General features: G+C 43.7%; 2 long non-coding RNA genes across 2 annotated transcripts; both read left to right on the plus strand.

Moving 5' to 3' along the window:
- Positions 1-20,291: 20,291 nt before the first annotated feature.
- Positions 20,292-23,265, plus strand: LOC123489781. Its single transcript, XR_006660653.1, has 3 exons — positions 20,292-20,324; positions 22,821-22,871; positions 23,220-23,265. It is a non-coding gene; the product is annotated as an uncharacterized LOC123489781 (long non-coding RNA).
- Positions 23,266-25,113: 1,848 nt separating this feature from the next.
- Positions 25,114-25,778, plus strand: LOC123489780. The gene is made up of 3 exons (XR_006660652.1): positions 25,114-25,220; positions 25,330-25,395; positions 25,695-25,778. It is a non-coding gene; the product is annotated as an uncharacterized LOC123489780 (long non-coding RNA).
- Positions 25,779-50,510: the final 24,732 nt, after the last annotated feature.

Consider the following 50,510-nt stretch of genomic DNA (forward strand, 5'->3'; position numbering starts at 1 on the left):
TTAGCACTATCATGTTTTTCCATTTAAAACCATAGTGATGATATTGGTTGTTCAGTTCAATAGTGTTATTTGTAGAGTTTGCAGCTACTATACTTTTATAACAGTATGTATCTTCTGAAGGTGTTAAGATTGCTTGCTGTGCTTACTGTGAAAAAGATTGCTATTGTGATTGCAGTTGCATAAGGTTTGCACTGATCGGTATAGCCTAATAAGCTAACCGGATACCACATTAGTAAAAACTTTATAGTACGATATGACTAAAGACAGACTAATACCATTTGATATATCATTATTCAATTCAAATCAAGTATTAGTCTTTTCTGTATTGTGTACGCTGACTTTTTGTCATCCCAATGTAGATGTTTTCTAGTTGAGAGCACATGGGCCAATTGAAGAGCATGTCCAAAACGGGAAAGGCAGACTTAGTCCTGAGGCTGGGGCTATTCATTATTATTATTTCTGGAAGTGACAAGCCTTTTATAATCAAACGGATCAAGATATAGTATGTCATACACACACTACATATTGATTCCTGCATACCATATTTGGGATGTCATTTTGAAACACATTCAGTTCTTAGCAAGTGAAAAAATCACTCGTACCGCTCGCATTAGACACATCTGGCTTTAACATCCAATTTCAGAAGTTATGTTGGGATTCTCTTTTGCAAGCAGTTGGGGGATGGGGAAAATATTCAAGATTTATGAACTACACCTCCCAACTTCTGTTAGAGTGTGTGATATTGGTGGTAATTTCCTTGGTCCAGTGGGCAGACACGTTGGTACTATGTGTGAAAGCCGGTCAATGCTTGATTTAAATTCAATTTTTTTTAAACATTTGATCATGCTGCTTCCCATCAATAAACGGAATGTAGAAAGCATTTAAATGATAAAAATGCTACAATACATGTGAATGATGCGTATCAGCGCGTTGAACCATACGGCACCATTCAAGTTACGGCGAAAATGCACCACTTGAGTGAACCTACAGACAGAGAATCAGTTCACAACACGTGGGTGTCGTAATCCCTGCCTGTGTGATTTGGGACTTTTTGTGTGCGCTAATGTCCTTAAATACAAAGTCTGCAATAAGCCGCGGTCACTCGCCGGGAGTCAAAGGCAGACTCAGCGGTGCAAGTCGGTGCATCGCAGTGCTAACTGTGCCACTAGATCCTGGTTCGTATCCAGGCTCTGTCCAACCGACAGCGACCCGGGAGACTCATGGGCGGCTGGCGGTAGCCGTCGTCCAGGGTAGGGGGGATATGGCCGGTGGGGATGTGAAGCTCAGTTGATAGAGCATGCGTTTGCAGCGCCGAGGTTGTGGGTTCGATTCCCACGGGGCCAGTATAAAAAATATACATGTATTCACTAACTAGTGCGCTCTGGATAAGGAGCGTCTGCTAAATGACTAAAATGTAAATGTAAATGTAAGTCACTGCAGGTCTAGCGGTGATAACTGCTAGAACCTTACCTGGGATCACATCTCTTCTTGCTTTAGCGCCATTGTTTCGGCTTTTTCCGTTTTTAGCTGTAGATCTGTCATTAAATCCAACTTTAAATAATCGTCTCCTCGTAGATTTCCATAGTTTTCCAGACAAAATGTATTTTTGAATGTTGACATCCTCCTTTGGGTCCTTACCAGTTTGCACCCCTACAATGGATATTTCCCTAAATATTAAATCATACACACATTGATAAGCAGGCTAAATGGGTCTGATAAACTGCAATTCATTAACCTAATTTGAACTGTATTACTTGATACTAAAGTTCTTAACACATTACATCGGCCGTGGTGTATTTGCCTCAGCACCAATTGAAAAGAGATCATTTGTCGCTCCGAGTACCGTGGGAGTTTATATCGCATACAAGGCAGGACAGAAGGCAGGAAGTATACGGAAAAAGCTAAAATGCTTTTTCTTGTTTGATTTTGGATGGAACAATGGCTCATGGTGGTAAGTAAAACCCTATAAGACATCAGTTTAATCTCTATATGTTTATATGTTTTTTGTGGAAAACGTAAATCTGTTTCCTTCTTCCAATTTTAGCATAGATGCATCCTGCGAAGATGGTTCACTGGAGAGGCTGGTAAAACCAGTGCCTCAGGTCCCCAAATTGCTAAATGAAAAGATGATAGTCCAATGTAAACCTCATCTTTGTTGTTTGCTATTGAAAACATCCAAGCGAAGTGAAATAACCTCTGATTGGTAATCTCAGATGGCTGGCGTGCTCTGGTAAGTAAATCTGCTTTGATATAGTATAATGTATAGGATCTGTCAAAAGAATTATAAAATATATAAATACATGTCCCTTCTTGCATGTATGTTGTCACAGCTTTATATATATATACAGTTGAAGTCGGAGGTTTACCTACACCTTAGCCAAATACATTTAAACTCAGTTTTCACAATTCCTGACATTTAATCCAAGTAAAAATTCCCTATTTTAGGTCAGTTAGGATCACCACTTTATTTTAAGAATGTGAAATGTCAGAATAATAATAGAGAGAATTATTTATTTAAGCTTTTATTTATTTCATCACATTCCCAGTGGGTAGAAGTTTATTACACTCAATTAGTATTTGGTAGCATTGCCTTTAAATTGTTGTAACTTGGGTCAAAGCGTTTGGGTAGCCTTCCGAAGCTTCCCACAATAAGTTAGGTGAATTTTGGCGATTCCTCTGACAGAGCTGGTGTAACTGAGTCAGGTTTGTAGGCCTCCTTGCTCTCTGCGCTTTTCAGTTCTGCCCACACATTTCTCTGAGGATTGAGGTCAGGGCTTTTGATGGCCACTCCAAAAACCTTGACTTTGTTGTCCTTAAGCCATTTTGCCACAACTTTGGAAGTATGCTTGGGGTCATTGTCCATTTGGAAGACCCATTTTCAACCGAAGCTTTAACTTCCTGACTGATGTCTTGAGATGTTGCTTCAATATATCCACATAATTTTTCCTTCCTCATGATGCCATCTATTTTGTTCAGCGCACCAGTCCCTCCTGCAGCAAAACAACCCCACAGCATGATGCTGCCACCCCCGTGCTTCACGGTTGGGATGGTGTTCTTCGCATAAGCCTACCCCCTTTTTCCTCCAAACATATTGATGGTCATTAAGGCCAAACAGTTCTATTTTGTTTCATCAGACCAGAGGACATTTCTCCAAAAATACGATCCTTGTCCCCAGTGCAGTTGCAAACCACAGTCTGGCTTTTATGGCGGTTTTGAAGCAGTGGCTTCTTCCTTGCTGAGCGGCCTTTCAGGTTATGTCGATATAGGACTTGTTTTACTGTGGATATAGATACTTTTGTACCTGTTTCCTCCAGCATCATCACAAGGTCCTTTGCTGTTGTTCTGGGATTGATTTGCACCTTTCGCACTCAAAAGTACATTCATCTCTAGGAGACAGAACGCGTTCTCCTTCCTGAGAGCAAGGGCCGTGGTCCTGAGTGTTTATACTTGCGTACTATTGTTTGTAGAGATGAGCGTGGTACCTTCAGGCGATTGGAAATTGCTCCCAAGGATGAACCAGACCATAACAATGGTCATTAAGGCCAAACAGTTCTATTTTTGTTTCATCAGACCAGAGGACATTTCTCCAAAAGTACGATCTTTGTCCCCATGTGCAGTTGCAAACCACAGTCTGGCTTTTTTTGGCGGTTTGAAGCAGTGGCTTCTTCCTTGCTGAGCGGCCTTTCAGGTTATGTCGATATGGGACTTGATTCTATGGATATAGATACTTTTGTACCTGTGTTCCTCCAGCATCATCACAAGGTCCTTTGCTGTTGTTCTGGGATTGATTTGCACCTTTAGCACCAAAGTACATTCATCTCTGGAGACAGAACGTCTCCTTCCTGGGAGCGTATGACGGCTTCGTGGTCCCATGGTGTTTATACTTGCGTACTATTGTTTGTAGAGATGAACGTGGTACCTTCAGGCGTTTGGAAAATTGCTCCCAAGGATGAACCAGACTTGTGGAGGTCTACATTTTTTTCTGAGGTCTTGGCTGATTTCTTTTGATTTTTCCCATGATGTCAAGCAAAGAGGCACTGAGTTTGAAGGTAGGCCTTGAAATAGATCCACAGGTACACCTCTCAATTGACTCAAATGATGTCAATTAACCTATCAAGCTTCTAAAGCCATGACATCATTTTCTGGAATTTTCCAAGCTGTTTAAAGGCACAGTCAACTTAGTGTATGTAAACTTCTGACCCACTGGAATTGTGATACAGTGAATTATAAGTGAAAAAATCTGTCTGTAAACAATTGTTGAAAAAATTACTTGTATCATGCACAAAGTAGATGTCCCAAATCAACTTGCAAACTATAGTTTGTTAACAAGAAATTTGTGGAGTGGTTGAAAACGAGTTAGAATGACTCAACCTAAGTGTGTAAACTACCAACTTCAACTGTATACACTGATTAAATAGAGTATAATACATAATATTTCTTGTTGTGTTTCGTTGCAGACACCAAGTGACAAGATCCCAGCTCAACCTTCCAGCAGACCCAGAAGTGGGACAGAGATCCACTTCATCCTTCCAACAGGTTATTACACATTTCTTGTACATCTTTTCTATTTAAATTAAATTGATGTCTCAGTTCATTCCTATATATGAGATTAAATGGCTTTTTTACTGTATTACAACCAACCTTTTTGTATAGATGATTCACAAAATCAACATTCCCATAACTTGTTTTTCGATATCATAGTGTAAACAAAATTAGCCCGACCATTTGACAGAACTAACCGTCCCTCAAAACATAAAATGAATCTTTATTCTCTAATGCCTATGTTTTTGTGTTTTTGAGGCAATGTTTTTGCCCATTTAACATATTTCTTATCAATTTGCGTGATTTAATTTATATGGCAGTTGATCCATTTACATTACCCATGGGGACCCTTGGGGACCCATGGGGCGCGCGTGGTGGCTTGGCGTCGTCAGGGTAGGGGAGGGAATGGCCGGCAGGGATGTAGCTCAGTTGGTGGAGCATGGCGTTTTGCAACGCCATGGGTTTGATTGCCACAGGGGGCCAGTATGAATGAAAAAATTATGTATGTACTCACTGACTGTAAAGTCGCTCTGGATAAGAGCGTCTGCTAAATGACTAAATGTTAAATGTAAATGTAATTACTTTTAAGCTTGTGAGCGTTCTTTGACAACAAAAGGATAACTCAAAGTCAGGAACCTTGACTCTAGATGTGTTCAGTCGTCAAGTCCTCATTTGGTACTAAGGCTGTTCAAGACGTAAATGTGTTTCAGATGACGTCCCGATATGGTATGACTCCAACCAGAGTAGAGTGTGTGTGTTACACGGTCCTCATATTGTTGGTTAGCAGATATTGTACAGTTTTAACCATTTTTATAGAGTCTTGCATAAAAGCCCAGATCTATATATTAATTATCTTTCCTAGCATATGTGGTCAATGCAGCCCTTGAACTCAGCGAGTCTCACCCAAAGGCGATTATGATTGACAGGTGGTTGGAATATATTGTGACTGAACTGAATATGATCATTAGTTTACTAAATAGGTACGATCTATATTATAAAACACAATATCTGACATGTTATTGTTGTATTTCGTTGCAGACACCAAGTGACAAGATCCCAGCTCAACCTTCAGCAGACCCAGAAGTGAGACAGAGATCCACTTCATCCTTCCAACAGGTTATTACACATTTATTGTGATCTTTTCTTTTAAATTAAATTGTTGTCTCAGTTCATTCCAATATATTAATTATATTCTACTGTATTACAACCAACCTTTTTGTGTAAAATGTTCACAATATCAAAATTCCCATACTTGTTTGATATCATAGCGTAAACAAAATTAGCCCGACCATTTGACAGAACTAACCGCCTCAAAACATAAAATTAATCTTTATTCTCTCTAATGCCTATGTTTTTGTATTTTTGGGGCAATGCTTTTGTCCATTTAACATATTTCTTATCAATTTGCGTGATTTAATTGATATGGCAGTTGATCCATTTCCACGTTGCTTTTAAGGTGGTGAGCTTTCTTTGACAACAAAAGGATAACTCAAAGTCAGGAACCTTGATTCCAGATGTGTTCTGTCGTCAAGTCCTCGTTTGGTAATTAGGCTGTTCAAGGCGTAAATGTGTTTCAGATGAGCGTCCCGATATGGTATGACCCAACCAGAGTAGAGTGTGTGTGTTACGGTCCTCATATTGTTGGTTGGCAGATATTGTACAGTTTTAACAATTTTTATAGAGTTTTACATAAAAGCCCAGATCCATATATGAATTATCTTTCCTAACATCTGTGGTCCAATGCAGCCCTTGACCTCACCAATGAGTCTCACCCCAAAGGCGATTATGAATAGGTGGTAGGAATATATTGTGACCGAACTGAGTATGATCATTAGTTTACGAAATAGATATAATCTATATTATAAAACACAATATTTCTGACATGTTATTGTTGTATTTCATTCAGACACCAAGTGACAAGATCCCAGCTCAACCTTCAGCAGACCCAGAAGTGGAGACAGAGATCCACTTCTGCTTCCAACAGGTTATTACATATTTATTGTAGATCTTTTCTATTTAAATTAAATTGTTGTCTCAGTTCATTCCAAAATATGAATTAAATGGCTTTTTTACTGTATTATAACCAACCTTTTGTGTAAAATGTTCACAAAATCAACATTCCCATAACTTGTTTCGATATCATAGTGTAAAAAAATTAGCCCGACCATTTGACAGAACTAACCGCCCCTCAAAATATAAAAATAATCTTTATTCTCTCTAATGCCTATGTTTTTGTATTTTTGGGGCAATGTTTTGCCCATTTAACATATTTCTTATCAATTTGCGTGATTTAATTTATATGGCAGTTGATCCATTTACATTACTTTTAAGGTTGTGAGCTTTCTTTGACAACAAAAGGATAACTCAAAGTCAGGAACCTTGACTCTAGATGTGTTCGGTCGTCTATGTCTCATTTGGTACTAAGGCTGTTCAAGACGTAAATGTGTTTCAGATGGCGTCCCGATGGTATGACCCAGCAGAGTAAAGTGTGTGTGTACACGGTCCTCATATTGTTGGTTGGCAGATATTTTACAGTTTTAACAATTTTTTATAGAGTTTTACATAAAAAGCCCAGATCCATATGAATTATCTTTCCTAACATCTGTGGTCAATGCAGCCCTTGACCTCAGCAATGAGTCTCACCCCAAAGGCGATTATGATAGACAGGTGGTGGAATATATTGTGACTGGAACTGAGTATGATCATTAGTTTACTAAATAGATATGATCTATATTATAAAACACAATATTTCTGACATGTTATTGTTGTATTTCGTTGCAGACACCAAGTGAAAAGATCCCAGCTCAACCTTCAGCAGACCCAGAAGTGAGACAGAGATCCACTTCATCCTTCCAACAGGTTATTACACATTTATTGTAGATATTTTCTATTTAAATTAAATTGTTGTCTCAGTTCATTCCAATATATAAATGACATGGCTTTTTACTGTATCACAACCAACCTTTTTGTGTAAAATGTTCACAATATCAAAATTCCCATAACTTGTTTCGATATCATAGCATAAACAAAATTAGCCCCACCATTTGACAGAACTAACCGCCCTCAAAATATAAAATTAATCTTTATTCTCTCTAATGCCTATGTTTTTGTATTTTTGTGGCAATGGTTTTGCCTATTTAACATATTTCTTATCAATTTGCGTGATTTAATTTATATGTCAGTTGATCCATTTACATTACTTTTAAGGTTGTGAGCTTTCTTTGACAACAAAATGATAACTCAAAGTCAGTAACCTTGAATCTAGATGTGTTCAGTCGTCAAGTCCTCATTTGGTAATTAGGCTGTTCAAGACATAATTGTCTTTCAGATGACGTCCCGATATGGTATGACCCAACCAGAGTAGAGTGTGTGTGTTACACGGTCCTCATATTGTTGGTTGGTAGATATTGTACAGTTTTAACAATTTTTATAGAGTTTTACATAAAAAGCCCAGATCCATATATGAATTATCTTTCCTAACATCTGTGGTCAATGCAGCCCTTGACCTCAGCAATGAGTCTCACCCCAAAGGCGATTATGATAGACAGGTGGTAGGAATATATTGTGACCGAACTGAGTATGATCATTAGTTTACGAAATAGATATAATCTATATTATAAAACACAATATTTCTGACATGTTATTGTTGTATTTCGTTGCAGACACCAAGTGACAAGATCCCAGCTCAACCTTCAGCAGACCCAGAAGTGAGACAGAGATCCACTTCATCCTTCCAACAGGTTATTACATATTTATTGTAGATCTTTTCTATTTAAATTAAATTGTTGTCTCAGTTCATTCCAAAATATGAATTAAATGGCTTTTTTACTGTATTATAACCAACCTTTTGTGTAAAATGTTCACAAAATCAACATTCCCATAACTTGTTTCGATATCATAGTGTAAACAAAATTAGCCCGAACCATTTGACAGAACTAACCGCCCCTCAAAATATAAAAAATAATCTTTATTCTCTCTAATGCCTATGTTTTTGTATTTTTGGGGCAATGTTTTTGCCCATTTAACATATTTCTTATCAATTTGCGTGATTTAATTTATATGGCAGTTGATCCATTTACATTACTTTTAAGGTTGTGAGCTTTCTTTGACAACAAAAGGATAACTCAAAGTCAGGAACCTTGACTCTAGATGTGTTCAGTCGTCATGTCCTCATTTGGTACTAAGGCTGTTCAAGGCGTAAATGTGTTTCAGATGGCGTCCCGATATGGTATGACCCAACCAGAGTAGAGTGTGTGTTTGCACGGTCCTCATATTGTTGGTTGGCAGATATTGTACAGTTTTAACAATTTTTATAGAGTTTTTTACATAAAAAGCCCAGATCCACATATGAATTATCTTTCCTAACATCTGTGGTCAATGCAGCCCTTGACCTCAGCAATGAGTCTCACCCCAAAGGCGATTATGATAGACAGGTGGTAGGAATATATTGTGACTGAACTGAGTATGATCATTAGTTTACTAAATAGATATGATCTATATTATAAAACACAATATTTCTGACATGTTATTGTTGTATTTCGTTGCAGACACCAAGTGAAAAGATCCCAGCTCAACCTTCAGCAGACCCAGAAGTGAGACAGAGATCCACTTCATCCTTCCAACAGGTTATTACACATTTATTGTAGATATTTTCTATTTAAATTAAATTGTTGTCTCAGTTCATTCCAATATATAAATGACATGGCTTTTTACTGTATTACAACCAACCTTTTGTGTAAAATGTTCACAATATCAAAATTCCCATAACTTGTTTCGATATCATAGCATAAACAAAATTAGCCCCACCATTTGACAGAACTAACCGCCCTCAAAATATAAAATTAATCTTTATTCTCTCTAATGCCTATGTTTTTGTATTTTTGTGGCAATGGTTTTGCCTATTTAACATATTTCTTATCAATTTGCGTGATTTAATTTATATGTCAGTTGATCCATTTACATTACTTTTAAGGTTGTGAGCTTTCTTTGACAACAAAATGATAACTCAAAGTCAGTAACCTTGAATCTAGATGTGTTCAGTCGTCAAGTCCTCATTTTGGTAATTAGGCTGTTCAAGACATAATTGTCTTTCAGATGACGTCCCGACATGGTATGACCCAACCAGAGTAGAGTGTGTGTGTTACACGGTCCTCATATTGTTGGTTGGTAGATATTGTACAGTTTTAACAATTTTTATAGAGTTTACATAAAAGCCCAGATCCATATATGAATTATCTTTCCTAACATCTGTGGTCAATGCAGCCCTTGACCTCAGCAATGAGTCTCACCCCAAAGGCGATTATGATAGACAGTGGTAGGAATATATTGTGACCGAACTGAGTATGATCATTAGTTTCGAAATAGATATGATCTATATTATAAAACACAATATTTCTGACATGTTATTGTTGTATTTCGTTGCAGACACCAAGTGACAAGATCCCAGCTCAACCTTCAGCTGACCCAGAAGTGAGACAGAGATCCACTTCATCCTTCCAACAGGTTATTACATATTTATTGTAGATCTTTTCTATTTAAATTAAAATGTTGTCTCAGTTCATTCCAAAATATGAATTAAATGGCTTTTTACTGTATTATAACCAACCTTTTGTGTAAAATGTTCACAAAATCAACATTCCCATAACTTGTTTCGATATCATAGTGTAAACAAAATTAGCCCGACCATTTGACAGAACTAACCGCCCCCTCAAAATATAAAAATAATCTTTATTCTCTCTAATGCCTATGTTTTGTATTTTTGGGGCAATGTTTGCTCCATTTAACATATTTCTTATCAATTTGCGTGATTTAATTTATATGGCAGTTGATCCATTTACATTACTTTTAAGGTTGTGAGCTTTCTTTGACAACAAAAGGATAACTCAAAGTCAGGAACCTTGACTCTAGATGTGTTCAGTCGTCATGTCCTCATTTGGTACTAAGGCTGTTCAAGACGTAAATGTGTTTCAGATGACGTCCCGATATGGTATGACCCAACCAGAGTAGAGTGTGTGTTTACACGGTCCTCATATTGTTGGTTGGTAGATATTGTACAGTTTTAACAATTTTTATATAGTTTTACATAAAAAGCCCAGATCCACATATGAATTATCTTTCTAACATCTGTGGTCAATGCAGCCCTTGACCTCAGCAATGAGTCTCACCCCAAAGGCGATTATGATAGACAGGTGGTAGGAATATATTGTGACTGAACTGAGTATGATCATTAGTTTACTAAATAGATATGATCTATATTGTAAAACACAATATTTCTGACATGTTATTGTTGTATTTCGTTGCAGACACCAAGTGAAAAGATCCCAGCTCAACCTTCAGCAGACCCAGAAGTGAGACAGAGATCCACTTCATCCTTCCAACAGGTTATTACACATTTATTGTAGATCTTTTCTATTTAAATTAAATTGTTGTGTCAGTTCATTCCAATATATAAATGACATGACTTTTTACTGTATTACAACCAACCTTTTGTGTAAAATGTTCACAAAATCAACATTCCCATAACTTGTTTCGATATCATAGTGTAAACAAAATTAGCCCGACCATTTGACAAAACTAACCGCCCTCAAAATATACAATTAATCTTTCTTCTCTCTAATGCCTATGTTTTTGTATTTTTGGGGCAAAGTTTTTGCCCATTTAACATATTTCTTATCAATTTGCGTGATTTAATTTATATGGCAGTCGATCCATTTACATTACTTTTAAGGTTGTGAGCTTTCTTTGACAACAAAATGATAACTCAAAGTCAGGAACCTTGACTCTAGATGTGTTCAGTCGTCAAGTCCTCATTTGGTAATTAGCCTGTTCAAGACGTAATTGCCTTTCAGATTACGTCCCGATATGGTATGACCCAACCAGAGTAGAGTGTGTGTGTTACACGGTCCTCATATTGTTGGTTGGCAGATATTGTACAGTTTTAACAATTTTTATAGAGTTTTACATAAAAAGCCCAGATCCATATGAATTATCTTTCCTAACATCTGTGGTCAATGCAGCCCTTGACCTCAGCAATGAGTCTCACCCCAAAGGCAATTATGATAGACAGGTGGTAGGAATATATTGTGACCGAACTGAGTATGATCATTAGTTTACGAAATAGATATGATCTATATTATAAAACACAATATTTCTGACATGTTATTGTTGTATTTCGTTGCAGACACCAAGTGACAAGATCCCAGCTCAACCTTCAGCAAACCCAGAAGTGAGACAGAGATCCACTTCATCCTTCCAACAGGTTATTACATATTTATTGTAGATCTTTTCTATTTAAATTAAATTGTTGTCTCAGTTCATTCCAAAATATGAATTAAATGGCTTTTTACTGTATTATAACCAACCTTTTGTGTAAAATGTTCACAAAATCAACATTCCCATAACTTGTTTCGATATCTTAGTGTAAACAAAATTAGCCCGACCATTTGACAGAACTAACCGCCCCTCAAAATATAAAAATAATCTTTATTCTTTCTAATGCCTATGTTTTTGTATTTTTGGGGCAATGTTTTTGCCCATTTAACATATTTCTTATCAATTTGCATGATTTAATTTATATTGCAGTTGATCCATTTACATTACTTTTAAGGTTGTGAGCTTTCTTTGACAACAAAAGGATAACTCAAAGTCAGGAACCTTGACTCTAGATGTGTTCAGTCGTCATGTCCTCATTTGGTACTAAGGCTGTTCAAGACGTAAATGTGTTTCAGATGACGTCCCCGATATGGTATGACCCAACCAGAGTAGAGTGTGTGTGTTACACGGTCCTCATATTGTTGGTTGGCAGATATTGTACAGTTTTAACAATTTTTATAGAGTTTTACATAAAAAGCCCAGATCCACATATGAATTATCTTTCATTTACATTACATTTACATTTTAGTCATTTAGCAGACGCTCTTATCCAGAGCGACTTACAGTTAGTGAGTACATACATAATTTTTTTTTATACTGGCCCCCCATGGGAATCGATCCCACAATCCTGGCATTGCAAACGCCATGCTCTACCAATTGAGCTACATCCCTGCCGGTCATTCCCTCCCCTACCCTGGACGACGCTGAACCAATTGTGCGCCGCCCCATGGGTCTCTTCCTAACATCTTTGGTCAATGCAGCCCTTGACCTCAGCAATGAGTCTCACCCCAAAGGCGATTATGATAGACAGGTGGTAGGAATATATTGTGACTGAACTGAGTATGATCATTAGTTTACTAAATAGATATGATCTATATTATAAAACACAATATTTCTGACATGTTATTGTTGTATTTCGTTGCAGACACCAAGTGACAAGATCCCAGCTCAACCTTCAGCAGACCCAGAAGTGAGACAGAGATCCACTTCATCCTTCCAACAGGTTATTACACATTTATTGTAGATCTTTTCTATTTAAATTAAATTGTTGTCTCAGTTCATTCCAATATATAAATGACATGGCTTTTTACTGTATTACAACCAACCTTTTGTGTAAAATGTTCACAATATCAAAATTCCCATAACTTGTTTCGATATCTTAGCATAAACAAAATTAGCCCGACCATTTGACAGAACTAACCGCCCTCAAAATATAAAATTAATCTTTATTCTCTCTAATGCCTATGTTTTTGTATTTTTGGGGCAATGTTTTGCCCATTTAACATATTTCTTATCAATTTGCGTGATTTAATTGATATGGCAGTCGATCCATTTACATTACTTTTAAGGTTGTGAGCTTTCTTTGACAACAAAATGATAACTCAAAGTCAGGAACCTTGACTCTAGATGTGTTCAGTCGTCAAGTCCTCATTTGGTAATTAGCCTGTTCAAGACGTAATTGCCTTTTCAGATTACGTCCCGATATGGTATGACCCAACCAGAGTAGAGTGTGTGTGTTACCACGGTCCTCATATTGTTGGTTGGCAGATATTGTACAGTTTTAACAATTTTTATAGAGTTTTACATAAAAAGCCCAGATCCATATATGAATTATCTTTCCTAACATCTGTGGTCAATGCAGCCCTTGACCTCAGCAATGAGTCTCACCCCAAAGGCAATTATGATAGACAGGTGGTAGGAATATATTGTGACCGAACTGAGTATGATCATTAGTTTACGAAATAGATATGATCTATATTATAAAACACAATATTTCTGACATGTTATTGTTGTATTTCGTTGCAGACACCAAGTGACAAGATCCCAGCTCAACCTTCAGCAAACCCAGAAGTGAGACAGAGATCCACTTCATCCTTCCAACTGTTATGATTTACCAGTATTAGAACCCAAATGCAGACAAGTACACCAAGCCAGAGAAGGTTTAACAGGTTTATTTAAAATGTTCAATAGTCCAGGTTTCCAATAATAGGGGAAGAGCAAGTCCAGGTTACAGGGAGGGTAACAGATCCAGGTCAGGGCAGGTGTGGTACCGTAATGTCCTAGTGTCCGTGGTGAGTCCAAAAGAGAGGTCCGGTAGTGGAGAGCAGGATGGTGGTGGCAGGAGTGAAGCGGAGGCAGGAGTCAGGTTCAAAATATCTGTGGCACAGGAGAAAAAGTAAATAGAACAGGCCAAAACACAAAGAGCAAAAATAAACAGGTTGAGTCGGCAGCGAGACTAACATGGTCGTCTTGACTATGATCTGACGATGAGTGGTAAGTTTGACCGGGTCTTAAAGGCTGAGGTGATTATGGTGAAAGAGCTGCAGCTGGAACCCTGACTCCCGCACACCAGACTTCACTCCTGCAATCAAGGACAGACAGAGGGGAGGGAGAGAGCAGAGAGAGGCTACCTAGCAGCAGTAGGCCTAACAGTACCCCCCCTCTACGGACGCCACCTGGCGGCGCGAGGTTCTCGGGATGTAACCTATGAAACTCTCGGACCAGAGCAGGATCCACAATGAAGCTCCTGGGCACCCAGGAACGTTCCTCAGGACCATAACCCTCCCAATCCACCAGGTACTGGAAACCACGACCCGGCGGCGAACATCCAGAAGTCGCCGGACAGTGTAGACGGACCCCCACCCATGATCCTGGGCGGAGGAGGGGGGACGAGAGGGCGGGCACAGAGGGCTAACCGACACAGGCTTAATCTGGGAAACATGAAAGGTGGAATGAACCCGTGAGAGGCAGGAAGAAGTAGCTTAACCGCGCAGGGGGTTAACAATAGACAGTATCTTGAACGGTCCTATAAAACGAGGCGCCATCTTCTTAGACTCCACCTTCAATGGAAGGTCCCGTGACTTCAGCCATACCTCTTGACCAGGAGAGTAACCGGGAGCCTGGGACCGGTGACGGTTGGCTTGCCTCTGCATGTACGCCGAAGCTTCGGGACAGAGCTACCCTGGCCTTCCTCCAGACCTTGAAGCAGCGGGCGCATGTGGGACTGCACCAAGGGTACCGCCAGTTCCCTCTCTTGAGAAGGGAACAGGGGAGGTTGATAACCCAGAGCACACAGAAAAGGAGACAAACCAGAGGAAGCGTTAGTCAAGGTGTTATGAGCATATTCCACCCAGGGGAGCATGGAGCTCCATGACCCAGGGTTAGACCCTGTGACACAGCGAAGGCGGTCTCCATCTCCTGGTTCGCTCTCTCGGCTTGCCCGTTGGTCTGGGGGGTGATATCCAGAGGACAGGCTGGATGTAATGCCCAAAGCTTTACAGAAAGCTTTCCACACCTGGGAGACAAACTGGGGACCCCTGTCAGAGACAATATCCGTGGGTAGACCATGAGAGCGGAACACATGTTCAACCAAAATATCAGCCGTCTCTCTGGCAGTGAGCAGTTTAGGTAGGGCCAAAAAATGAGCGAACTTAGAAAAACGATCAATCACCGTAAGAATTACAGTCTTTCCAGACGAGGGGGAAGTCCAGTGACAAAATCCATAGCGATATGCGACCAGGGCCGGCTGGGTATAGGTGGAGGTCGTGAGATGACCAGCGCTGGCCTGGGTGGAGTTCTTACTTGTGCACATACCGTACAAGCAGCAATGAAGGCTCGAGTGTCCGCCTCCATCGTGGCCCACCAGAACTTCCCGTCGCACAAAGTCAAGGGTCCGCGAAACTCCAGGGTGACAGGTAAGGGGAGACGAGTGAGCCCACTGAAGTACCTGGGAGCGAGCAGACTCAGGGACAAACATCCGGTTAGGGAGGACCCCTCCCAGGGTCAGCTTGATGATGTTGAGCCTGTCTAACAATCCCCCTCGATGTCACATGTGATGACCGCAATACTGCAGGTAGGAGGCAAAATGGGTTCAGGGTTACTACCAGTATCAACAGCCGAATGAACACGAGACAGGGCGTCAGGCTTGACGTTGCGTGACCCAGGACGGTAAGACAGAGAAAAAATTGAATCTCCCAAAAAATAGTGCCCACCTGGCTTGACGGGGGTTGAGCTGCTTCGCTGACTGGAGGTAAGCCAGATTCTTATGATCCGTCCAAACGATGAAGGGTTGTTCCGCCCCTCCAACCAATGTCGCCACTCCTCGAGAGCCAGCTTAACGGCGAGCAGTTCACGATTGCCAACATCATAATTCCTCTCTGCCTGAGAAAGTTTCCTTGAGAGAAAAGCACAGGGATGCAGTTTGTTATCTTCAGGAGAACGCTGTGACAACACCGCACCTACCCCAGTGTCGGATGCATCCACCTCCACGACAAACTGGCGGTCGGGGTCCGGCTGCATCAGAATGGGAGCCGAGGCGAAGCGATGTTTCCAGTTCTTCGACGCTGATTCGGCCCCTTCATTCCAAGCGAACGGTCGTGAGATGGAGGTGAGAGCGGTGAGTGGCGCCGCAATGCGGCTGTAGTCCTTGATGAACCTCCTATAGAAGTTCGCAAACCCCAGAAATCGTTGAAGTTGTTTGCGGGTAGAGGGGGCTGGCCAGTCCGTGACAGCAGAGATCTTAGCTGGGTCCATCCGCAACTCCCCCTGAGCGATGATGTAACCCAAAAAAGAGGTCTCAGACACATGAAATTCACATTTCTCCATCTTCACAAACAGTTTGTTCTCCAACAACCTTTGCAACACCTGGCGCACATGCAGTTCATGTTCCTGGGAGGACTCTGAGAAAATCAAGATATCATCCAGATAGACAAAAACAAACCGATTCAACATGTCCCGAAGGACATCATTGACTAGTGCCTGAAAAACAGCAGGGGCATTAGACAACCCAAAAGGCATAACCAGATACTCAAAATGTCCCAAGGGTGTGTTGAAGGCAGTCTTCCATTCATCACCTTTACGAATGCGCACCAGGTGATACGCATTTCGTAGATCCAGTTTCGTAAAGATGGTAGCACCATGAAGGAGGGGAAAAGGCAGAGAATACTTGTTCTTAATGGTGATGTTGTTAAGTCCACGGTAATCAATACAGGGTCTGAGGGTCTTATCCTTCTTAGCAACAAAAAAGAATCCCGCTCCTACAGGTGACGAGGAAGGACGCATAATACCTGCCGCCAAGGAGTCCCGAATGTAGTTCTCCATAGCCTCCGTCTCCGGCCGGGAGAGATTGTACAGGCGACTGCTGGGGAGCGGGATCCTGGCTGGAGGTCAATGGCACAGTCGTAAGGGGCCGGTGAGGAGGAAGAGAAGTAGCTCTGTGTTTGCAGAAAACGGATGCCAGGTCGTGATACACGTCAGAACATTAGAAAGATCCATGGACTCCAGTGGAGGTCGAGGCACAGTACTGGCAGGAGTCAGAGCAGAACACAAACAATTCACATGACAAAATGTGCTCCATGAAACAATTCTACCTGTCACCCAATCAATGTGTGGATTGTGTCTTATGAGCCAGGGGATACCAAGGACCAGAGGGGTCTGTGGGCAGTCGATAATATGGAATTGAATGTTCTCCTGATGATTTCCCGACACTCTAAGACAAACAGGAACAGTCTGATGGGTAATATGGGTCAACAATTGTCCATTCAGACCCTTAGCCTGCAGCGGACAGTCCATAGGAACAGTCTCCAAATCCATTTGTTGAGCCCACTCTCTCTATCCAAAAGCTTTCGTCTGCACCAGAGTCAATCAGTGCACTAACAGAGAGATTCTGGAACTGCCACTGGGAGGGATGCCTGGAGCAGAATGCGGGGAGAAGAGGAAGAATCAGCTGCTCGGCTCACCAAAACTTCTCCCATTAATGATGAGCCGCCCTTTTCCCCGGGACGAACTGGGCAGGAAGGAACGAAATGACCAGCTTCTCCACAATACAGGCAGACCCGAGCCTGAATGCGACGTGCACGCTCCTCTGAGGACAACCGTGCACGACCCACCTCCATGGCTTCGGTTCAGTGCTCCTCGTTACGACTCGGGAAGACACGGCTTTCTCCGTAGGGAAGATGCGGGGAGGAGTTTGTTGATGACAGACAGGTTGCTTGGAACTAACACTCCTCTCCCGGCGGCGCTCCCAAATCCGATTATCCAACCTGATGGTGAGTGAAATAAGATTATCCAGCGTAGGCGATTCATCATATGACACCAATTCATCTTTCAAAGTCTCAGACAAAGCATTGATGAACACTCCTTGTAATGCCTCGTCATTCCAACCACTCACTGCTGCTAAAGTCCGAAACTCCACTGCCATCTCCGCCACACTGCGAGCCCCCTGCCGAAGAGAAAACAACCGTTTCGCAGCCTCCTTGCCTCGTACGGGGTAGTCAAAAACCTTCCTCATCTCAGTGGTGAAGGCAACGTAGCGTTGCAAATGTCCGACTGACTCTCCCAGACCGCGGATCCCCAGGCACGAGCGGAACCGCTAGTAGAGTTGATAAGGTAGGCAATACGGGCTCTTTCTGAGGCGTAGGTGAGGGGCTGTTGTTCAAACACTAACGAGCATTGAGTCAAAAAATCGCCACAGGTTCCCATGTTCCCGTCATAGCGCTCTGGAGCAGGAACAAAAGGCTCTCTGATCTGGGCTGAAGGGGTAGTAAGGGCAGACACTTGGATTGGTGAGTAATTGAACCTGATTAAGCAGCACCTGACTGTCCTCAGCAATCGTCTTAAACAGGGTATCATGTTGGCCAAGTAAAATGCCCTGATTGGCTATGGCAGTCCAAATTTGAGTGCACTCTGGGGTGGTATCCAAGCTACTGTCTGCTGGGTTCATGATGGTCAGATCATACTGTTATGATTTACCAGTATTAGAACCCAAATGCAGACAAGTACACCAAGCCAGAGAAGGTTTAACAGGGTTTATTTAAAATGTTCAATAGTCCAGGTTTCCAATAATAGGGGAAGAGCAAGTCCAGGTTACAGGGAGGGTAACAGATCCAGGTCAGGGCAGGTGTGGTACCGTAATGTCCTAGTGTCCGTGGTGAGTCCAAAAGAGAGGTCCGGTAGTGGAGAGCAGGACGGTGGTGGCAGGAGTGAAGCGGAGGCAGGAGTCAGGTTCAAAATATCTGTGGCACAGGAGAAAAAGTAAATAGAACAGGCCAAAACACAAAGAGCAAAAATAAACAGGTTGAGTCGGCAGCGAGACTAACATGGTCGTCTTGACTATGATCTGACGATGAGTGGTAAGTTTGACCGGGTCTTAAAGGCTGAGGTGATTATGGTGAATGAGCTGCAGCTGGAACCCTGACTCCCGCACACCAGACTTCACTCCTGCAATCAAGGACAGACAGAGGGGAGGGAGAGAGCAGAGAGAGAGCTACCTAGCAGCAGTAGGCCTAACACCAACAGGTTATTACATATTTATTGTAGATCTTTTCTATTTAAATTAAATTGTTGTCTCAGTTCATTCCAAAATATGAATTAAATGGCTTTTTACTGTATTATAACCAACCTTTTGTGTAAAATGTTCACAAAATCAACATTCCCATAACTTGTTTTCGATATCTTAGTGTAAACAAAATTAGCCCGACCATTTGACAGAACTAACCGCCCCTCAAATATAAAAATAATCTTTATTCTTTCTAATGCCTATGTTTTTGTATTTTTGGGGCAATGTTTTGCCCATTTAACATATTTCTTATCAATTTGCGTGATTTAATTTATATTGCAGTTGATCCATTTACATTACTTTTAAGGTTGTGAGCTTTCTTTGACAACAAAAGGATAACTCAAAGTCAGGAACCTTGACTCTAGATGTGTTCAGTCGTCATGTCTCATTTGGTACTAAGGCTGTTCAAGACGTAAATGTGTTTCAGATGACGTCCCGATATGGGTATGACCTAACCAGAGTGAGTGTGTGTTACACGGTCCTCATATTGTTGGTTGTGCAGATATTGTACAGTTTTAACAATTTTTTATAGAGTTTTACATAAAAGCCCAGATCCACATATGAATTATCTTTCATTTACATTACATTTACATTTTAGTCGTTTAGTAGACGCTCTTATCCAGAGCGACTTACAGTTAGTGAGTACATACATAATTTTTTTTTTTATACTGGCCCCCATGGGAATCGAACCCACAATCCTGGCATTGCAAACGCCATGCTCTACCAATTGAGCTACATCCCTGCCGGTCATTCCCTCCCTACCCTGGACGACGCTGAACCAATTGTGTCGCCGCCCCATGGGTCTCTTTCCTAACATCTGTGGTCAATGCAGCGCCTTGACCTCAGCAATGAGTCTCACCCCAAAGGCGATTATGATAGACAGGTGGTAGGAATATATTGTGACTGAACTGAGTATGATCATTGGTTTACTAAATAGATATGATCTATATTATAAAACACAATATTTCTGACATGTTATTGTTGTATTTCGTTGCAGACACCAAGTGACAAGATCCCAGCTCAACCTTCAGCAGACCCAGAAGTGAGACAGAGATCCACTTCATCCTTCCAACAGGTTATTGCACATTTATTGTAGATCTTTTCTATTTAAATTAAATTGTTGTCTCAGTTCATTCCAATATATAAATGACATGGCTTTTTACATGTATTACAACCAACCTTTTGTGTAAAATGTTCACAATATCAAAAATTCCCATAACTTGTTTTCGATATCTTAGCATAAACAAAATTAGCCCGACCATTTGACAGAACTAACCGCCCTCAAAATATAAAATTAATCTTTATTCTCTCTAATGCCTATGTTTTTGTATTTTTGGGGCAATGTTTTTGCCCATTTAACATATTTCTTATCAATTTGGGATTTAATTGATATGGCAGTTGATCCATTTACATTACTTTTAAGGTTGTGAGCTTTCTTTGACAACAAAAGGATAACTCAAAGTCAGGAACCTTGACTCTAGAGTGTTCAGTCGTCAAGTCCTCATTTGGTACTAAGGCTGTTCAAGACGTAAATGTGTTTCAGATGACGTCCCGATATGGTATGACCCAACCAGAGTAGAGTGTGTGTTACACGGTCCTCATATTGTTGGTTGGCAGATATTGTACAGTTTTAACAATTTTTATAGAGTTTTACATAAAAAGCCCAGATCCATTTATGAATTATCTTCCTAACATCTGTGGTCAATGCAGCCCTTGACCTCAACAATGAGTCTCACCCCAAAGGCGATTATGATTGACAGGTGGTAGGAATATATTGTGACTGAACTGAGTATGATCATTAGTTTACGAAATAGATATGATCTATATTATAAAACACAATATTTCTGACATGTTATTGTTGTATTTTGTTGCAGACACCAAGTGACAAGATCCCAGCTCAACCTTCAGCAGACCCAGAAATGAGACAGAGATCCACTTCATCCTTCCAACAGGTTATTACATATTTATTGTAGATCTTTTCTATTTAAATTAAATTGTTGTCTCAGTTCATTCCAAAATATGAATTACATGGCTTTTCACTGTATTACAACCAACCTTTTGTGTAAAATGTTCACAAAATCAACATTCCCATAACTTGTTTCGATATCATAGTGTAAACAAAATTAGCCCGACCATTTGACAGAACTACTCGCCCCTCAAAACATAAAATTAATCTTTATTCTCTCTAATGCCTATGTTTTTGTATTTTTGGGGCAATGTTTTTGCCCATTTAACATATTTCTTATCAATTTGCGTGATTTAATTGATATGGCAGTTGATCCATTTACATTACATTTAAGGTGGTGAGCTTTCTTTGACAACAAAAGGATAACTCAAAGTCAGGAACCTTGATTCCAGATGTGTTCAGTCGTCAAGTCCTCATTTGGTAATTAGGCTGTTCAAGACGTAAATGTGTTTCAGATTACGTCCCGATATGGTATGACCCAACCAGAGTAGAGTGTGTGTGTTACACGGTCCTCATATTGTTGGTTAGCAGATATTGTACAGTTTTAACCATTTTTGCAGTATTGCATAAAAGCCCAGATCCATATATTAATTATCTTTCCTAACATCTGTGGTCAATGCAGCCCTTGACCTCAGCAATGAGTCTCAAACCCAAAGGCGATTATGATAGACAGGTGGTAGGAATATATTGTGACTGAACTTTAATATGATCATTAGTTTACTAAATAGATATGATCTATATTATAAAACACAATATTTCTGACATGTTATTGTTGTATTTCGTTGCAGACACCAAGTGACAAGATCCCAGCTCAACCTTCAGCAGACCCAGAAGTGAGACAGAGATCCACTTCATCCTTCCAACAGGTTATTACACATTTATTGTAGATCTTTTCTATTTAAATTAAATTGTTGTCTCAGTTCATTCCAAAATATGAATTAAATGGCTTTTTTACTGTATTACAACCAACCTTTTGTGTAAAATGTTCACAAAATCAACATTCCCATAACTTGTTTCGATATCATAACGTAAACAAAATTAGCCCGACCATTTGACAGAACTAACCGCCCCTCAAAACATAAAAATTAATCTTTATTCTCTCTAATGCCTATGTTTTTGTATTTTTGGGGCAATGTTTTGCCCATTTAACATATTTCTTATCAATTTGCGTGATTTAATTTATATGGCAGTTGATCCATTTACATTACTTTTAAGGTTGTGAGCTTTCTTTGACAACAAAAAGGATAACTCAAAGTCAGGAACCTTGACTCTAGATGTGTTCAGTCGTCAAGTCCTCATTTGGTACTAAGGCTGTTCAAGACGTAAATGTGTTTCAGATGACGTCCCGATATGGTATGACCCAACCAGAGTAGAGGTGTGTGTTACACGGTCCTCATATTGTTGGTTAGCAGATATTGTACAGTTTTAACCATTTCTATAGAGTCTTGCTTAAAAACCCCAGATCCACATATTCATTTTTTCATTTATATGTCATCTATAAAACAGTATTGTCAATTTCTTAACCCAAATTATTTTCACATACAGTATAATGTATAATATCCTAATTTACTGTTACGGTACTGTGTCTTCATAATTTCATTCAAGGCAAGCAAGTCCAGTGGAATTGTACCCTTCCAGTGTCCTATTGCAAAGCAGGTAAGAAAGCTGCATTCTTGTCATTAGATAAAATAGTTCATATTCTTTGTTAACACATTGTGGTATTTTTGATGTGAGGAAACATTGTAGAAATTTGTACAGCTTAGGAAAAAACGCCATCTGCAAAAATCTGAGGCGCCGTCATGATCGTTGTGAGGATCGTTATGAGAAGAGATAGCTGAGAGACAGAGGTCTTTCAATCAGTTTACTAGAATACATTTTTCTGTGAGTATGTAGGTGTTATGCACAATGTGATGGTACTGTAGGGGAGTATGATACCCTAGGTATTAATACATGTATAAAGTTATTGACAGAATTAGATGCTTTTTTTTCTCCATTTTCCTTCAGACCTTGATGAATCTTCGGATGCTGCAGACTATCTTCCAGTCTCATGTGGGAACAATTCCTCGGATGCTTCTATTATAAGTACTACAAGTTCTTGTAGTAAGGAATATAAAACCACAGAAAAGAATCTCCACCACAAATTGTCAGAGAACACACCATTAGGGAATGTTACAGCACACAGTGGGGATAGTACCACCAGTTCAGAGAAGCCAAGAACATTAAGTTATTCCAAAGATGCGCAGCAATCCTTGTACTTCAGTAATAAGCTGCAGTGCCAATTCATCAGAGAACACATCACACCAGAAAAGCTCCATAAATGTCACACCTTTGTCAATAACAGCAAAAGGAAGCAAGTACAACAAGAAGCAATTTTGTCTTTATTGTAAAAAGGCCAATTATAAATTGGCAAGACACCTCGAATCCATCCACAGTGAAAAGCCTGATGTTGCAATGGCTTTCAGTTTTAATAAAGGATCCCGCAAAAGAAGAGAGTTGTTACGCTCTCTTAAGAAGAGATGAAACTTTTGACCATAATACTGAAGTGGCAAGCTGTGGCACTGGAGAGATGGTTGCCTGTAAAATACCTAGTAATGCAAAACCATCTGATGACTACCGTCACTGCAAATTTTGCGAAGGACTGTATGCAAGAAATTCCCCTATGGAGACATGTGAGAAACTGCCCGAAAAAGTCTGTTGAGGAGAGAGCCTCAAGTTGGGCGGTAAAACGGATTCAACTGCACTTACCAAGACCTGACTCAGTTAAGGAAACTGTTTGGAAGATTGCTTGTGAAATGAACCAGGATAGCGTTTCCTCGGTTGTAAGGAGGGAAACTGAATTCCTTTGTATCGTGAGTCACTGTTGAATTCCAGGAAACCATATGAGAGAAGGAATGACTACATACGGCAAAAAATTAGAGAGATGGCAAGACTATTGATAACGGCAAGGGCTATAACACCTTTGAAGAGCACCGAAGTCCTTGTTATGCCCTGTAACTTTCCCCATGTGATACAGGCAGTAAGATATGTTGCTGGTTATGATGTCGAAAGCAACTCGTATAAAATCCCATCATTGGCTTTGAAATTGGGCACAGTTTAGCCAAAGTTGCAGGCATTATTCAATGCAATGCCATCATTGCAAATCGCCCTGCTGTTGCAGAGTCTGCAAAGCAATTTGCCACTTTACATCAGAAAAAAGTGGACAGAGTCCATTTCAGCTGCCGCATTGGGTACACTTCAACAAGCCAAATGGAATAAACCACAGGTTTTACCCTTTACAGAGGATGTGTCGGTGCTGCACACGTTTCTTGCTACTGAGCGTGCTAAGTGTATGAAGGACCTTGAGGAAGAACCCAACAGCAAAAGCTTTGGAAATCTTGCTAAAGTGACTTTGACGCAGGTAGTACTATTTAACAGAAGGAGGGAAGGGAAGTTTCAAAATGGAGCTTCAGTCTTTCACATCCAGGGATCTTACGGAGCTGAATCCAGACATTGTGAGGGGCCTTACTGACTTCGAGAGGAAGCTTGCAGAGCACTTTGAGAGAGTTGAGATTCAGGGTAAAAAGGTCAAGAAAGGTTCCAGTGCTTCTAACCCCTGACATGATCACTGCTATGGACCTCCTCTTGATAAGCAGAAAAGAGTGTCAAGTCCACAAAGAAAATGTGTACATGTTTGCACGGCCATGTGTCCTTTCCCATTACAGAGGCTCCGACTGCTTTCGCAAGTATGCAAACAATGTGGTGCAAAGAACCCAGAGGCACTACCTCAACAAGATTGCGGAAACAAGTCGCCACTTTGTCCACACTACTAAACCTCAAAGAAAATGAAATGGATCAACTTGCCACCTTTCTAGGACATGACATCCGTTTCCATAGAGAATTCTATCGGCTTCCAAGAGAGTACCCTGCAGCTCGCAAAAGTCAGCAAACTGTTGATAGCAATCGAAAAAGGAAGACTGCCTTACCTGCAGGGGAAAGGGCTGGATGACATTGAGGTCAATCCTGAAGGTAACATTTTGTTTGAAATATAGTTTTTAGCCACTTCAAATATAACTATTATAAGTGTTGTTAGTCCTTAATTTAAATAATTGGCGTAAATGTTTTTTTACCCAACCAGATGAAGTAGAAATGAGTGATGATGATTCCAGTGAAGAAACCATTGCTGACCTACATCAATGCAAAGGTATCCTGACTTGCACATATGTGGTAATATCTTTAAGTTATGTCACATAAATGCACATTTCTGTGGGGATTATCGAAATGATCCTCTATCTGTTTTTAAACAATCACATTGGTGGTGATAAGTAATTCCACATTTATGGATTTGCAATCAGTTTATGTTTATATCTCAAATATCAGTTAATATCTAATGTAGAATTGCATATTGCCTGACATTGAGGTTGTTTACAGTGAATAATACAAGCAAGCAAACGTGTCATGAAGCTCATAGAACATAAATACATTCATTATTACTTTGCAAAGGCTCAACAACAGAGACTTCTAGGGACCAGACACTTCTGAGGCAAACACCAGAGTCAACCACCCTGGACAACATGGAGGGCACTTCTGAGTCCCAACCACCCTGGACAACATGGAGGGCACTTCTGAGTCAACCACCCTGGACAACATGGAGGGCACTCTGAGTCAACCACCTTGGATAACGTACACATGAGCAACACACAACCAAGACATGGTAAAATAGTCACATCCCAAGCATCCTCAAAGTGCTCCAAAGGAAAGCAAGGTTAGTAAGCATTTTGTATTCACATGTATTGATAACATCATATAACTACTAACTAGAATGCTTTGTATCATATCCTCCATTTGTCACTTTAGAGAGCTCATTGTTAATCAGTTGTATTTTGTTTCCATTTATGAAAGCTGTGAAGGTGAGAAGCAAGTGGACAGGTGATGAAGTGAAAGCTGTTGAGTGGCATTTGCTTAATTTCATAACAAGCTGCAGAATACCAGGTGAAAAGGACTGTGACTCCTGCCTCCAAGCAGAGCCAGTAGCTCTGAAAGACAGAGACTGGGGTTGCTATCAAATACTACATCCACAACAGAAATGTAGCATTAAAAAGGAAGATGAATAGATAGAACTAGAGCATGCCAACTGTAGCTCAGGTACCATTCAATTCCAATTTCAATGAGCTTCTCCTCAGATAGTGTTAATATCTGTGGGTTTCATGTTCATATTATTTTATTTTCCTTAAATGATTTATATTGTTGGTTCTTGTACAAACATGCCACATAGGCTCGACTGTAGATCCCACATGTTTGTATGTTTATGTATAATTGAGGGCTATTAATGAGCATATGTTTGCCACTAATGGTCAAAAATTTTTGGGATAACAGTTGATGATATAGGTTAATACTCTGCTCTCATTGACAGGGAAAAGAGATAAACAGTACTTAAAGGGATTGTTATTGTTCCCAAGTTTTCAGAAGCACTTTGTTCTTCTAACCACAAGTTGTTGAATGTGGCAAGGTGTTTAAATTACTGTTAAACTATTACCATTTCAATGGGTGCCCCCTTGTAACAGGCCTTGTGTATGGTAACTTGCACTATGTAACTATGATGTAAATCCCTATGTTATTTAGACAGGTTAGCTGAATGTACACTGTCATGTTTCATAGAAGCTGGATGCTTTAATAGAGAGTTTCTCATTCATTTCAAACATGCCATTTCTACTGCCTTGTGCATAGCAGGGAAGGAGGCAAAGTGTAGGTGGTCTATTCTGGGTGTTCAATTGATTTGTTAATTTGTATATTTTCGCTGGCACTCAATAAAAGTAAGGTGTTGAAAGTGTTCCCTCTTTTTTTACATGAATATTGACTGCAAATGTATTGTTATAAATAACAATAATACGACTTAAACAGTAGACTGAGAATATATTATATTTATGAGCTATGTGAACATGGATAGGTATTTCTGTTGAAGGTTACCTATCTGGTGAGCATGATTATTATAATAATTTTTTTAAAGCTTTAGTTAAGTATTGTACACCTATGATTCTTATGCAGACATTTCAACATGTAACCGGAACCACGTTCAAATACAGACCCTATTTACAGGTTCTTCATAAGTCACATAAACCTGAAAATCAGTGTGTATCTACGGGCTGCTGTTGCTATGGGCCTTATATGTCACATGAACCCGAAAAAGTCCTCATATATACTATTAAAAATCAGGTCTGAACAAAATATAGCCCTAGACAAAATCTCAACAGATGGATGTATTCCTAGAATCATGGGACCAAACTATTCTGATTCCCAGGTCTCTTGGACCTTGGGAAAGGCATGTCCCAATATGTCACATTTTTGTCATAAGTCCTGATATTGTCTATAAACACGTATGTGTGTGTGTGTGTGTGTGTGTGTGTGTGTGTGTGTGTGTGTGTGTGTGTGTGTGTGTGTGTGTGTGTGTGTGTGTGTGTGTGTGTGTGTGTGTGTGTGTGTGTGTGTGTGTGTGTGTGTGTGTGTGTGTGTGTGTGTGTGTGTGTGTGTGTGTACTGGTGTGTGTGTGTGTGTGTGCGTGTGCGTGAGTCTGTGTAAAAACCTCCCTCCCTCCTCCCTCTCTTTGAGATAGGTTAGTGAGATATGCTGGGAGAGAGGAACATCAGACTGGTGAGTGTTGATGAGACCCATCTATCCCAGGTGCTAATAAAACAATGATGTCTCCTTCTGGTGATATGATGATAACACCCCTAACGATGATTATGATAATAACACCCTGATTATGATGATAACACCCTGATTATGAAGATAACACCCTGATTATGATGATAACACCCTGATTATGAAGATAACACCCTGATTATGAAGATAACACCCTGATTATGATGATAACACCCCTAACCCTGATTATGATAATAACACCCTGATTATGATGATAACACCCCTAACACAGATTATGATAATAACACCCTGATTATGATAATAACACCCTGATTATGATAATAACACCCTGATTATGATGATAACACCCCTAACACTGATTATGATAATAACACCCTGATTATGATAATAACACCCTGATTATGATGATAACCCTGATTGTGCCTCCTGTAGCTCAGTTGGTAGAGCATGGCGCTTGCAACGCCAGGGTTGTGGGTTCGTTTCCCACGGGGGGACCAGTATGAAAAAAATGTATGCACTCACTAACTGTAAGTTGCTCTGGATAAGAGCGTCTGTTAAATGACTAAAATGTAAATGTAATAACACCCGTAACCCTGATTATGATAATAACACCCTGATTATGATGATAACACCCCTAACCCTGATTATGATAATAACACCCTGCTTATGATGATAACACCCTGATTATGATGATAACAGCCCTAACCCTGATTATGATAATAAAACCCTGATTATGATGATAACACCCCTAACCCAGATTATGATAATAACACCCTGATTATGATGATAACACCCCTAACACCCCATAACACCCCTAACACCCTGATTATGATGATAACACCCTGATTATGAAAATAACACCCTGATTATGATGATAACACCCCTAACCCTGATTATGATAATAAAACCCTGATTATGATGATAACACCCCTAACTCTGATTATGATAATAACACCCTGATTATGATGATAACACCCTGATTATGATAATAACACCCTGATTATGATGATAACACCCCTAACCCTGATTATGATAACAACACCTCTAACCCTGATTATGATAATAACACCCCTAACCCTGATTATGATCAACTATTCCCTTAACAGCATGGTCCTCCACTATAGGGGAGAGAGACTGTACGCATATTGTAGATTCGGAGAGATGCAGGTTTCTTACCCCATATTTGCACTGTCGTGAAGAGGCTCCGTACTGGAAGCGACACTGCTCGTCTGCATCGTACACCTGCCCCGGGGCCACTGTTGGGTACAGGAAGTCTCGTTTCAGAGGTTCATTGTCCAGACACGTCCCCCGACCTGAGCTGTCAAAAAAACAAACCTACAATAGGATTGTTTCTTACACACCACACCTACACAGCATATAGCGGTGGTTCCCAAAGCTCTCCTTCAGTAGCCCCAGCAGTTCTGTTCCAGGTCTAGCACACCTTATTGGACTAACAAAGGGCTTGATGATTAGTTGACTAGTTGAATCAGGTGTGCTAGCGTTGGAATAGGTGAAATGAGTGGAATGGCTCAGGGAGAGGTTTGGGAAACACGGGGCTAGGTATAGACGGTAGCTACTAGCTACTAGTATACACACTGCAGCCCTCAATGACTAGGAGAGAGTCACTGGTTTAGCAACATAACATAAATCCTTTCTTTTAGAGGCCACCTCTCACCCTATATTGTATACTATCTTTCACAATTTCACCACAATGACTTAAAATGACTTATGATGAAAATACAGTTTATGGCAACCCTAGTCACACTGTCTACTAACACGTGTCTTGTACAGTTTCAGTTGTGTGGAACTGCATCATTCACATCATTCCCCTGTCTGCCTCTAACACTAACCCTATAGATAGAGTGAAGGGGGAGAAGTCTGCCTCTAACCCTAACCCTATAGATAGAGTGAAGGGGGGAGAAGTCTGCCTCTAACCCTAACCCTATAGATAGAGTGAAGGGGGAGAAGTCTGACTCTAACCCTAACCCTATAGATAGAGTGAAGGGGGAGAAGTCTGACTCTAACCCTAACCCTATAGATAGAGTGAAGGGGGAGAAGTCTGCCTCTAACCCTAACCCTATAGATAGAGTGAAGGGGGAGAAGTCTGACTCTAACCCTAACCCTATAGATAGAGTGAAGAGGGAGAAGTCTGCCTCTAACCCTAACCCTATAGATAGAGTGAAGGGGGAGAAGTCTGCCTCTAACCATAACCCTATAGATAGAGTGAAGGGGGAGAAGTCTGACTCTATCCCTAACCCTATATATAGAGTGAAGAGGGAGAAGTCTGCCTCTAACCCTAACCCTATAGATAGAGTGAAGGGGGAGAAGTCTGACTCTAACCCTAACCCTATAGATAGAGTGAAGAGGGAGAAGTCTGCCTCTAACCCTAACCCTATAGATAGAGTGAAGGGGGAGAAGTCTGCCTCTAACCATAACCCTATAGATAGAGTGAAGGGGGAGAAGTCTGACTCTAACCCTAACCCTATAGATAGAGTGAAGGGGGAGAAGTCTGACTCTAACCCTAACCCTATAGATAGAGTGAAGGGGGAGAAGTATGCCTCTAACCCTAACCCTATAGATAGAGTGAAGGGGGAGAAGTCTGCCTCTAACCCTAACCCTATAGATAGAGTGAAGGGGGAGAAGTCTGCCTCTAACCCTAACCCTATAGATAGAGTGAAGGGAGAGAAGTCTGCCTCTAACCCTAACCCTGTAGATAGAGTGAAGGGGGGAGAAGTCTGCCTCTAACCCTAACCCTATAGATAGAGTGAAGGGGGAGAAGTCTGCCTCTAACCCTAACCCTATAGATAGAGTGAAGGGGGAGAAGTATGCCTCTAACACTAACCCTATAGATAGAGTGAAGGGGGAGAAGTCTGACTCTAACCCTAACCCTATAGATAGAGTGAAGGGGGAGAAGTCTGACGCTAACCCTAACCCTATAGATAGAGTGAAGGGGAGGAATTCTGACTCTAACCCTAACCCTATAGATAGAGTGAAGGGGGAGAAGTCTGACTCTAACCCTAACCCTATAGATAGAGTGAAGGGGGAGAAGTCTGCCTCTAACCCTAACCCTATAGATAGAGTGAAGGGGGAGAAGTCTGCCTCTAACCCTAACCCTATAGATAGAGTGAAGGGGGAGAAGTCTGACTCTAACCCTAACCCTATAGATAGAGTGAAGGGGGAGAAGTCTGCCTCTAACCCTAACCCTATAGATAGAGTGAAGGGGGAGAAGTCTGACTCTAACCCTAACCCTATAGATAGAGTGAAGGGGGAGAAGTCTGCCTCTAACCCTAACCCTATAGATAGAGTGAAGGGGGAGAAGTCTGCCTCTAACCCTAACCCTATAGATAGAGTGAAGGGAGAGAAGTCTGACTCTAAACCTAACCCTATAGATAGAGTGAAATGGGAGAAGTCTGACGCTAACCCTAACCCTATAGATAGAGTGAAGGGGGAGAAGTCTGACGCTAACCCTAACCCTATAGATAGAGTGAAGGGGGAGAAGTCTGCCTCTAACCCTAACCCTATAGATAGAGTGAAGGGGGAGAAGTCTGCCTCTAACCCTAGCCCTATAGATAGAGTGAAGGGGGGGAAGTCTGCCTCTAACCCTAGCCCTATAAATAGAGTGAAGGGGGAGAAGTCTGACTCTAACCCTAACCCTATAGATAGAGTGAAGGGGGAGAAGTCTGCCTCTAACCCTAGCCCTATAGATAGAGTGAAGGGGAGAAGTCTGCCTCTAACCCTAGCCCTATAGATAGAGTGAAGGGGGAGAAGTCTGCCTCTAACCCTAGCCCTATAGATAGAGTGAAGGGGGAGAAGTCTGCCTCTAACCTAGCCCTATAGATAGAGTGAAGGGGGAGAAGTCTGCCTCCAACCCTAGCCCTATAGATAGAGTGAAGGGGGAGAAGTCTGCCTCTAACCCTAGCCCTATAGATAGAGTGAAGGTGGAGAAGTCTGCCTCTAACCCTAGCCCTATAGATATAGTGAAGGGGGAGAAGTCTGCCTCTAACCCTAGCCCTATAGATAGAGTGAAGGGGGAGAAGTCTGCCTCTAACCCTAAACCTATAGATAGAGTGAAAGGGGAGAAGTCTGCCTCTAACCCTAGCCCTATAGATAGAGTGAAGGGGGAGAAGTCTGACTCTAACCCTAACCCTATAGATAGAGTGAAGGGGGAGAAGTCTGCCTCTAACCCTAGCCCTATAGATAGAGTGAAGGGGGAGAAGTCTGCCTCTAACCCTAGCCCTATAGATAGAGTGAAGGGGGAGAAGTCTGCCTCTAACCCTAACCCTATAGATAGAGTGAAGGGGGAGAAGTCTGCCTCTAACCCTAGCCCTATAGATAGAGTGAAGGGGGAGAAGTCTGCCTCTAACCCTAGCCCTATAGATAGAGTGAAGGGGGAGAAGTCTGCCTCTAACCCTAGCCCTATAGATAGAGGAAGGTGGAGAAGTCTGCCTCTAACCCTAGCCCTATAGATATAGTGAAGGGGGAGAAGTATGCCTCTAACCCTAGCCCTATAGATAGAGTGAAGGGGGAGAAGTCTGCCTCTAACCCTAAACCTATAGATAGAGTGAAGGGGGAGAAGTCTGCCTTTAACCCTAACCCTATAGATAGAGTGAAGGGGGAGAAGTCCGCCTCTAACCCTAACCCTATAGATAGAGTGAAGGGGGAGAAGTCCGCCTCTAACCCTAACCCATAGATAGAGTGAAGGGGGAGAAGTCTGCCTCTAACCCTAACCCTATAGATAGAGTGAAGGGGGAGAAGTCTGCCTCTAACCCTAACCCATAGATAGAGTGAAGGGGGGAGAAGTCTGACTCTAACCCCAACCCTATAGATAGAGTGAAGGGGGAGAAGTCTGCCTCTAACCCTAACCCTATAGATAGAGTGAATGGGGGAGAAGTCTGCCTCTAACCCTAACCCTATAGATAGAGTGAAGGGGGAGAAGTCTGCCTCTAACCCTAACCCTATAGATAGAGTGAAGGGGGAGAAGTCTGACGCTAACCCTAACCCTATAGATAGAGTGAAGGGGAGGAATTCTGACTCTAACCCTAACCCTATAGATAGAGTGAAGGGGAGAAGTCTGACTCTAACCCTAACCCTATAGATAGAGTGAAGTGGGGAGAAGTCTGCCTCTAACCCTAACCCTATAGATAGAGTGAAGGGGGAGAAGTCTGCCTCTAACCCTAACCCTATAGATAGAGTGAAGGGGGAGAAGTCTGACTCTAACCCTAACCCTATAGATAGAGTGAAGGGGGAGAAGTCTGCCTCTAACACTAACCCTATAGATAGAGTGAAGGGGGGAGAAGTCTGCCTCTAACCCTAACCCATAGATAGAGTGAAGGGGAGAAGTCTGACTCTAACCCTAACCCTATAGATAGAGTGAAGGGGGAGAAGTCTGACGCTAACCCTAACCCTATAGATAGAGTGAAGGGGGAGAAGTCTGACGCTAACCCTAACCCTATAGATAGAGTGAAGGGGGAGAAGTCTGCCTCTAACCCTAACCCTATAGATAGAGTGAAGGGGGAGAAGTCTGCCTCTAACCCTAGCCCTATAGATAGAGTGAAGGGGGGGGAAGTCTGCCTCTAACCCTAGCCCTATAGATAGAGTGAAGGGGGAGAAGTCTGACTCTAACCCTAACCCTATAGATAGAGTGAAGGGGGAGAAGTCTGCCTCTAACCCTAGCCCTAGATAGAGTGAAGGGGGAGAAGTCTGCCTCTAACCCTATCCCTATAGATAGAGTGAAGGGGGAGAAGTCTGCCTCTAACCCTAACCCTATAGATAGAGTGAAGGGGGAGAAGTCTGCATCTAACCCTAGCCCTATAGATAGAGTGAAGGGGGAGAAGTCTGCCTCTAACCCTAGCCCTATAGATAGAGTGAAGGGGGAGAAGTCTGCCTCTAACCCTAGCCCTATAGATAGAGTGAAGGTGGAGAAGTCTGCCTCTAACCCTAGCCCTATAGATATAGTGAAGGGGGAGAAGTCTGCCTCTAACCCTAGCCCTATAGATAGAGTGAAGGGGGAGAAGTCTGACTCTAACCCTAACCCTATAGATAGAGTGAAGGGGGAGAAGTCTGCCTCTAACCCTAGCCCTATAGATAGAGTGAAGGGGGGAGAAGTCTGCCTCTAACCCTAGCCCATAGATAGAGTGAAGGGGGAGAAGTCTGCCTCTAACCCTAACCCTATAGATAGAGTGAGGGGGGAGAAGTCTGCCTCTAACCCTAGCCCTATAGATAGAGTGAAGGGGGAGAAGTCTGCCTCTAACCCTAGCCCTATAGATAGAGTGAAGGGGGAGAAGTCTGACTCTAACCCTAACCCTATAGATAGAGTGAAGGGGGAGAAGTCTAACTCTAACCCTAGCCCTATAGATAGAGTGAAGGGGGAGAAGTCTGCCTCTAACCCTAGCCCTATAGATAGAGTGAAGGGGGAGAAGTCTGCCTCTAACCCTAACCCTATATATAGAGTGAAGGGGGAGAAGTCTGCCTCTAACCCTAGCCCTATAGATAGAGTGAAGGGGGAGAAGTCTGACTCTAACCCTAACCCTATAGATAGAGTGAAGGGGGGAGAAGTCTGCCTCTAACCCTAGCCCTATAGATAGAGTGAAGGGGAGAAGTCTGCCTCTAACCCTAGCCCTATAGATAGAGTGAAGGGGGAGAAGTCTGCCTCTAACACTAACCCTATAGATAGAGTGAAGGGGGAGAAGTCTGCCTCTAACCCTAACCCTATAGATAGAGTGAAGGGGGGGAGAAGTCTGACTCTAACCCTAACCCTATAGATAGAGTGAAGGGGGGAGAAGTCTGACGTCTAACCCTAACCCTAGATAGAGTGAAGGGGGAGAAGTCTGACGCTAACCCTAACCCTATAGATAGAGTGAAGGGGGGAGAAGTCTGCCTCTAACCCTAACCCTATAGATAGAGTGAAGGGGGAGAAGTCTGCCTCTAACCCTAGCCCTATAGATAGAGTGAAGTGGGGGGAAGTCTGCCTCTAACCCTAGCCCTATAGATAGAGTGAAGGGGGAGAAGTCTGACTCTAACCCTAACCCTATAGATAGAGTGAAGGGGGAGAAGTCTGCCTCTAACCCTAGCCCTATAGATAGAGGAAGGGGGAGAAGTCTGCCTCTAACCCTATCCCTATAGATAGAGTGAAGGGGGAGAAGTCTGCCTCTAACCCTAACCCCTATAGATAGAGTGAAGGGGGAGAAGTCTGCCTCTAACCCTAGCCCTATAGATAGAGTGAAGGGGGAGAAGTCTGCCTCTAACCCTAGCCCTATAGATAGAGTGAAGGGGGAGAAGTCTGCCTCTAACCCTAGCCCTATAGATAGAGTGAAGGTGGAGAAGTCTGCCTCTAACCCTAGCCCTATAGATATAGTGAAGGGGGAGAAGTCTGCCTCTAACCCTAGCCCTATAGATAGAGTGAAGGGGGAGAAGTCTGCCTCTAACCCTAAACCTATAGATAGAGTGAAGGGGGGAGAAGTCTGCCTCTAACCCTAACCCTATAGATAGAGTGAAGGGGGAGAAGTCGACGCTAACCCTAACCCTATAGATAGAGTGAAGGGGGAGAAGTCTGCCTCTAACCCTAACCCTATAGATAGAGTGAAGGGGAGAAGTCCGCCTCTAACCCTAACCCTATAGATAGAGTGAAGGGGGAGAAGTCTGCCTCTAACCCTAACCCTATAGATAGAGTGAAGGGGGAGAAGTCTGCCTCTAACCCTAACCCTATAGATAGAGTGAAGGGGAGAAGTCTGACTCTAACCCTAACCCTATAGATAGAGTGAAGGGGGAGAAGTCTGCCTCTAACCCTAATCCTATAGATAGAGTGAATGGGGAGAAGTCTGCCTCTAACCCTAACCCTATAGATAGAGTGAAGGGGGAGAAGTCTGCCTCTAACCCTAACCCTATAGATAGAGTGAAGGGGGGAGAAGTCTGACGCTAACCCTAACTCCTATAGATAGAGTGAAGGGGGAGAAGTCTGCCTCTAACCCTAACCCTATAGATAGAGTGAAGGGGGAGAAGTCTGACGCTAACCCTAACCCTATAGATAGAGTGAAGGGGGAGAAGTCTGACTCTAACCCTAACCCTATAGATAGAGTGAAGGGGGAGAAGTCTGACGCTAACCCTAACCCTATAGATAGAGTGAAGGGGGAGAAGTCTGCCTCTAACCCTAACCCTATAGATAGAGTGAAGGGGGAGAAGTCTTACGCTAACCCTATCCCTATAGATAGAGTGAAGGGGGAGAAGTCTGACTCTAACCCTAACCCTATAGATAGAGTGAAGGGGGAGAAGTCTGACTCTAACCCTAATCCTATAGATAGAGTGAAGGGGGAGAAGTCTGACGCTAACCCTAACCCTATAGATAGAGTGAAGGGGGAGAAGTCTGACTCTAACCCTAACCCTATAGATAGAGTGAAGGGGGAGAAGTCTGACGCTAACCCTAACCCTATAGATAGAGTGAAGGGGGAGAAGTCTGCCTCTAACCCTAGCCCTATAGATAGAGTGAAGGGGGAGAAGTCTGCCTCTAACACTAACCCTATAGATAGAGTGAAGGGGGAGAAGTCTGCCTCTAACCCTAACCCTATAGATAGAGTGAAGGGGGAGAAGTCTGACTCTAACCCTAACCCTATAGATAGAGTGAAGGGGGAGAAGTCTGCCTCTAACCCTAGCCCTATAGATAGAGTGAAGGGGGAGAAGTCTGCCTCTAACCCTAGCCCTATAGATAGAGTGAAGGGGGAGAAGTCTGCCTCTAACACTAACCCTATAGATAGAGTGAAGGGGGGAGAAGTCTGCCTCTAACCCTAACCCTATAGATAGAGTGAAGGGGGAGAAGTCTGACTCTAACCCTAACCCTATAGATAGAGTGAAGGGGGGAGAAGTCTGACGCTAACCCTAACCCTATAGATAGAGTGAAGGGGGAGAAGTCTGACGCTAACCCTAACCCTATAGATAGAGTGAAGGGGGAGAAGTCTGCCTCTAACCCTAACCCTATAGATAGAGTGAAGGGGAGAAGTCTGCCTCTAACCCTAGCCCTATAGATAGAGTGAAGTGGGGGAAGTCTGCCTCTAACCCTAGCCCTATAGATAGAGTGAAGGGGGGAGAAGTCTGACTCTAACCCTAACCCTATAGATAGAGTGAAGGGGGAGAAGTCTGCCTCTAACCCTAGCCCTATAGATAGAGTGAAGGGGGAGAAGTCTGCCTCTAACCCTATCCCTATAGATAGAGTGAAGGGGGAGAAGTCTGCCTCTAACCCTAACCCTATAGATAGAGTGAAGGGGGAGAAGTCTGCCTCTAACCCTAGCCCTATAGATAGAGTGAAGGGGGAGAAGTCTGCCTCTAACCCTAGCCCTATAGATAGAGTGAAGGGGGAGAAGTCTGCCTCTAACCCTAGCCCTATAGATAGAGTGAAGGTGGAGAAGTCTGCCTCTAACCCTAGCCCTATAGATATAGTGAAGGGGGAGAAGTCTGCCTCTAACCCTAGCCCTATAGATAGAGTGAAGGGGGAGAAGTCTGCCTCTAACCCTAAACCCTATAGATAGAGTGAAGGGGGAGAAGTCTGCCTCTAACCCTAGCCCTATAGATAGAGTGAAGGGGGAGAAGTCTGCCGCTAACCCCTAACCCTATAGATAGAGTGAAGGGGGAGAAGTCTGCCTCTAACCCTAACCCTATAGATAGAGTGAAGGGGGAGAAGTCCGCCTCTAACCCTAACCCATAGATAGAGTGAAGGGGGGAGAAGTCTGCCTCTAACCCTAACCCTATAGATAGAGTGAAGGGGGAGAAGTCTGCCTCTAACCCTAACCCTATAGATAGAGTGAAGGGGGAGAAGTCTGACTCTAACCCTAACCCAATAGATAGAGTGAAGGGGAGAAGTCTGCCTCTAACCCTAATCCTATAGATAGAGTGAATGGGGAGAAGTCTGCCTCTAACCCCTAACCCTATAGATAGAGTGAAGGGGGAGAAGTCTGCCTCTAACCCTAACCCTATAGATAGAGTGAAGGGGGAGAAGTCTGACGCTAACCCTAATCCTATAGATAGAGTGAAGGGGGAGAAGTCTGCCTCTAACCCTAACCCTATAGATAGAGTGAAGGGGGAGAAGTCTGACGCTAACCCTAACCCTATAGATAGAGTGAAGGGGGAGAAGTCTGACTCTAACCCTAACCCTATAGATAGAGTGAAGGGGGAGAAGTCTGACGCTAACCCTAACCCTATAGATAGAGTGAAGGGGAGAAGTCTGCCTCTAACCCTAACCCTATAGATAGAGTGAAGGGGGGAGAAGTCTTACGCTAACCCTATCCCTATAGATAGAGTGAAGGGGGAGAAGTCTGACTCTAACCCTAACCCTATAGATAGAGTGAAGGGGGAGAAGTCTGACTCTAACCCTAATCCTATAGATAGAGTGAAGGGGGAGAAGTCTGACGCTAACCCTAACCCTATAGATAGAGTGAAGGGGGGAGAAGTCTGACTCTAACCCTAACCCTATAGATAGAGTGAAGGGGGGAGAAGTCTGCCGCTAACCCTAACCCTATAGATAGAGTGAAGGGGGAGAAGTCTGCCTCTAACCCTAACCCTATAGATAGAGTGAAGGGGAGAAGTCTGCCTCTAACACTAACCCTATAGATAGAGTGAAGGGGAAGAAGTCTGCCTCTAACCCTAACCCTATAGATAGAGTGAAGGGGGAGAAGTCTGACTCTAACCCTAACCCTATAGATAGAGTGAAGGGGGAGAAGTCTGACGCTAACCCTAACCCTATAGATAGAGGAAGGGGAGAAGTCTGCCTCTAACCCTAACCCTATAGATAGAGTGAAGGGGGAGAAGTCTGACTCTAACCCTAACCCTATAGATAGAGTGAAGGGGGAGAAGTCTGCCTCTAACCCTAACCCTATAGATAGAGTGAATGGGGAGAAGTCTGCCTCTAACCCTAACCCTCTAGATAGAGTGGAAGGGGGAGAAGTCTGCCTCTAACCCTAACCCTATAGATAGAGTGAAGGGGAGAAGTCTGACGCTAACCCTAACCCCTATAGATAGAGTGAAGGGGAGGAATTCTGACTCTAACCCTAACCCTATAGATAGAGTGAAGGGGGAGAAGTCTGACTCTAACCCTAACCCTATAGATAGAGTGAAGTGGGAGAAGTCTGCCTCTAACCCTAACCCTATAGATAGAGTGAAGGGGGAGAAGTCTGCCTCTAACCCTAACCCTATAGATAGAGTGAAGGGGGAGAAGTCTGACTCTAACCCTAACCCTATAGATAGAGTGAAGGGGGAGAAGTCTGCCTCTAACACTAACCCTATAGATAGAGTGAAGGGGGAGAAGTCTGCCTCTAACCCTAACCCTATAGATAGAGTGAAGGGGGAGAAGTCTGACTCTAACCCTAACCCTATAGATAGAGTGAAGGGGAGAAGTCTGACGCTAACCCCTAACCCTATAGATAGAGTGAAGGGGGAGAAGTCTGACGCTAACCCTAACCCTATAGATAGAGTGAAGGGGGGAGAAGTCTGCCTCTAACCCTAACCCATAGATAGAGTGAAGGGGGAGAAGTCTGCCTCTAACCCTAGCCCTATAGATAGAGTGAAGGGGGGAAGTCTGCCTCTAACCCTAGCCCTATAGATAGAGTGAAGGGGGAGAAGTCTGACTCTAACCCTAACCCTATAGATAGAGTGAAGGGGAGAAGTCTGCCTCTAACCCCTAGCCCTATAGATAGAGTGAAGGGGGAGAAGTCTGCCTCTAACCCTATCCCTATAGATAGAGTGAAGGGGAGAAGTCTGCCTCTAACCCAACCCTATAGATAGAGTGAAGGGGGAGAAGTCTGCCTCTAACCCTAGCCCTATAGATAGAGTGAAGGGGGAGAAGTCTGCCTCTAACCCTAGCCCTATAGATAGAGTGAAGGGGGAGAAGTCTGCCTCTAACCCTAGCCCTATAGATAGAGTGAAGGTGGAGAAGTCTGCCCTCTAACCCTAGCCCTATATATAGTGAAGGGGAGAAGTCTGCCTCTAACCCTAGCCCTATAGATAGAGTGAAAGGGGAGAAGTCTGACTCTAACCCTAACCCTATAGATAGAGTGAAGGGGGAGAAGTCTGCCTCTAACCCTAGCCCTATAGATAGAGTGAAGGGGGAGAAGTCTGCCTCTAACCCTAGCCCTATAGATAGAGTGGGAAGGGGGAGAAGTCTGCCTCTAACCCTAACCCTATAGATAGAGTGAGGGGGGAGAAGTCTGCCTCTAACCCTAGCCCCTATAGATAGAGTGAAGGGGGAGAAGTCTGCCTCTAACCCTAGCCCTATAGATAGAGTGAAGGGGGAGAAGTCTGACTCTAACCCTAACCCTATAGATAGAGTGAAGGGGGAGAAGTCTGCCTCTAACCCTAGCCCTATAGATAGAGTGAAGGGGGGAGAAGTCTGCCTCTAACCCTAGCCCTATAGATAGAGTGAAGGGGGAGAAGTCTGCCTCTAACCCTAACCCTATAGATAGAGTGAAGGGGGAGAAGTCTGCCTCTAACCCTAGCCCTATAGATAGAGTGAAGGGGGAGAAGTCTGACTCTAACCCTAACCCTATAGATAGAGTGAAGGGGGAGAAGTCTGCCTCTAACCCTAGCCCTATAGATAGAGTGAAGGGGGAGAAGTCTGCCTCTAACCCTAGCCCTATAGATAGAGTGAAGGGGGAGAAGTCTGCCTCTAACACTAACCCTATAGATAGAGTGAAGGGGGAGAAGTCTGCCTCTAACCCTAACCCTATAGATAGAGTGAAGGGGGAGAAGTCTGACTCTAACCCTAACCCTATAGATAGAGTGAAGGGGGAGAAGTCTGACGCCTAACCCTAACCCTATAGATAGAGTGAAGGGGGGAGAAGTCTGACGCTAACCCTAACCCCTATAGATAGAGTGAAGGGGGAGAAGTCGCCTCTAACCCTAACCCTAGTAGATAGAGTGAAGGGGGAGAAGTCTGCCTCTAACCCTAGCCCTATAGATAGAGTGAAGTGGGGGAAGTCTGCCTCTAACCCTAGCCCTATAGATAGAGTGAAGGGGGAGAAGTCTGACTCTAACCCTAACCCTATAGATAGAGTGAAGGGGGAGAAGTCTGCCTCTAACCCTAGCCCTATAGATAGAGTGAAGGGGGAGAAGTCTGCCTCTAACCCTATCCCTATAGATAGAGTGAAGGGGAGAAGTCTGCCTCTAACCCTAACCCTAGAGATAGAGTGAAGGGGGAGAAGTCTGCCTCTAACCCTAGCCCTATAGATAGAGTGAAGGGGAGAAGTCTGCCTCTAACCCTAGCCCTATAGATAGAGTGAAGGGGGAGAAGTCTGCCTCTAACCCTAGCCCCTATAGATAGAGTGAAGGTGGAGAAGTCTGCCTCTAACCCTAGCCCTATAGATATAGTGAAGGGGGAGAAGTCTGCCTCTAACCCTAGCCCTATAGATAGAGTGAAGGGGGAGAAGTCTGCCTCTAACCCTAAACCTATAGATAGAGTGAAGGGGGAGAAGTCTGCCTCTAACCCTAACCCTATAGATAGAGTGAAGGGGGAGAAGTCTGACGCTAACCCTAACCCTATAGATAGAGTGAAGGGGGAGAAGTCTGCCTCTAACCCTAACCCTATAGATAGAGTGAAGGGGGAGAAGTCCGCCTCTAACCCTAACCCTATAGATAGAGTGAAGGGGGAGAAGTCTGCCTCTAACCCTAACCCTATAGATAGAGTGAAAGGGGGAGAAGTCTGCCTCTAACCCTAACCCTATAGATAGAGTGAAGGGGGAGAAGTCTGACTCTAACCCTAACCCTATAGATAGAGTGAAGGGGGAGAAGTCTGCCCTAACCCTAATTCTATAGATAGAGTGAATGGGGAGAAGTCTGCCTCTAACCCTAACCCTATAGATAGAGTGAAGGGGGAGAAGTCTGCCTCTAACCCTAACCCTATAGATAGAGTGAAGGGGGAGAAGTCTGACGCTAACCCTAATCCTATAGATAGAGTGAAGGGGGAGAAGTCTGCCTCTAACCCTAACCCTATAGATAGAGTGAAGGGAGAGAAGTCTGACGCTAACCCTAACCCCTATAGATAGAGTGAAGGGGAGAAGTCTGACTCTAACCCTAACCCTATAGATAGAGTGAAGGGGGAGAAGTCTGACGCTAACCCTAACCCTATAGATAGAGTGAAGGGGGAGAAGTCTGCCTCTAACCCTAACCCTATAGATAGAGTGAAGGGGGAGAAGTCTTACGCTAACCCTATCCCTATAGATAGAGTGAAGGGGGAGAAGTCTGACTCTAACCCTAACCCTATAGATAGAGTGAAGGGGGAGAAGTCTGACTCTAACCCTAATCCTATAGATAGAGTGAAGGGGGAGAAGTCTGACGCTAACCCTAACCCTATAGATAGAGTGAAGGGGGAGAAGTCTGACTCTAACCCTAACCCCTATAGATAGAGTGAAGGGGGAGAAGTCTGACGCTAACCTAACCCTATAGATAGAGTGAAGGGGAGAAGTCTGCCTCTAACCCTAACCCTATAGATAGAGTGAAGGGGGAGAAGTCTGCCTCTAACACTAACCCTAGATAGAGTGAAGGGGGAGAAGTCTGCCTCTAACCCTAACCCTATAGATAGAGTGAAGGGGGAGAAGTCTGACTCTAACCCTAACCCTATAGATAGAGTGAAGGGGGAGAAGTCTGACGCTAACCCTAACCCTATAGATAGAGTGAAGGGGGAGAAGTCTGGGACGCTAACCCTAACCCTATAGATAGAGTGAAGGGGGAGAAGTCTGCCTCTAACCCTAGCCCCTATAGATAGAGTGAAGGGGGAGAAGTCTGCCTCTAACCCTATCCCTATAGATAGAGTGAAGGGGGAGAAGTCTGCCTCTAACCCTAACCCTATAGATAGAGTGAAGGGGAGGAAGTCTGCCTCTAACCCTAGCCCTATAGATAGAGTGAAGGGGGAGAAGTCTACCTCTAACCCTAGCCCTATAGATAGAGTGAAGGGGGAGAAGTCTGCCTCTAACCCTAGCCCTATAGATAGAGTGAAGGTGGAGAAGTCTGCCTCTAACCCTAGCCCTATAGATATAGTGAAAGGGGGAGAAGTCTGCCTCTAACCCCAGCCCTATAGATAGAGTGAAGGGGAGAAGTCTGACTCTAACCCTAACCCTATAGATAGAGTGAAGGGGGAGAAGTCTGCCTCTAACCCTAGCCCTATAGATAGAGTGAAGGGGGGAGAAGTCTGCCTCTAACCCTAGCCCTATAGATAGAGTGAAGGGGGGAGAAGTCTGCCTCTAACCCTAACCCTATAGATAGAGTGAAGGGGGAGAAGTCTGCCTCTAACCCTAGCCCTATAGATAGAGTGAAGGGGGGAGAAGTCTGCCTCTAACCCTAGCCCTATAGATAGAGTGAAGGGGAGAAGTCTGCTCTAACCCTAACTAGGAGCCTATATAGATAGAGTGAAGGGGGGAGAAGTCTGCCTCTAACCCTAGCCCTATAGATAGAGTGAAGGGGGAGAAGTCCGCCTCTAACCCTAGCCCATAGATAGAGTGAAAGGGGGAGAAGTCTGCCTCTAACCCTAGCCCTATAGATAGAGTGAAGGGGGAGAAGTCTGACTCTAACCCTAACCCTATAGATAGAGTGAAGGGGGAGAAGTCTGACTCTAACCCTAGCCCTATAGATAGAGTGAAGGGGGAGAAGTCTGCCTCTAACCCTAGCCTATAGATAGAGTGAAGGGGGAGAAGTCTGCCTCTAACCCTAGCCCTATAGATAGAGTGAAGGGGGAGAAGTCTGCCTCTAACCCTAAGCCCTATAGATAGAGTGAAGGGGGAGAAGTCTGCCTCTAACCCTAGCCCTATAGATAGAGTCAAGGTGGAGAAGTCTGCCTCTAACCCTAGCCCTATAGATATAGTGAAGGGGGAGAAGTATGCCTCTAACCCTAGCCCTATAGATAGAGTGAAGGGAGAGAAGTCTGCCTCTAACCCTAAAACCTATAGATAGAGTGAAGGGGAGAAGTCTGCCTTTAACCCTAACCCTATAGATAGAGTGAAGGGGGAGAAGTCTGACGCTAACCCTAACCCTATAGATAGAGTGAAGGGGGAGAAGTCTGCCTCTAACCCTAACCCTATAGATAGAGTGAAGGGGGAGAAGTCTGCCTCTAACCCTAGCCCTATAGATAGAGTGAAGGGGGAGAAGTCTGCCTCTAACCCTAGCCCTATAGATAGAGTCAAGGTGGAGAAGTCTGCCTCTAACCCTAGCCCTATAGATATAGTGAAGGGGGAGAAGTATGCCTCTAACCCTAGCCCTATAGATAGAGTGAAGGGAGAGAAGTCTGCCTCTAACCCTAAACCTATAGATAGAGTGAAGGGGGAGAAGTCTGCCTTTAACCCTAACCCTATAGATAGAGTGAAGGGGGAGAAGTCTGACGCTAACCCTAACCCTATAGATAGAGTGAAGGGGAGAAGTCTGCCTCTAACCCTAACCCTATAGATAAGTGAAGTAATAGATAGAGTGAAGGGGGAGAAGTCCGCCTCTAACCCTAACCCTATAGATAGAGTGAAGGGGGAGAAGTCTGCCTCTAACCCTAACCCTATAGATAGAGTGAAGGGGGAGAAGTCTGACTCTAACCCTAACCCTATAGATAGAGTGAAGGGGGGAGAAGTCTGACTCTAACCTAACCCTATAGATAGAGTGAAGGGGGAGAAGTCTGCCTCTAACCCTAACCCTATAGATAGAGTGATAGGGAGAAGTCTGCCTCTAACCCTAGACCCATAGATAGAGTGAAGGGGGAGAAGTCTGCCTCTAACCCTAGCCCTATAGATAGAGTCAAGGTGGAGAAGTCTGCCTCTAACCCTAGCCCTATAGATATAGTGAAGGGGGGAGAAGATGCCTCTAACCCTAGCCCTATAGATAGAGTGAAGGGAGAGAAGTCTGCCTCTAACCCTAAACCTATAGATAGAGTGAAGGGGGAGAAGTCTGCCTCTAACCCTAACCCATAGATAGAGTGAAGGGGGAGAAGTCTGACGCTAACCCTAACCCTATAGATAGAGTGAAGGGGGAGAAGTCTGCCTCTAACCCTAACCCATAGATAGAGTGAAGGGGAGAAGTCCCTCTAACCCTAACCCTATAGATAGAGTGAAGGGGGAGAAGTCTACCTCTAACCCTAACCCTATAGATAGAGTGAAGGGGGAGAAGTCTTGCCTCAACCCTAACCCTATAGATAGAGTGGAAAGGGGGAGAAGTCTGACTCTAACCCTAACCTAGTAGATAGAGTGAAGGGGGAGAAGTCTGCCTCTAACCCCTAACCCTATAGATAGAGTGAATGGGGAGAAAGTCTGCCTCTAACCCCAACCCTATAGATAGAGTGAAGGGGGAGAAGTCTGCCTCTAACCCTAACCCTATAGATAGAGTGAAGGGGAGAAGTCTGACGCTAACCCTAACCCTATAGATAGAGTGAAGGGGAGGAATCTGACTCTAACCCTAACCCTATAGATAGAGTGAAGGGGGAGGAATTCTGACTCTAACCCTAACCCTATAGATAGAGTGAAGGGGGAGAAGTCTGCCTCTAACCCTAACCCTATAGATAGAGTGAAGGGGAGAAGTCTGCCTCTAACCCTAACCCTATAGATAGCGTGAAGGGGGAGAAGTCTGACTCTAACCCTAACCCTATAGATAGAGTGAAGGGGAGAAGTCTGCCTCTAACACTAACCCTATAGATAGAGTGAAGGGGGAGAAGTCTGCCTCTAACCCTAACCCTATAGATAGAGTGAAGGGGGAGAAGTCTGACTCTAACCCTAACCCATAGATAGAGTGAAAGGGGGAGAAGTCTGACGCTAACCCTAACCCTATAGATAGAGTGAAGGGGAGAAGTCTGACGCTAACCCTAACCCTATAGATAGAGTGAAGGGGGGAGAAGTCTGCCTCTAACCCTAACCCTATAGATAGAGTGAAGGGGGAGAAGTCTGCCTCTAAACCTAGCCCTATAGATAGAGTGAAGGGGGGAAGTCTGCCTCTAACCCTAGCCCATAGATAGAGTGAAGGGGGAGAAGTCTGACTCTAACCCTAACCCTATAGATAGAGTGAAGGGGAGAAGTCTGCCTCTAACCCTAGCCCTATAGATAGAGTGAAGGGGAGAAGTCTGCCTCTAACCCTATCCCTATAGATAGAGTGAAGGGGGAGAAGTCTGCCTCTAACCCTAACCCTATAGATAGAGTGAAGGGGAGAAGTCTGCCTCTAACCCTAGCCCTATAGATAGAGTGAAGGGGGAGAAGTCTGCCTCTAACCCTAGCCCCTATAGATAGAGTGAAGGGGAGAAGTCTGCCTCAAACCCTAGCCCTATAGATAGAGTGAAGGTGGAGAAGTCTGCCTCTAACCCTAGCCCTATAGATATAGTGAAGGGGGGAGAAGTCTGCCTCTAACCCTAGCCCTATAGATAGAGTGAAGGGGGAGAAGTCTGCCTCTAACCCTAAACCCTTAGATAGAGTGAAGGGGGAGAAGTCTGCCTCTAACCCTAACCCTATAGATAGAGTGAAGGGGAGAAGTCTGACGCTAACCCTAACCCTATAGATAGAGTGAAGGAGGAGAAGTCTGCCTCTAACCCTAACCCTATAGATAGAGTGAAGGGGGAAGAAGTCGCCTCTAACCCTAACCCTATAGATAGAGTGAAGGGGGAGAAGTCTGCCTCCAACCCTAACCCTATAGATAGAGTGAAGGGGAGAAGTCTGACTCTAACCCTAACCCATAGATAGAGTGAAGGGGGAGAAGTCTGCCTCTAACCCTAATCCTATAGATAGAGTGAATGGGGAGAAGTCTGCCTCTAACCTAACCCTATAGATAGAGTGAAGGGGGAGAAGTCTGCCTCTAACCCTAACCCTAGATAGAGTGAAGGGGGAGAAGTCTGACGCTAACCCTAATCCTATAGATAGAGTGAAGGGGGAGAAGTCTGCCTCTAACCCTAACCCTATAGATAGAGTGAAGGGGGAGAAGTCTGACGCTAACCCTAACCCTATAGATAGAGTGAAGGGGGAGAAGTCTGACTCTTAACCCTAACCCTATAGATAGAGTGAAGGGGGAGAAGTCTGACGACTAACCCTAACTTCCTATAGATAGAGTGAAGGGGGAGAAGTCTGCCTCTAACCCTAACCCTATAGATAGAGTGAAGGGGGAGAAGTCTTACGCTAACCCTATCCCTATAGATAGAGTGAAGGGGAGAAGTCTGACTCTAACCCTAACCCTATAGATAGAGTGAAGGGGAGAAGTCTGACTCTAACCCTAATCCTATAGATAGAGTGAAGGGGAGAAGTCTGACGCTAACCCTAACCCTATAGATAGAGTGAAGGGGGAGAAGTCTGCCTCTAACCCTAACCCTATAGATAGAGTGAAGGGGGAGAAGTCTGCCTCTAACCCTAGCCCTATAGATAGAGTGAAGGGGAGAAGTCTGCCTCTAACCCTAGCCCTATAGATAGAGTGAAGGTGGAGAAGTCTGCCTCTAACCTAGCTTCCTATAGCTATAGTGAAGTGGAGAAGTCTGCCTCAACCCTAGCCCTATAGATATAGTGAAGGGGGAGAAGTCTGCCTCTAACCCTAGCCCTATAGATAGAGTGAAGGGGGAGAAGTCTGCCTCTAACCCTAAACCTATAGATAGAGTGAAGTGGGGAGAAGTCTGGCTCTAACCCTAACCCTATAGATAGAGTGAAGGGGGAGAAGTCTGACGCTAACCCTAACCCTATAGATAAAGTGAAGGGGGAGAAGTCTGCCTCTAACCCTAACCCTATAGATAGAGTGAAGGGGGAGAAGTCCGCCTCTAACCCTAACCCTATAGATAGAGTGAAGGGGAGAAGTCTGCCTCTAACCCTAACCCTATAGATAGAGTGAAGGGGGAGAAGTCTGCCCTAACCTAACCCTATAGATAGAGTGAAGGGGGAAAAGTCTGACTCTAACCTAACCCTATAGATAGAGTGAAGGGGAGAAGTCTGCCTCTAACCCCCAATCTATGATAGGAGAATGGGGGAGAAGTCTGCCTCTAACCCTAACCCTATAGATAGAGTGAAGGAGAGAGTCTGCCTCTAACCCTAACCCTATAGATAGAGTGAAGGGGGAGAAGTCTGAGCCTTGCCCTAATCCTTAGATAGAGTGAAGGGGGAGAAGTCCGCCTCTAACCCTAACCATATAGATAGAGTGAAGGGGGAGAAGTCTGCCTCTAACCCCTAACCCCTATAGATAGAGTGAAGGGGGAGAAGTCTGCCTCTAACCCTAACTCTATAGATAGAGTGAAGGGGAGAAGTCTGCCTTCTAACCTAACCCTATAGATAGAGTGAAGGGGAGAAGTCTGCTCCTAACCCTACCCATAGATAGAGTGAAGGGGGAGAAGTACTGAGGGGCTAACCTAATCCTATAGATAGAGTGAAGGGGGAGAAGTCCGCCTCTAACCCTAACCCTAGATAGAGTGAAGGGGGAGAAGTCTGCCTCTAACCCTAACCCTATAGATAGAGGAAGGGGGAGAAGTCTGCCTCTAACCTAACCCTATAGATAGAGTGAAGGGGGAAAAGTCTGACTCTAACCCTAACCCTATAGATAGAGTGAAGGGGGAGAAGTCTGCCTCTAACCCTAATCCTATAGATATGAGTGAATGGGGAGAAGTCTGCCTCTAACCCTAACCCCTATAGATAGAGTGAAGGGGGAGAAGTCTGCCTCTAACCCTAACCCTATAGATAGAGTGAAGGGGAGAAGTCTGACGCTAACCCTAATCCTATAGATGAGAGTGAAGGGGGAGAAGTCCGCCCTAACCCTAACCATATAGATAGAGTGAAGGGGGAGAAGTCTGCCTCCAACCCTAACCCTATAGATAGAGTGAAGGGGAGAAGTCTGCCTCCAACCCTAACCCTATAGATAGAGTGAAGGGGGAGAAGTCTGACTCTAACCCTAACCCTATAGATAGAGTGAAGGGGGAGAAGTCTGACTCTACCTAACCCTATAGATAGAGTGAATGGGGAGAAGTCTGCCTCTAACCCTAACCCTATAGATAGAGTGAAGGGGAGAAGTCTGCCTCAACCCTAACCCTATAGATAGAGTGAAGGGGGAGAAGTCTGACGCTAACCCTAACCCTATAGATAGAGTGAAGGGGAGGAATTCTGACTCTAACCCTAACCCTATAGATAGAGTGAAGGGGAGGAATTCTGACTCTAACCCTAACCCTATAGATAGAGTGAAGGGGAGAAGTCTGCCTCTAACCCTAACCCTTAGATAGAGTGAAGGGGGAGAAGTCTGCCTCTAACCCTAACCTATAGATAGGGTGAAGGGGAGAAGTCTGAACCGAACCCTAACCCTATAGATAGAGTGAAGGGGAGAAGTCTGCCTCTAACACTAACCCTATAGATAGAGTGAAGGGGAGAAGTCTGCCTCTAACCTAACCCTATAGATAGAGTGAAGGGGAGAAGTCTGACTCTAACCCTAACCCTATAGATAAGTGAAGGGGGAGAAGTCAGCCGTAACCTAACCCTATAGATAGAGTGAAGGGGGGAGAAGTCTGCGCTAACCCTAACCCTATAGATAGAGTGAAGGGGAGAAGTCTGCGTCTAACCCTAACCCTATAGATAAGTGAAGGGGGTGTAGGAGAAGTCTGCCTCTAAACCTAGCCCTATAGATAGAGTGAAGGGGGAAGTCTGCCTCTAACCCTAGCCCTATAGATAGAGTGAAGGGGGAGAAGTCTGACTCTAACCCCAACCCCATAGATAGGAGTGAAGGGGGAGAAGTCTGCCTCTAACCTAGCCCTATAGATAGAGTGAAGGGGAGAAGTCTGCCTCTAACCCCTATCCCTATAGATAGAGTGAAGGGGGAGAAGTCTGCCTCTAACCCCTAACCCTATAGATAGAGTGAAGGGGGAGAAGTCTGCCTCTAACCCTAGCCCTATAGATAGAGTGAAGGGGAGAAGTCTGCCTCTAACCCAGTCCCTAGTGATAGAGTGAAGGGGGAGAAGTCTGCCTCTAACCCTAGCCCTATAGATAGAGTGAAGGTGGGGAGAAGTCTGCCTCTAACCCTAGCCATAGATATAGTGAAGGGGGAGAAGTCTGCCTCTAACCCTAGCTATAGATAGAGTGAAGGGGTAGTGAGAAGTCTGCCTCTAACCTAAACCCTATAGATAGAGTGAAGGGGAGAAGTCTGCCTCTAACCCTAACCTATAGATAGAGTGAAGGGGGAGAAGTCTGACGCTAACCCTAACCCCTATAGAGTAAGTGGGAAGGGGGAGAAGTCCGGCTCTAAACCCTAACCCTAAGATAGAGTGAAGGGGAGAAGTCCGCCTCTAACCCTAACCCTATAGATAGAGTGAAGGGGAGAAGTCTGCCTCTAACCCCCAACCCTATAGATAGAGTGAAGGGGGAGAAGTCTGACTCTAACCCTAACCCTATAGATAGAGTGAAGGGGGAGAAGTCTGCCTCTAACCCTAATCCCATAGATAGAGTGAATGGGGGAGAAGTCTGCCTCTAACCCTAACCCTATAGATAAGTGAAGGGGGAGAAGTCTGCCTCTAACCCTAACCCCATAGATAGAGTGAAGGGGGAGAAGTCTGACGCTAACCCTAATCCCTATAGATAGAGTGAAGGGGGAGAGTCTGCCTCTAACCCTAACCCTATAGATAGAGTGAAGGGGGAGAAGTCTGACGCAACTTTAACCCTATAGATAGAGTGGAAGGGGGGAAGTCTGACTCTAACCCTAACCTATAGATAGAGTGAAGGGGAGAAGTCT

Source organism: Coregonus clupeaformis, unplaced genomic scaffold, assembly GCF_020615455.1.
Source record: "Coregonus clupeaformis isolate EN_2021a unplaced genomic scaffold, ASM2061545v1 scaf3290, whole genome shotgun sequence".
Taxonomy (NCBI): domain Eukaryota; kingdom Metazoa; phylum Chordata; class Actinopteri; order Salmoniformes; family Salmonidae; genus Coregonus; species Coregonus clupeaformis.